At 37.3% G+C, this 71,476-nt stretch overlaps 5 protein-coding genes and 1 pseudogene across 9 annotated transcripts; 2 read left to right on the top strand and 4 right to left on the bottom strand.

Moving 5' to 3' along the window:
* LOC18780215 (vegetative cell wall protein gp1) lies at nt 5,675-6,394 on the top strand. The gene has a single exon (XM_007214324.2). The coding sequence runs from the start codon at nt 5,675-5,677 to the stop codon at nt 6,392-6,394; it is 720 nt and encodes a 239-aa protein (XP_007214386.1).
* Nucleotides 18,113-23,297, top strand: LOC18779817 (inactive beta-amylase 4, chloroplastic). 3 transcript variants are annotated; one of them, XM_020563079.1, is made up of 11 exons: nt 18,113-18,434; nt 18,812-18,940; nt 19,220-19,469; nt 19,777-19,997; nt 20,070-20,147; nt 20,229-20,388; nt 21,050-21,303; nt 21,440-21,509; nt 22,121-22,189; nt 22,504-22,554; nt 22,979-23,297. In XM_020563079.1, the coding sequence occupies exons 1-11, from the start codon at nt 18,247-18,249 to the stop codon at nt 23,198-23,200; spliced, it is 1,692 nt and encodes a 563-aa protein (XP_020418668.1). In that variant the 5' UTR covers nt 18,113-18,246; the 3' UTR covers nt 23,201-23,297. The 3 variants fall into 3 exon arrangements, with proteins under 3 accessions (XP_020418668.1, XP_020418669.1, XP_007211597.2); XM_020563080.1 differs by lacking the exon at nt 22,979-23,297 and adding an exon at nt 22,878-22,901 and having other exon boundaries at nt 18,115-18,434; XM_007211535.2 differs by lacking the exon at nt 22,979-23,297 and having other exon boundaries at nt 18,116-18,434; nt 22,504-22,796.
* Nucleotides 24,402-31,379, bottom strand: LOC18778394 (probable copper-transporting ATPase HMA5). 2 transcript variants are annotated; one of them, XM_020562003.1, is made up of 9 exons: nt 30,580-30,604; nt 29,882-30,144; nt 28,921-29,666; nt 28,340-28,811; nt 28,081-28,248; nt 27,240-27,494; nt 26,497-26,619; nt 25,779-26,261; nt 24,402-25,090 (listed from the first exon to the last, which is right to left on the bottom strand). In XM_020562003.1, exons 1-9 carry the CDS (start codon nt 30,593-30,595, stop codon nt 24,692-24,694), a joined length of 2,925 nt encoding a protein of 974 aa, XP_020417592.1. In that variant the 5' UTR covers nt 30,596-30,604; the 3' UTR covers nt 24,402-24,691. The 2 variants fall into 2 exon arrangements, with proteins under 2 accessions (XP_020417592.1, XP_007214551.1); XM_007214489.2 differs by lacking the exon at nt 30,580-30,604 and adding an exon at nt 30,695-31,379 and having other exon boundaries at nt 24,468-25,090.
* Nucleotides 36,538-40,031, bottom strand: LOC18781281 (nuclear transcription factor Y subunit B-9). Its single transcript, XM_007214660.2, has 2 exons — nt 39,941-40,031; nt 36,538-37,473 (listed from the first exon to the last, which is right to left on the bottom strand). The coding sequence occupies exons 1-2, from the start codon at nt 40,029-40,031 to the stop codon at nt 36,767-36,769; spliced, it is 798 nt and encodes a 265-aa protein (XP_007214722.2). The 3' UTR covers nt 36,538-36,766.
* Nucleotides 52,152-54,705, bottom strand: LOC18779802 (annotated as a pseudogene).
* On the bottom strand, nt 61,667-70,775 carry LOC18780136 (NAD-dependent protein deacetylase SRT1). 2 transcript variants are annotated; one of them, XM_007211340.2, is made up of 14 exons: nt 69,918-70,775; nt 68,914-68,943; nt 68,721-68,813; nt 67,906-68,025; nt 67,390-67,490; nt 67,127-67,235; nt 66,790-66,869; nt 66,242-66,320; nt 65,870-65,923; nt 65,474-65,570; nt 64,679-64,761; nt 63,788-63,855; nt 62,659-62,761; nt 61,667-62,378 (listed from the first exon to the last, which is right to left on the bottom strand). In XM_007211340.2, the coding sequence occupies exons 1-14, from the start codon at nt 70,014-70,016 to the stop codon at nt 62,079-62,081; spliced, it is 1,416 nt and encodes a 471-aa protein (XP_007211402.1). In that variant the 5' UTR covers nt 70,017-70,775; the 3' UTR covers nt 61,667-62,078. The 2 variants fall into 2 exon arrangements, with proteins under 2 accessions (XP_007211402.1, XP_020418614.1); XM_020563025.1 differs by lacking the exons at nt 68,914-68,943; nt 69,918-70,775 and having other exon boundaries at nt 67,906-68,030; nt 68,721-68,798.

Here is a 71,476-nt window from a genome sequence, read left to right on the forward strand (position 1 = left end):
AGACTTGGGCTTGGATTTTTAAAGCCCAGCCAAGCCCATAAGCCCAGCCAGTTTGAGCCCATAAAGGGCTTGCTCGGCCAAAAAAGCCTGGCTCGCAGGCCCACATATATGACTACTATTGCAAACTCGAGCCCAATACCTCTCTGTTTTTGTTTCATTGTTAGAGAGACAATACCTGCTGCAAACCACATCCTAACTCTTTGGTTTTTTTTTACCTTTCAAATCAATATAAAAGGGATTACAAGTTAGAATCTCGTTGGTTTAAACCTAGTTGCATTGCAAGTAGTTCGCTATCTTCCTTCCACATCAATCACTCTCTACAATAAGTCCACGCAGCCCTTCTAGGGCCTTTTCTTCTCATGCTTCCTTGATGAGAAGGGTAGGAAGAGACACAAGAGAAAGGTATGATAATGTTTTCGATGATTCGAAGTTTGCGATTGAAGCCTGGCCCACGAGCTCACATACATATAAATAAACTCTAAACCATAAAAGCCCGGCCCACGGGCTCACATGCATATAAATAAATAAATATATATATATATATATATATATAAACCCAAGTTAAATGAAAGATGGAGAAAAGCATTATCTATTATCATTGTAAGATCTACAAAAAAATGAAGTGTGGGATAAAATATGATTTTATTAATATGGCGATTGTATAACTATGCCTTCATATTTATGGAAAGAAAAATAAAAGAGAACTATGTAGGTATGAACAAAGAAAAAAATGGAGACATAAACATATACACAAATGTAAATAGAGAACTGTGAGAGAAAGGGAAACATAGAAACTTAGTAAAATATAGAAGAAAAAAAATAAAGAATTGACAAAAAATCCGTATTTAAAAAAAAGACAAAAATAAAGTAGACCTATTTCGGCCCAGGCTTTGGCTTTGAATTTTCTAAAAAAGCCCAACTTAGCCAGGTCCAAGCCTATCAAACTTGGACAGGGATAGCCCCGCCTGGCCCATTGACAAGGCCTACTTGGGAGATGGTCTCTTCCTTTTGTAGTGAAAGGTGAGGCAAGTTGCCTTGCCTTCATGCTAGGCACGGGGAACCATTTTGAAGAGGGAGCATGTGCAACTAGCTAGGAGAAGGCATGCACTTGTCCTCTTTATACTTGTGGCCTATGGGGGATCAACATGAGTGGTCCACTTGTTTGGGCATGTGAGGCCAGCTGGTGCTGACTAGTTATGGTATTAACATATGCTATTCAAATTTTCTGTACGATTAATAATCAACAAAGTTTTCTGTACACATGTCCCATAATCTCCTTAAGTTTATGCTTTCTCCATATATTATGTGTTGGGACGTTAAAAGTAGGGGTCATCATTAGGCCCGCAAGCCCATGGGCCGATGAGGGCCTGCTCAGCCCATTGAGAAAAAGCTCATTCCGGTCCGTAATGGGCCATAGGCCAAGCCAGCCCGGCCCGTTATTGAGTGAGCCGGGCTTGGACTTAAGTGTCTAAAGCTCGGCCAGGCTCGTTTGAGGCCAAGAAAGCCCGGCTCGGCCCGCCATAAAGCCCTGGTTCGCGGACTCACATACATATAAATAAATATATAAAAAACCTAGTTAAATGAAAGATAGAGAAAATCATTATCTATTATCATTGTAAGAACTAAAAAAAATGAAGTAGGAGATAAAATATGACTTTATTAATATGGCGATTATATAACTATATTTTCATATTTATGGAAAAAAAAAAGAACTATGAAGTTATGAACAAAGAAAAAAATGAAGACATAAACATATAGACAAATGTAATTATAGAACTATGAAAAAAAAGAGAAACATAGAAACATGGAAAAACATAGAAAAAAAAATAAAGAATTGACAAAAAAAAATCCATAATAAAAAAAGGGCCCATTTGGGCCCATCCCGTTGGGCTTAATCCAGCCAAGCTCAATAGGCTTTCTCAAGCCTAGCCCATGAGCCGGGCTTGAGCTTCGAATTTTTTAAAAAAGTCAGGCCCGATGCGGTCCCTTTTTTTTTTCTTTTCTCTTTAAAGCCCGGCTCGGCCGGCCCATTGATCAGGCCAAGTTAAAAGTATGCAAAATGTCATAGCGAAATGCTAGATATTAAACTCCCTACTTTTCTACGTTTTAATTAAAAATTAATTTCAGTATATATGCATTTAATTTGGATGAATTAAATTCTAATTTTTCTTCTTAACTGAAGCTCACACAAGTTGAAATGAGGAGGAGAAGGGCAGGAAACAATGAGGTAGAGATTACATAAAAACGACAAGGGCTTATAGGCTAAGATTTATGAGTCTAAATATCTTAAAGGGAAGTCTGTCTTAGATTCTTCTTTGATGATCAGACAAGATTGTTCTACCACTTGGAAGGGTGTTATGTATGGAGTGGAGTTGTTAAAGCAGGGAATGGATTGGAGGGTTGGTAAGGAGGATACGACTAAATTTTGGAAAGAGAATTGGCTTATTGATGAGCCTTTGTCGCAACATGATGGGGTCTTGCATATTGAGGATATAGATTGCTTTGTATCCAGTTTTTTTTTAAGATGAGTGGTGGGATCTGGATAAATTACGAAGAGCTTTAACTGAAGATCTTGTTCAACATATTGTTAAATATCCTGTGGGTTTAGATAGTAATCTGCAGGACTACCAGATTTGGAAAGGAACTGCCAACGGAGTTTATTCTGTAAAAATCGCTTACAATTTGTTCTTTAATGGTCCCTCGTGGCCTGATTATAGTTTCAGATAATTGTGGAAACTAAAGATACCTCCTAAATTGCAGCTTTTTGCTTGGCTTATTGCTCAAGGTAAAATTCTATCCAATAAGCAAAGAGTTAGAAGATAGTTGACATTTTATGCTTCTTGTGGTGTTTGTGAGTGGCCTATTGAAACTACATTACATATTCTTTGTGATTGCTATAAGGCTAGGGGTATATGGAATTCTATTTTAATGCCTAACCATCAGGGCCATTTGTTTCAAATGGAGTTTCTGCCATGGTTTCAGACTAATCTTCTCTCTCTGGTAGTTTGGTGTAGTAATATTCCTTGGAGTTTGGTGTTTATCTTTACTTGTTGGTGTTTGTGAAAATGGAGAAATCACCCATTTTTTCAAGGGGATGAAGATGTGCTTTTTGATCCTAAACAGCTTATTATTCATACTGTCCATGAGTGGTTTGAGGCTTCTCATATATTAAGAATAATCATAAAGTCCATGTTGATCTAAAGTGGGAACCTCCTATTTCTGATCAGTTTAAGTTAAATATTGATGGGTCAAGGAGGAGTGGCTATGGACATATTGGTGCTGAAGATGTTATTAGAAGTTCCTCTAGAGATTGGGTCAGTCGTTTTGCTGTGAACTTGGGGAATGGGCAAATTCTTGAGGCAGAAATTTGGGGATTATTTTTTGGGTTGAAGCTTGTTGTGGATAAAGAGATTAATAACCTTGTTGAAATGGATTCAACACTTGTTATCCTTTTGCAGGCTTAGTTTCTAGTTGCTAGGAGTTTATGCATAAGATTAACTGTTGCAGTGTTTATCATGTTTACAGAGAGGAAAACAATGTTGCTAATTGTTTGGCGAATTGGAGCTATAACTTAGATTTGGGTTTTTATATCTTTGTTGATACTCCAGCTTGGGTTCAGACTAGTTTGATTGATGATTTGCTAGGAGTTACTAGAACTCGTCTAGTTTCTACTGATATGTTGGTGTAGGCAATCTTCACGTCGTACATAATGGACCAGTCATCCAAAAACTGTGTAAAAGCTACCCTCCATCAAACAAAGAAGGTAACTGCTCTATATAGTAAGAGCCTTACTCTTATATTTGCATATTCTAAGTCTAACTTAGGTATTGGAGGCTATTTGGCTCACACCAACCCGGTGTGCACATAGACTCAATTATTATCATTATCTTCTTATTAGGTTTTATTTTTATTTTTTATCCAAAGATGTTAACCCTAACTTTTACGGCTCATTTTGGAAAGGGCTTATTCCAAAAGTGCTTTTTCTAGTAGCTTCTACAAAGAAGCAGTTTGATGTTTAGCTATCACACTTAAAAGTGCTTTTATACTACATAAAAATGATTTTGATATTTTGTAAAGTATTTGTTTGCCAAAGTAAAATCAATTTTGTTAATGAGATCCAAATTATCATAAGATATTATGAACTCAAAAAGCTCTTTCGAATGAAATTGTTTTCATCTTAGAATCTTTTATCATCTATATAATATAAATGGTTATAGTTCATATAATTTTTTTTGTTTACGTCTAATACCTAATTTAAACTAGCCTCTTCCCACTCGCTTCTGCACCTGCTAGAGACTTTTTTTTTAAATTTTTTTTTAAATTTATTTTTTTAAAAAAACCTCTCGCAAGCGCGGAAGCGCGTGCAGAGAGGCTAGTATATATAAAGCAAAAGGCAGAGAATGGTGAAACATTCAAAATACCAGAAAATGCCCTTGGTTAATGCAAACATTAAGAATTTAAATTATTAATTAAATGAGGATAATATGGTAAATTCAAAATTTTTTATATTTAAAAATTAAAATTAAAAGAAAATTCAAATAATAGATCCTATTTTTATAGAACACAACTATCCATTATCTTTTTTAATTCTAAAATAAATTTAAATTTTTTTAAAAAAAGCCTCTCGCAGGCGCAGAAGCGCGTGCAGAGAGGCTAGTATAGATTCTATAATAATAGAAAACATGGGAAATAAAATTTAAGATTTTAAAAATAAATAAGAAGATATGACTTAATGAAACTATAAGAAAAGAAAGAAAAAACTATGAGAAGTGAAAAATGAGAAATAAGGACTTCCCCAAATAAGATTGATGCTCATTTCTTGAATATAAAAAATGGAATTAACAAGACATAAGAAGATTTGTAAATGTTCGTCATCGATTTCTCGTCCATGATTTAAATTTTGTTCTTCAATTGTCTCTTTACCTCTAATCTCTTCCACCTCTATAGAGACAAATAACTCATCATCATCATAAAGTTGAAACTATTGATAAATTGTGGATACCCATTGAAGCAACAACAATTTATACTTGCTTTTCTTTATGAAAATTATGCTTTTGTTGTATCATTCTCCAACAATTTAAGCCATTTAAAAACAAATACAACACATCTATAAACATCAGCCAAAAATGAAAAAAAAATGAAAAAAAAAAATCTTAATATATATCAATGTATATTAAAATAACACTTTTAACAACATGACATCAAAAGCATGGCCTAATATTTATGTTCATAATTTTTTTTTTTCAGAGGAAGAAAATGAAAATCCTTTGAGTGCAAGAGTCCACACAAATAAAACAAGAAGCATCTAACCAATGAGACCAATTTTAACCGCGAATCTCAGTATCTTACAGTTATTCGACGACAAATTAACCGGACCGGCCAGTGATGCCGTGCCAAACAACAACGGCTACTTTACCCCATTATAGCCAGTAACAACGCGCCCTCCACCCCAACGGTCACATTTTCTCATTTGTCCTCTAACCAATCTCTAAAAACACTCCCTCGCTCACTCACAACGTTTTAATTTGTTTCGAAAAACCAAACAAACACCCTCCTCTCTCCCTTATAAATTCATCTCCTTCTTCCTCAATCTCTCAGAACCATAACACTTTCAACCCACAACAACAACTACAGTCTCAGATTTGTTGTTAGATTTTTTACAAGATTTCCCAAGATGCATAAACTTGTTCTACTCTCTCTTCTTCTCTTCTCTGTCTCACATTTCAATCTGATACAAGCAGACAATGCGCCTGCTCCTTCTCCCAAGCCCTCCACAACCACGCCAAAGCCGCCGTCACCACAGCCACAACAAACACCACCACCGCAACCCTCTAAGGCTTCTCCTCCTGCCACTACTCCCGCCACTTCTCCGTCAACTTCTCCGTCATCCCCTCCTAACCCTCCGACTCAGTCCCCGCCTTCGCCTGCCCCAAAAACCGCTCCGACAGTTTCTCCGCCAACCCAACAAACTCCTCCAGCGGCGACACCCGCCGTCTCTCCTGCAACTCCTCCGACACCGGTTTCTCCCGCGAAGAGCCCATCGAAAAGTGTGTCTCCCCCGGTTCAATCTCCGCCGACTCCTCCGCCCACCGTCGCCTCTCCGGCCAACGCTCCGGTGACTGCTCCGGCGAAAAGTCCGGTCGGGGTTTCGCCAGTTGCAGAGGCTCCGGAGATTGCCGCGACCCCCTCGGAACCAGCAGGTATTCCTTCGAGTTCTGCAACACCGGCAGGGTCGCCGGGAGTGTTCCCATCAAGCGGTAGCCCACCAATTCCCGCTCCGTCGAGCCTGTCGCCGGAGTCTGCGCAGGGTCCATCTAGTGATGATTCTTCGAGTTCGAGTTTGAAGTATGGGGTTTTGAGTGGGCTGTCCATTTGGGTTGCTTTGGCTCTCTAAATCATCTATACTTCTATTTTCTGTTCTTCCATATTATTTATATTTTATTTATTTATTAAGAATTTTTTTTTCTTTCTCTTCTGCCTCGACGGATTACTGGACTTTTGTATCATTTTCTGTTGTTGAATTATAAATATTCGTTTATTATCATATTTTATATTTTATTCTGTCCCTCGTAATAAGAAGTAACAAAGAAGGAAAAATAGAAATGCTGCTAGGAAGGTGTGGTGATTAAAATTCTGGGTGTGAATAGCAATTTGTGGATTATGGTTGGAATAAAACCAAGTATGAATTGAGGCCCCAGAAGTGAAAATGGTCCAAATTGATTATAATAATGTTTGTTTGATGGGCAATCTTTAATTCTATTAACTGGGTGAGAGAGATCTGATCTGACTGTGGTCTGTGGATGAAATTGGATTTTGTTCTTCAAAATATAAAATTGGTCAGGCAAATTCGGCTGAAATGATTTCAAAACTTGCAAAGCTTGGGTTGGAAGCTGGGGAGCTTCTATCCAATGTTGAGGGGTTACAATCCTTTTTTGTCCTTGTGCATTTCTCGGCTATGAGAAAAGTACAGGGAACAACCCTGCAGCCAATATCATTTGATGCACTCTTGTATGGATATCATTGGGATGGTATTGGCTAGGTGACTTTATTTTTACACCAGAAGGTGTGCTTTTGGTATAAGTGCTTAGTTGCAAGAACACATCTCAAAGGTTTTGAGGAGGAGCCAAATATCTCAAGTTCAGACTCTCATGGGCGGAAAAATACCTGCGAAATTAGGTTTACCTATGTCTTCGTCTCCGATGAGGGAGTGAGTTGTAGTGATTTTGTTGTTGTTACCAAGAAGTTGGGGGAGAAGAAAAGTGATATCAAATATCAAGTCTTACACTTTTCATAATCCTCTAAGAAACAAAGAAGTTGTCTTTAGCATCTCTGAAAGAAGGATATGCTTTTGCTATTATGTTTTCCTTCTTGCCTTCCGGAGATTGTTATCTTGATGTGGACAGGAAATAACGTCACGAGGTCATTTAGAGTAGCTGGAGCAGCTGCACTGGCACTCCTGATTGACAAAGGTTTAAAAAAGATCCAAAAATATTTCAACTCTTCCCAGTCTGGTCTATGCATTTGCGCTTGTGGTCTCTATAGTGGCTGTGCCATGTTTGACAGTTGTTGGCTTGCTTATCCTCTCTAGATGGGGAAAATGAACCTTTGCTTGGAGTGTTTCGTTCTGGTAATTTTTGGCCTCTTAGGTGTATGCTGTTTCAGACCACCCGTGGACATGCTAGCCACGGCTACCATCACCGGTTTGCTGGTCAACGGGATGTGGCTCCATACAACCTTCGAATGCATAAGAATGTGCATTCTTTTGTTTCAGATTAATAGGAATGAAATGAACTGATGGACGATACCAATTTGCAAAAGAATGTGCTTTCTTTTCTTCCAGCTTTATCTTCTAACTCGCTTGACATTCTATTTTTATCTTGAGACAATGCCTGGAAATTCACTGTAAATGCAATTGCAATGCCTACAAACTAAGATCTCCTAAGGAATTCCAATTCCATCTCTAACTGGAAGTTCCTTTCCCTCTCATTTTCCAACTCCCTCCTCTGCCTCTCAAACACCTTTCCCACTTTCCCCTTTCTGTTCATCATGCAAAAGTTTATCACTGCATTTAGTCCACCAAACTTCATAATAGCCTATTCAATTGAAATATTTCAGTCCACTTTCCTCTTATGAAAGAACAATAATTTTCAAGAGCAAATTATGAAAGAACAAAAAAAATCCCAGAATCATTCTCTTTTCCTCTTGATAAATGGATACACCATAAGGAAACCAGTGGTACACTGCCTGCAACAAGAAAATTGATGTGGTAAATTTAATGATAAATTGTATTTTTTGCTTAAAAAATAGGAAATACTTTCCTCCTTCCTATGTAAATATAAGTAGGAACTCTTATACTTTTGTCAATAACACTTTGATATGTATGTAGAAGTTTTTCTTTTAGTGTTTCTTATAAATTATTTTTATACATGTGTCAAATTATGATTTGCATCATTCGAGGAAATGAGGCAAGGAATATTCTAAAAAAATATTATTAATAGATGTGTAGTTTTGAGATGTGATGCCATGCCATGTACGTACCTTGTCATGCACTTCATTTCATCCATCCCATTCGCACAATCAGGTAGATGATTGATATATATATATATATATATACAGTCCCCTTCTATTGAAGGATTCTTCAAATAAAATTATTTGAGGGACGCCCTTTAGGGTATCCTACAATTTTTTTCCCAATGATCCAAACCATCTATTTTTTAGGTCTTCATTCATAGATCATCCTAACAAAAAATTAGACAAATCGGAAACCGTTTCGACATCCAATTGTGTCTTACAAAATCAATGAACACGGTACTTCAAGAAAATGCTAAAATTTCAATAACTTAATTGAATGGTCAAATGATATCGGATTCAAGTGATTTTTTGTAGGGATGATCTTTGAATGAGTATCTACAAAATAGACGGTTTGGATTAGTGAAATACAATCCGGAGTGGGGCCTACAAGGGGTGTCCCTCTTATTTGAGGGATCCCTCAATGGAAGCTCTCTGTATATATATATATATATATATATATTTGTCATTGAGTCCGTATATGATATCCATGCAAATCCAGTTGAAATTGCCAAACACTATTTCCCTCCTGGATTTCATTATATGCCCCAGAGTCCTTATAAGTCCCTCAAGTATTATAGAGATATACTGCTTGAGACACAATCAGTTGAAATTAAGCCGATAAAGGATCGGGATCATCCTGAAACCATTCTTTATCATTCTCTTTACATTCATCAAATTGTCAGTCAACAATCTTTCAGTAGCCATCCCTATGAATTGAAAATGCTTAAGTCAAAATTACAATATAATTATTCGGATTATATTGAAGCCTGGTACACTATCTTTCTTCACCAATCTGAAGATTTTAGTCATTCCTGGTTTATTAATTTTGATAATAAGTTTGAAAGCCCATTCCCCTACTGGTTTCTTCACTGGTGGGAAAAATACGGTCCAGTTGACGAAATTCTTCCAGTATCAGTTCTTGAGTTGATCCGCCATTATACAAAAAGAGCCAAGTTTTCCCTAGTTGATTTATTCTTTCCCAAACAGTTGCTGTTTATTGCCAGATACAAGGTACCTTGGATCCTTAAATGGTCCTATGCCATCACCAAGGACACCCGTGTATTTGCCCGCCAATTCTCAGTCAAATGGTGGGACAAGTTTGAAGTTGACAGAATTGCCAAGTACGTTTACAGTGACCTCCCCCGGGAGCCAGTTGCTCACCCTGTATCTCCTACAGGCTCAGTCAGATCATCCTTATCAATCGAAGGAAAGTCTAAAGCTGAGCTTCAGGAAATTGCACGCCAGCTGATCATCCAGGCTTCTCAGATGGATGATGATGAGGACAATGATTCTCCTCCATCGTCTAGTTGCCAGCCCATGCAGAGTCCTGCCAAGACAAAGTCATGGTTTGATGACAGCCAGGACCCCTACGATGCCTACGATATAGGGGAATCCTCTCCATAATTGCCTCAGTTGCCGACAAGCAAGCCTCGTCAAAAGAAGTTGCCAAAAGTAGTTGCCGACAGGTCACTCTGTCAAAAGAAGATGCCAAATCACGTGAAAGCAGCAGACAAAGCATCTCTGCTTTTACTTTAGTCAGATCACCGAAAAGCAGCAGACAAAGCACTGTTCGCTTTTTGACAATCCACCAAAAGTAGCCGAAAGCATCTGCAGGAGTCAAAGTTACCTCTACAGTTGCTAAAAGTTGAATCAGGTTGAACACCCGTGCCTCTACAGCTGTCCAACCATAGTTGCCTTTTGTAAACCATAGTTGAAAGTTGTCTTTAAATTCAGGCTTCGGCCTCAGTTGTAGATAGAACTGGTTGGGAACTAGTTTTACCAACTACAATTTATTTTTCAGTTTTAAAGATTCTCTCTGAAACACCTTTGGAGAAATCACGCTTGTACATAGTCTAAGTGTGTTGAAGTTTGCAGTTGCACCTTTGTGAGTATAATAAAAGTTGCTATTTTAAATTATTCTATTTTGACTAATTTCATATATGCATTATTTTCTGCATATGCATTAGTCTGAAAGTTGAGCTAAGTTGCTGCATTATCATATTCATCTTCTTTCTCACTATCTCTCTGTGTGTCCCCTTGTTTTGGTATCAGAGCCGTAAGAGTTACGGTCTTTGTCTAAGTCTGCTACTCATTCCCGCCCAAGTGGCTGGTTTAAGCATCTGAGTAGAAGGTTTTCATCTTCTTCCTTTCCTTCCTTTTTATTCTTTGAGTTGTCTGTTAATTTCACTCTAAGGTCTGACCCGTGAGTCCTTTTTGCTAGATCTGTAAGTCCCGAGGGTAGGGCGTTTGTGCTGGGCAGGAGACAGAAAATTGAGTGGAGTTAGTAGGTTTCTTAGAGTCTAAGGAGTGAGTCCGGGAAGTCCCTGTTTATCTTCTTCCTCAGTCCGTTTGAATCAAATACTTGAGTAGCCATGAGTCGTTTTCTTAGGTCGAGTTCCTGTAAGTCAAGCAGTTCTAAGACCAGTATAAGTCGACTCCCTGAGATAGTTAATGAAGAACAATTTGAATATGATTCTAGTTGCAAAGAACAATTAGATTTTAGAGATTGGAATATCCCTAAAGTCCCGAGTCAAAAAATTTATAAGAAACATTGGTTGCCTTCCAGTTTTAATAGCACCACACATGTCAAAACAGTTGAACAAGTTTACGCTCTTAGTAAAGAACACGAAACTTGCCAGTTGCTTAATCTTGAGTCAATCAAAAAGCACAAGACTGATGGAAACAATTTCCTGCATATTGGTCTTGTTCAAGTTGCCGTTAAGCCCCTAACCAGGTTAGGATTAAAAGCCTCCATACTGCTCTGTTTACGCGATGCCCGGTTCACCGCGTTCAGTGACAGTACCCTAGGAGTCATTGAGTCTAGTTTGTGTAACGGTCCAGTTCATTTTGATTGTTACCCAGACTTTACTGTAAGCCTTAGTGATCCTCATATATTGAGAACCTTAACCCTCAATATTAAGACTGAAGGTTATAATGTCCTCCCAGGAACCCAACCTTTAGCATTAGTTTACAGAATTTACTATAAGGTCACAGGAACCAATATAAACTTCCAGGCCTTAAACAAAAGCCCAAAGGATCAGACAGTCCTGATCCAGAGTCACACCTCAGACGCCCATATTCAAGTTCCCCAGACCATTAAATGGTCAGAAGTTGCCCTTCCAACAGATTGGACCTTAGTTACCGAGAGCCAACCAGCTCCGATTCAACGTAGTCTAAACAATTTAGACTACATCCAGCAGTACCTAGATGGCACGGTTAAGATTAGGTTCGATAGCCAGCCTCTACATAAGTCTAATGTCCAGTTACATCAGTTACCAACCCCAGGTCAGTCACAAAGGCATGCCCCAGCTAGGCACTCCTTTACTACCTCATCCTCAACTCTAGAACGAGACCTAGAGTTAGAAAAAACCATGATAGACTTGAAGCTTGAGTCCCTGAGAAGATCCTCTCAGGTAACCCAGCCCTGCTACGGCAAGGCTCCAGTTGATGAAAAGTCAGAATCCCCTGAGTCACCTACCCAGTCTGACTTTATAGTTGATAACTATGCCACAGTTGTTAACCAGTTGAGAACCCTTAATAGAAAATTCAGAATTGATTGGTCACGTCTAAACAGTCATCTCAAAGCCCCTGAGAACCAGTCTAGACGGGATAGTTACCACCAAGCCTATCCAGAAGCCCAACGCCGCCTAGAAATCTTTAGTGAATGGAAAGATTACATGCGGTCAGCCCAAGTTGAAATTTTCTACCTTGATTTTGTTGAAAGCCGCTATATGTCAAATGATGAGTTAAAAACTTTAACTCAGCAAAAATGGAAAATGGCAGATAAGTCTGTCGTTGAGTCTAGTCATCCTCCAATAGAAACCATAATTATTGAGCATAAAGATACTCTTATTCCTGCTACTCCTTTCAAAACATTTGAAAGTAGTGACAGTAATAGAAGAATTCTTGAGCAAAATAATTATACCAACCAGAGTTTAATCGTAATAGGAAAACAGCTGGATACAATAGAAACTAAAATTGATAAGTTAGGTTCTACAGACGTAGAGTCTAAAAAGAAAATTGAAAAACCAATTGTCCAGTTCCAGGATCTTAGGTCTAGCCCGACCCTTAAGATCACCCCAACAATGAAGAAAATAGAAGACATGTTAGCCCAGTTGACCCCTGCCAAATTTGAAAAAACTGAGAAATCTGGTCTCAAAACACTAGATGCCTTTGCAGTAGAAAACACCTCTGAGTCTGAGTCGTCAGAAGTAAGCAATATTTCTAAAATTGAAAAAGCCTTTCAAACTTTAGAAATCCAAGTTGAACCCAAAGTTAAGAAATTAGAAAAGTTTGTTAGTCCCAGTAGCCTGACCAAAAATTGGTATCCCAGGCCAACACCTCCTGACATTCAATTTGAAGAAAGAAACCTGCAGACCCAGTTCTCTGTTTCTTCCGACAAATTGTATGAATGGAACATTGATGGTCTCTCTGAGCAAGAGATCCTCAATAAGTTACAACATATGTCTATGGTTGCCAATAGTTATATCACCAATCACAGTTTCAGACAGTCTGAAATTGTCCCTCTGTTAGTCACTGGTTTCACTGGTACTCTCAGAAGTTGGTGGGATAAACACCTGAGTCCTGAGTCTAAAAGCCGAATAACCTTTGCTGTAAAACTTAATGATGATGGTCACCCTATCTTTGACGAACGAATAGGTCAAGGTATAGAAGACGGTGTCAACACCCTGTTTTACACCATAATCGATCACTTCATAGGAACCCCTAGTAATCAAACTGCTAGGATCCATGATCAGTTGAGTAATCTTAGATGCCCAAAGTTGTCCGATTTCAGATGGTATAAGGATGTTTTCATCTCTAGGGTAATGCTTAGAGACGATAGTAATCAGCCATTCTGGAAAGAGAAATTTGTCAATGGTTTGCCAAACCTGTTTGCCCATAAGATCAGAACTACCCTCAGTAATGAATTAGGACATATTGATTGGGATAGTTTAACTTATGGTAATATTATAAGTACAATTAATCAAGTCGGTATGAAAATGTGTGTTGATTACAAAATCGGAAAGCAAATACAGTCCGATAGGAAATCAGCCAAGTATGAGTTAGGAAACTTCTGTGAACAGTTTGGTCTCAGTAGTTTGCCGCCCTCTAGAAGAAACAAGTCTAAGCCAAGTCACCTTAGGAAACGCCGGTTTTCCTCCAAAAGAAAACATTTTGCAGTTAAAAGTGACAATGAGTTTTATAAGAAAAGAAAAAGTTTTAAAAGAAAAAATTGGTCTAAAGCCCCAAGAAAAGCCCAGAAGAGTCGACCCAAAACTGATAAGTCCAAAGTTAAATGTTTTAAATGTCAAAAATTTGGTCATTACGCCTCTGAGTGTAAAGTCAAAGATGCCATTAAGCAGTTGCAGATCTCAGAAGCTGAAAAAGAGAAGTTGATTCAAGTTTTAGAGTTGCGAGACTCTGAAACTAGTAGCCCTGAAACCTTAGTTGCCAGTTCTGGTTATGATTCTGAACAAGTTTCAGATTCCCAACCTAGTTCCCCTGATATTCAGTTTGGTTGCACAGATAAGTGTTGTAATAGAATCAAGTCTGTTTTTGTTCTTACTAAACAGGAAGAACAAGAAGAGTTGTTAATCGACTTAATAAGCCGAGTAGAAAACCCTGAGTTAAAATCCGATTATTTGAAAAAATTGCGAAAAGTCATCAGTCAAGAAAGCTCTAGTAGTCCTAAACCGCAGCCGGTCAGTTTAGCCACTACTATAGAAAAGTTCGCCCAGAAAAAGAAAGAAGTTACCTTACAAGACCTCCAGTTAGAAGTCAAAATAGTCAAACAAGAATTAGTCGAGTTAAGACAGATTAGTAACCAGTTGCAAGTTGAAAATAATACAATCAGGCAAGACTTAACAAGTCTTCAAAAAGGCAAAATGCCTTTAGAGCCCAGTAGCCAGTCAGACAGCCCTGCTGGTTCTGACGAAGAAACCCCAATTGTCAACCTAATCAAACAAGTCAATTTCCGAAAATGGTATTCGAAAGTTACAATAGTTGTCAAAGATTTTGAATTTACTACAGTTGCCTTATTTGATTCAGGAGCCGACCTTAACTGTATTCAGGAAGGTCTAATTCCTACTAAGTATTACCAGAAGTCTAGAGAAACCCTAAGCACTGCTTCAGGAAAATCTCTCCAGTTGAATTATGAGTTGCCTAAAGCCCATATTTGCCAAAACAAAGTTTGTTTTAAAACTTCGTTTGTCTTAATTAGAAATATTACTGATGAGGTTATCTTAGGATTACCTTTCATAAGCCTACTTTATCCCTTCCAGGTAGAATACGATGGTGTTATCTCTACCCAGTTAGGCGAGAAAGTTAAGTTTAGTTTTCTTTCTAAACCAGAGTTGCATAATCTGAAAGCCTTACAGAAACGGTCTGTCTCTAGGTCCCTTCAGGTTGTCCAGAAAACTAACCAGTTGAAATTTCTTAAAGAAGAAATTAAGTTCAAAAGAGTTGAACAACAGCTTGCCAGTCAGTCCTTACAGTTGCAAATTCAAAAATTTGAACAAAGATTAAAAGAAGAAATTTGTTCTGAGTTGCCCACAGCCTTTTGGTATAGGAAACAGCATGTTGTCCGTCTTCCTTACATCAAAACCTTTAGTGAGAAAAATATCCCCACTAAAGCCAGGCCAATACAAATGAGTCAAGAAATGATGGAGTTCTGTAAAAAAGAAATTGAGGAGTTACTCCAAAAGAAAATAATTCGTAAGAGTAAGTCCCCCTGGTCGTGTCCCGCTTTTTATGTCCAGAAAAATGCTGAACTAGAAAGAGGAGTTCCCAGATTAGTCATCAATTATAAGCCCCTTAATGCGGTCCTAGAATGGATTAGGTATCCTATACCTAATAAAAGAGATCTCATTAATCGATTAGAAAAAGCAGTTGTCTATTCTAAGTTTGATATGAAAAGTGGTTTCTGGCAAATCCAAATAGATGAGTCAGATAGATATAAGACTGCATTCGTCACTCCCTTTGGTCATTACGAATGGAATGTAATGCCCTTTGGATTGAAAAATGCTCCTAGTGAATTCCAGAATATCATGAATGATATATTCAATCCTTACAGTCAGTTTTCGATTGTTTATATTGATGATGTTCTGATCTTTTCTGAGTCAATAGAACAACATTGGAAACATTTGAATAAGTTCCTTCAAGTTGTCAAACAAAATGGTTTAGTTGTTTCTGCCAAAAAGATCAAGTTGTTTCAAACCAATATTCGTTTTCTTGGTTTCAATATTTGTCAGTCGCAAATCTCCCCAATTGATCGAGTCATCCAGTTTGCTGATAAGTTCCCTGATCAAATTCTTGATAAGAGTCAACTTCAGAGGTTTTTAGGATCCCTAAATTATATCTCTGACTTCTATCAGAATCTGAGAAAACAGTGTAAGCCCCTATTTGATAGGTTGCAGAGTAATCCTCCTCCTTGGTCGTCTACTCATACTGAAGTTGTTAAACAGATTAAGTCCCATGTCAAGACACTTCCCTGTCTTGGTATTCCTTCAGTTGATTCATTCAAAATAGTTGAAACTGATGCCTCTGACATAGGTTATGGTGGCATTCTTAAGCAAAAAGTCAGTCCTAGTTCTCCAGAACAAATTGTTCGATTCCATTCTGGAACCTGGACTCAGTCGCAGCATAATTACAGTACTATTAAAAAAGAAATATTAGCTATTGTATTATGCATTAGTAAATTTCAAGATGATTTGCTTAATCAAAAGTTTTTAATCCGAGTTGATTGTAAGTCTGCAAAACATGTTTTAGAAAAAGATGTTCAAAACATTGCATCTAAACAGATTTTTGCACGATGGCAAAGTATTTTAAGTATATTTGATTTTGAAATTGAATATTTGAAAGGCAGTGAGAATTCTGTTCCTGATTTTCTCACTCGAGAATTCTTGCAGGATGCACAATGGCTCCCAAGAAAGACAAACAAAAAGCAGTAGCCAGTCAACCCAAGTTGCCCAAGTCACCCAAGTCAACCCAGTCATCCCAGTCGTTCAGAGTCCTTCCTTCCTCCATGAGTCAACCTAAGCCAGAGTCGCCCAAGCAAATAGTTCCTTATCCGGGTCACCCCCCATTATCAGTTGCCACTCCAATCTCAGTTGCAAATAGATTTTCCTCTTTAGGATCAACAGTTGGCCAAATTCGCCCCAGTTATCAATCCACCTTAATTTCCAGTTATGACCCCTTTGCAGTTGAGATCCCTGCAGGGCCATCAGTTGTCCACAAAAAATTGTCCCCTTGTTTTGGTATATATATATATATATATATATATAAGACCAAGAGAAGTAAAACAGAATTGGAATAAGTCAAAATAGAATTTAACTAGAGCATAAATACATAAAATTCTTATCTCACAAATTGCATGAATGAAAATGTAATTAATTATTTAAAATAATGTTTAGGAACGAAAATAGGATCATAAAATTAACTTCATAATTTTATTGACTTAATAAAACTTTGAAAACATGAAGATAAAACTTACATAAAGCAATGCCACGTAGGACACTCATACTTCTACTGATCATTCGCACTCTTGCTTAAGAACTTTGATAACTGAAGAAAATTACAAAGAAAAAGCCTATGAGGAAAAGTCTGAGGATTACAAATGACTTGGGGCTTCTATTTAAAGACATGGCATCAGGAAGAAGACAAAATAACTTTTGAAATTAACTTGTGCTTTAACTCTGGGCATCTTTGCCTTAACTCTGTGCATTTGCTTTAACTCTGGGCATGTGCTTTAACTCTAAGCATCTTTGCTTTAACTCTGGGCAACTGCTTTAACTCTGGGCAACTGCTTTAACTTTGAGTAACTTTGCTTTATCTCTGGACATCTGCTTTAACTCTGATTATACATATATATATAGACCTTTTCTATTGAGTGAAGCGATAATACACTAAACTAAAACCCACACACAATATGAATGCTAGGACTTGAACCCAAAACCTTACCTGAGAGCATGGAAGGACCCATGATTTTAAAATGGGGTGGGCTAGATTTTAAGTTCGGCTAAACTTTATAGGGAGACTTATGAAATTAATCATAATATTATATAAATTTAATTTAAGGACATATCATTTTTATTTTATTTATTTAAAGAGTCCGACTTTACACCAACAATGTCATCAACAATTGATTATATATGCTTAAAATTAACATTAGTTGACAACTAACAACTCATATTGCAACTTATTTAGTATATGTGTTTTATACTAACAATAACAAAAGAAAAACACAGCCTAGTTTGTACACACTGCAGGTCCATCCCTGCTTAAGAGAGCAATTATTCCAAATTACTAGACTAGTGAGTCCTGCAGATAGGTGATTTCTTCATTGACGTGTATTCTATGAAAAAAAAAAAGAAAATCTAAACAATATTAGCATTAAAAAAAATTGTAAAAATAGTTTTTCTTAAATTTTGACCACCCAGTCTCAACTCAATGCTCATCGCAGCTGAAAAGGGAAAAGATAAATGAAAAATCTAACAAAGTCTATTAAATTTGGGGCCATAAAAGGGGGCCAGAAGGACCCACAAAGACCACTTCCGATCAAAATACCAGAAAAAATAAACAGAGAAAAATTTGATTAAAATTTTCAGTTGCAAATTATTTGGAAGAACAGAATTGTTCAGTCTCAGTCTCAGCACTCTCAGTCAGTCTCTGTGATCGATGGCAATGGCGGACAATGGGCGAGTTGTATGCAAATGCACAGCGAGGAGGAGCTTCTGCTTCAGAGAACTGACTTTCGACGAGAAGCCCAATCTCCGAAACCATCTACGAAACGTTTCGACAGTTCCTCTCTTTAGAAACGGCCTCATTACTCGGTGCCCATCTGTCGCCGGAAATAGCATTCTCAGGTTTGCTCACACAATTATAGTTTATTTTTTTGTTGAATTTATTGATTCGTCAGTGGCATGGTTTGTTTGGTTCACGGGAAAACTCGGGAAAAGAAGGAAGAAAAAAAAGAGAAATTTTTTAGACTTGCGTGGTAAACTGAATACTTGGCTAGGCTCAGTTTGGTTGCTGATTAAATTTAAAATGAAGTAATGTAAAAGGGAAAACTTATATAATTGGTTTCGACAAGAAATTTCTGAGCTGAGCTTGTTTCTTGCTTTTGAAAGTTGAAATTGGATTGATAGAGAATCTAGAGATGTATGTATGTGTATGTACATACCTATGCGTATGTGATATTACAATTGTGCATTAATTAGAGAATCTATGTATTGTATTGTAGCATGGATGCACGAGAGAATTCGAGGTCCACCATATTGCCATCATCAAGACATCAGAGAGTTCCCATATATGTGATGATGCCTGTTGATGCATTCTGCATTGATGGTTCGGGGCGTCCGAAGATTAGGAAGTAAGTTTTATTACTTTCCTTGTAGCTGAATACACTGTCAATACTCAATACGAAAGTTTATGAGAGGAATTGATGAGGGTATGATGCATATACACACTGGAATATATTGTTCTACTCTTTTTAAACAGCTTGCAGCTAACTATTCAAGCTAACTATTTTAGGCTTAAATGTGCCTTTGAAAACATTTTGAAGTTTATTTATTTACTGTTTTTTTCCCTTTCAAGTTTTACCGGTGACACAGAAACGCTTTATATGTCCATCGATTCACTGTTGTTTCAGAATCAAGGCCTTAACTGTAGCTCTAAGAGCACTCAAGTTGGCTGGTGTCCATGGAATTGCAGTTGAAGTTTGGTGGGGAATCGTGGAGCGTTCCTCTCCTCTTGCATATGATTGGTCTCTATATGAAGAGCTTTTCAAACTGGTTTCTAAGTCAGAGTTGAAGTTGCATGTTGCCTTGTCTTTTCACTCAAACATGAACTCTTCTTCTAGCAAAAAAGGTGGTGTAAGTCTTCCGCTTTGGATCATAGAGGTTTGTTTTCTTTGCTATTCGCAAATCCCATTTGACTGTTGGACCTTGGAGTTTTCGTTAAATTGTTGAAGTTATTAGACTGGTAGAATCCACATGTTCCCCTGTATCAGTACCCTTACAAGCATAAGAAACATAACCCATATGGATGGCTATGCATGATATTGACTTTTCTTCAGGATCCTTGCTAATATGCTATGGTCTGTGTTCCCCATTGGCATACATGATTTCAGCTTTGATGTATGCAGTAAGCAAGCAGGTTGGATCCTGAATTTAGATAGAGAAGCTGATGCTCTTTTTTTCCTCCCAGATTGGCGATCACAATAAGCACATATATTATCATGACCAAAATGGATTGTCCAATGATGATTATCTTACACTAGGGGTTGACCACGTGCCTCTGTTCTGCGGCCGGACTGCCGTCCAATGTTATGAAGATTTCATGTTGAGTTTTGTTAAGAAATTTGAATCATTTATTGGAGGTGTGATAGAAGAAATTAGTGTTGGTCTTGGTCCTTCTGGTGAACTTCGGTATGTTACAGTCACACTAGAACCACAAGTATGAATCCAGTGCAATAGTTTCTTATACAACCTTGCTCACAGGTATCCTGCACATCCTTTTGGCGATGGTAGATGGAACTTTCCTGGAATTGGTGAATTCCAGTGCTATGACAAGTACATGTAGGTTAAGACTCTTTCATCTTGTGATGGAAATTTGGTTGATGTTGAATTTTCCCTATTTTCAAACTTGCTTCCTTTTAGGATGGACGACCTAAAGATGGCTGCATGCAAGGAAGGAAAGCCTCAGTGGGGAGATAGGGGACCACAGAATGCTGGCGGTTACAACAGTCTCCCATCTGGAGTTCCTTTCTTTGAAGAGGGAGAGGAAAGCTTTCTTTCTGATTATGGGTGTTTTTTCCTTGTATGAAACTGATGGAAGTTGCCTGCTTTATTATTTTGAAAGCAAATTTATGCATAATCATAGCCTAGTATACATTGCATGACAGAAATGTTAATTTATTTTGGCTGTTCATGCACATTTCATTCCAGAACTTCCGCATGGAATAAAATGCACACATTTCAATGAAAGGAGATATTGGGCTAGTGTTATTTTTAGTAATGCAAGACTTTTTGTAGGTGCATGCAAACACCTTGGGTCTGCAATTTACAGTATCAATCTTTTGTGTAACTTTTTTGTAATCCATTTGTTTCTGGGGGCTATTCTTGTGGACTTTTTGAAACTCAAGTGTTACATTACTCTATTGCAACATAATTTTGGAAGTAGCTAAGTTTTGAAGGATTCAGTATGAATCTTATGACAAGGGAATGAGGTTTTCTCTGAAAAATGCAGTAAATTATGTGCAATTTGATTAAAAATGAAAAAAAAGCATTGATGCTTGTCTTCCAGAAAACGAAAATCATCATAGGATTGTATTGGTAAGTAAATCAAGAACAATTCTAGATGTATAAATGGGAAAGTGTATTATGGTTACTTATCATGTTATACTTGGCATAACATGATTAAACTGATTGAAATATAATGTGGAGCTTAAGAGATCTGACAGTGGCTTAACTCGTTGTAGGAATGGTATAGTGGTAGGCTGCTTCATCATGCAGATGATATTCTTGCAAAGGCAGCTAAAATTCTGAGGAAATATCAAGAAAACAAGAAAACTTCTATTCTATTGGTGGCTAAAATTGGTGGTATATTTTGGTGGTATCAGACAGCAGCACACCCTGCTGAACTTACAGCTGGATACTACAACACTGCTCTTAGGGATGGTTATGAACCTGTTGCTTCAATTTTGTCTCGTCATGGAGCTGCTTTGCATTTTTCGTAAGATTCTAAATTTTAAGGTTCTTACTAGAATTTTGTTCATAGTACCAACGTGATGACTAAAGGGTTTCCTTAGACATGATCTTTTCCAATGTATCTATTCTAGCATGCTCACATACTAAATATCTTATTGCAGCTGCTTAGAAATGATGGACACTGATAACCCAGCATCCTATCTTTGCAGCCCAGAAGGATTACGCCAACAGGTATTTGGCCTGTTGATTAATAATGCATTGCTTCTATGCTTGTTGCCTTATTGGGAATTAGTTTGAAGTCCTTGTTTCAGTTTTGACATTTTCGTTTGTATTTCTCAAGTTTTCAATTTAGCTAGGCCATGCAGCTTTTCTTGGCACGGCAAGTAATGCCAGGTCTAAGCCCAACATGAGCTTGGCATGCGCCCTTGCGATTTTTTTAGTATTAGGGATATTGGGTATTGGTGATTTTTGTAGTTTTCTTTTAGCATAATCTATTATAAGGTAAATCTTAGTATTAATTGGGTTGATTTCTCTGGCGAAATGAAGAATAAAGAAAAAACGTATAACAATTTATCAACGAATAATTATTTTCTGTACTATTGAAATTTGGAATACAATTTACTACAAAATAAGGTTGGAACTGCATCAATACCGTTTTAGCATCACTATAGTTTATGTATATCTTACTTTATGTTGGCATGGCCTGGTCCATTTTACTCCAGTAGGTGGTGGTAGTGGTGGTTTGCTGCCGTCTAGATCATTCAATTGGTTTCTTATATAAAATGTTTACTGGATTTTTATCCAATTCAACTTTGCTCTAACATGATTCTATTTGACCCCAGATATGGACTGCTTCAAAGAAAAGGATAATACATTTGATCGGGAGAAATACCAATGAACGATTTGACAGGGTAGATTCATCCTTTGCTTAAGAGAAAAAAGCAAATTTCAGCTACCTTATATTTCTATTTGACCATCTATTGCACACAGATATGGATTGAACATTATATATTTAATATTGCAATTGGGTTTGCTCTTGTAAGAGAACGAGTATTTGATTGAAAGGAGATGAAATGTCTGACAATCCTAGAATAGCAACAAATAACTAGTAAGAATGACTTCTGATATCATTTAAGTTGGCTAGCTTAAAATGAATTTAGGGTTTATCTCCTTCTTTGGTTGCCCATTTTGCCCCCATATTCACCCATTGGCTTTTCTCTTGCAGGTTGGGTTATGGCAAATACATGCTAACTGTCACCATTCACAGGCCGAAGCTGTAAGATCATTTACTTACTTCAGAATGAATGATAAGATTTTTAGGGCTGAAAACTGGAATAATTTTGTTCCTTTTGTTAGAAAGATGAGCACAAATTGGTGAAGTCCCTCAACCCAATATAACCATTAAATTTCACTGAACAATGAAGAGCAACAGTCTCACTGCCCTATAATATTTTTTGTTCAAGGGCAGATGTAGAAGTTCAGTAACTTCTTGATTAATGAAATAACTTTGTGTTTCTATCCTGTGTGCGCTTTGGCTTTTATACAAATAGAAAAGTAAACATCTAACTGTTCTGTTGGCCTGGGGTTTGACATTGTTAGCATATTTGACAATCAAGACATCCAACAGATAGAGGGCTGCTAGTCAGTTGTGTGAAGATGGTCCTTTGTGCCACGCTTGATGTTTATAGGTTGGCTTGCAGGATTCTCTTGTCAATAAGATGTATGGGAAACACCATGAACATGGGGTGTTCAAAAATTCAATCCGCTCAAACAAACCGATCGAATCCAATTCAGTTTTTATTGGTTTTGATGACTTTAGCAGATTGAATTGGATCTCTAAATTCAAAAACCGACATACGGATTTTGTTGTAAGAAGAATCCAATCCAATATGTTGATTTCATGTTATTATTTTCTTTTATAGCAATTTAAAATTAATAAAGCTTCAGTAATTTAAGCCATTTGAGAGAATTATGTTGAACACATTTCATCAACGTTTAATGTTTGGGAGACTTACTTTGCATTGTATTTTAATGATTCGAATGCGAAACCATTTAACCATTCAATTAAATGGTTATTATATTAGTATTTTTTAAAATTCTATTTCAATAACTCGAATGCGAAATTATTTAACTATTTAATTAAATGATTATTATATTAGTATTTTTTTTAAAAATACCATGTTCGTTGTTTGGATTGTTCAAGTAAAAGTCGTAGTGGCCTCACAATATGTCCTCCAAATAAGGTTAATTGAGGGGTGCGTTCCGCATTCTATATCAATGGCGCACCGTATGGCCAAGTATGAAGCTGTCTACAGCATCTACTTTGAAGATTGGTGGGCCTTGAGTCTTTGATGGTGTGTATGGCCAAGTGACAGCAGCAGCTTGGGAAAGCACAAACATCTGCCCAAACTATAATTTGGGCCTGAACGGAATAAAAACTAGAGTAAGTTATGGATTTTTAATTTCACAGTACGGGATAACGCTAAGTACACCAAATTTGTGCACTAAAATTGAGTCTTCCCACATCATCAATTTCATTTAACAAATTTCCAGCATGTATTCATTAAATAAAATCATTAACTTTAAAAATAATTGAATTAAGAATGAAACCGAAAAGTCAACTAATGAAAAAACCAATTCAAGAGCCCTCTCTTCCATCCTCTACTCTGATTCCTTCTACCCCGGATGAATTTCAAGTACTGGCGAGCACATGTGACACTTTAATTTTCAGTTTGAATGAAAGAAGCTTGTGTTTTTAATTCACCTTCAATTACAAAACAAACTAATATTAGAGTGGAGGGAGGGAGAAAGAAACAATCATGGTTTAGCTTTGATTGTCTTGTACAAGACTGTTCATCGCCATCATCATGGTGAGCAGCCTGTATCTTCAATATTTTTTCTTTAATTTCTTCAATTTATTTCGAACCCTAAAATGGGATTGTTTGTAAGATCTTAATGATGGCGGTGAGACAGATGGTGGTACCATGGTGCAGGAAGAAGGTCTAGGTAGATTGATTGTGTGATTAGGGTTTCTTGTTTTCTTTTTGCTGCAAGGGGTTATTTTTATTAGGGTTAATTAACTCTACTTTTTAAAATAGTCTTTTACCCAAGCAAAATTAACGATTCATAAAAAAAAAATATATAAAATTGATGATGTGGAGTATGCCACATCATTTGGGACTCAATTTTAGTGCACAATTTTGGTGTCCGTAGCATTATTTTTACAGAGAAATAGTTTTCCAGAGCACCAAGAGTCATAAATGATATGCAAAATCTTGGTCGAAGAAACAGGGCTTCTAAAATATTATTCAATCACGATTGCACGTAAACTATTTCCATGTACATATTCGTTGCTGCAATAATGAAGAAGGGACGCAACAACCAGAGGTTGAAATCTAGTCAAATGTCGATTGTCATGCAGACTTGGCGGAGATATGCAAAGGCTTCTTATAAGACTGCAACAGGAGAGAAGAACATACCACACTTAGAGATGAAGCAGCCATACAGGCACCTGCAAGCCATGGTGGTAATCGAATTCCAGTAAAAGGGAACAAGACTCCAGCAGCAATTGGCATGCCAAGGATATTGTAGCCCAAGGCCCAGACATAATTCAAACGAATACGAGACATGGTCTTTCTAGAGAGATGTATGGCTGTAACTACATCTTCCAAATTGCTCTTCATCAGAACTATATCTGCTGCTTCGATAGCTACGTCGGTACCAGCACCAATTGCCATCCCAACATCTGCTGCAACCAAAGCTGGAGAGTCATTGATTCCATCTCCCACCATTGCCACTGTCAGTCCTTTCAACTGCATCCAATTTTCATTTGACAAGTCAGAAAAGGCTATACTTGCTCAGATTGTACTCACATATTAGGTAGGGGAAAAAACGTAATAAAGATTAAAAATTAAAATGTTCCTTAAAGAAATTGGTTTACTCTCGACATATCACTGATAAATTATTTGAAACCAGAATAAAATTGCTTGTGTAGCTGGGTTATAGTAATCCAAGACACAGTGTCTCATTAAAAGGCAAATAAATCCAAGACTCATCAAACCTTTATAAGAAATTCAACTAGTGACTCAAAGCTCTCTGATGTTTCGAAATAAGTCAACTAATGATCAAACCGTGCTCAATGGTTTTGTTCTCAACCATTTTTACAACTCAACTGGATCAAAAAGCCTTCTGTAATTTTCAGCTGGAAAATGAGTTGGAAAAATTGACAGAGGTAGAGGCTGGAGAAGATGGAAAAAGCACACACTGGACAGAATTTGAGGCTTGCTTGCCTCACAAAATGTCACCACCATCCTCCAGATAAAATGTATAGTAAATTCCATATTCTAGAAGCGGAACTAGGATGAACATCTGTAAATGTATCACTCACTCATGCAAAATCTTGTTCTAGTCTAGTATAGTTGCCTACATGTCAGGGAGTAAAAGCGTATTAACAAGGCTTCATACAACTACATATATTTAAACTTCTTGAAATAAGCTTACCTGTAATTCTTTGATTCTATCAGCTTTTCCCAGTGGATCTGTCTCAGCAAACACCTTGTCAATGCCAACCTCCTTTGCAATAGCTGCTGCTGTAGCCCAGTTATCACCAGTAACCATGATGCTTGAAATGCTCATTGAGTGAAGATAAGAGATGACTCGCACAGCCTCTGGCTTCACTGGATCAGTTACAGCAAAAGATCCAGCAACCTTTCCATCAATGGCAACCAGCACACAAGTTCGAGCCAGTTTTTCATTTTCCGAAACATATTCCTCAACCTCGGGACGAACCTGGACATTACAATCCCGCATGAGCCTCTTGTTCCCAACCAAAACCATTTTGTCACCAACTCTTCCACGAACCCCAGCTCCTGTGTGTACCTCAAAGTCCTTAGCCTCCATCACATGCTCAGTTGATCCAAACTTCATGAGCAGCCTCTTAGCATGCTCCACAATGGATTTTGCTATTGGGTGTTCACTATTTGCCTAAATATTTGTCAAAAAGAGGTGTGTTAGCATAATTGTCAAAATAAATTAAGATAGGACAATAATTGCAATGTTTTTCATCATTCATAAATTAAAATGGTGGTAAACAAACAAACCTATCAGCGGTTATTAGGGATTATGTCATGCGTAGCTTAACTCATAAAGCACTCAAAAGTTTCAAATTAAAGTAAAGATAGTAAATTTTCATGTAAAATTTTGAAATATAAGCACCAACCTCTGCAGCAGTCGCCACAGCACAGAACTCCTCCATTGAGTAATTGGAAAAGAGCACAGCACTGACTACTTCTGGTTTCCCAACTGTCAGTGTCCCAGTTTTATCAAAAACAACTGTTTTCACCTGTAGGATCACACACATATGTATTTTTAGAAAAAGAAAAAAGAAAACAAAAAGAGCGCCCAGTTAATTGTCTACCTAAAATGTGTCAAATGATATGAAATCTATGGATGTGCATGACTTAGGTTCTGTTTGCATCCCTCCATACCCAATGACATAAATTGTAATTTTTTTTTTTGGGTTCAGAGCCTACAAGTTCACAAAAGGGAGGCAGAGAATCTTACTGTTCTTAAGTACAAAAGTTGTCATAATTGCAATTTGCAAACATCAACATAAGCTATGTTGGTAAAATATGTGATAATATGAACTTCATGAGACCTGATGACCAATAAAAGGAAAACAACCTCATAAAGGAGGAAACAAGAAAATAACTACACTGGCAACCTCAAGACATATAGTTTGTGATCAGCAATTCACCTTATTGTGAGATAATGTCACAATACTGCAATTTTTCAAGTAAAAATTGTCACACTTGCATTTCCTAATACCAAAACAAGCAGGTTTCCATTCTCCTTTTATTTCTAAATGAAGTAACTAAAGACACTAGCAAAAATAGCATGCAAATTGCACCCAGATTCTAAATAGACAGCTGAAAGTTGTTTCCTAGGCAAAGGTGGCCTTACCTTATGAGCCTTTTCAAGTGAATTTCCACCCTTGATGAGAACACCTTGTGAAGCACCCTTCCCTGTTGCAACCATTACTGCAGTCGGGGTTGCTAATCCCAAAGCACAAGGGCAAGCAACCACTAGCACCGAGATACCAAACTGTAATGCCAGCTCAAATTTATCCATGCCTTTTGGTATCCAATGTTTTGGGTAAAGACCAAATTCTCCAAGGATGAACCATCCCAGCCATGTTAAAAATGCGGCAATGACTACCTGATATAGGAAAGGGCAAAAGAATTAATTCGGAAATCGAAAAATTGTCAGAACACGTGGAGTTATTTGCCTCTGGCTACCATTAGCTAGGTTGTCAAGCAAGAAACTCAACTTTAAACAAAATGTTCCAAAAAGAAAAAAGAACTCAGACGTTATTGGGAGCACAAAAAATAAAAACTGGCCCACAGAAAGCCAAGAAAGCAAAAGACAGATAAGGGAAATAAAAATGAAGAAAGACCTTAAAATAACCAATAGAAAGAAAAAACAAAAGCATTGCCTAAATACATGCTCCTGATATTTTAAATCAAGGACAAGTCTTCATTTTAGAGAGAAGCGTCTCCTGCTAACAATCAGATGCAGCTAAGTGCCTTGAATACTTCAATATCCAATTTCCAGTTTTAATTATTATTATTATTATTATTATTATTATTATTTTGGTAAAAGTATGATAGGAAAAATGCACATAAAACTTCAACTATTGGAATTAAAAATCTTAGAAGCAGGTTAATCTAGCTAAAAAAAGTACTAAGCAGAATTTATTACTAACATTACATGGTAAGTTAGAGGAATACAAAAATCAACTTACTGTTGGAACAAAAAACTTCGAAATCTGGTCAGCTAGTTTCTGAACAGGTGCTCTGGCAAGCTGCGCTGCTTCAACGAGTTGAACTATCTGGGACAGTGCAGTCTCTGCACCAACGTGAGTTGCCTTCACCTGTAAGCATCCATTCTCATTGATGGTGCCACCAATAACCTATTCAAGAAAATGGAAAATTTTGGAATTTAGCATTTTTTTTTTTTAAAATGCTGCAGAAAAAAAGAAGTAAGAAATAAATGTTTACTACCTTGTCACCGAGTCTTTTAGCAATAGGCCGTGCCTCTCCTGTAATCATACTCTCATTCACATAGCTTTGACCACTAACTACAATCCCATCAGCAGGAACTTTTGCCCCTGGAACAATCTTGAGTATATCATTTCTTTGAATAAGTTGAGTGCTAATTTCCATCTCGGAGATAACATTTCCATCATCATCCAATGACAACAGATAAGCTGTATCAGGAGCAAGGTCAGTCAGCTTCGCTAAAGCATCGGATGTCTTCCCTTTAGCTATAACTTCTAAGAACTTCCCCAGGAGTATAAAGGATATCAACATAGAACTAGTTTCAAAGAAATCTTGCCCTTCAAATTTATCCAAAGCCAATGCTTTCATTGCTATATAGACAGAGTAAAAATAAGCAACATTGGTTCCCAGTGCAACAAGAACATCCATATTAGCTGATCTACGTCTTAATGCATGATACGATCCCACATAAAACCTGACAAGGAAATCCAAAATCAATATTTATTCCTCAAAAGCCTGGATGTACAAGTTTTTGCTACACAACTCATCTCAAGAACAAGAATAGAAATACAGTAATTAAATACCTCCGGCCGACAATGAACTGCACTGGTGTGCAAAGAATCCATCTTAAAAGCATCCCTACAGTAAGCGTGTTGTGAACCTTGTATTCTAACCAGTTACCATATGGAGGAAGCATAGGAAGAACCATTGAGAAAAAGAATATAGGAACTGAAAATAGGCAGCTCAGGAAAAACTGGTTCCTGTACATCTGAATCTCATGTTTCTGCTCAGCTTCTCTTCGTCTTGGAGGGACATACAAGCTTGCCTGGTACAATTTGAGGTCACGGCCGGCTTTTTCGACACAGTGTATAAGAGATCTTGGACCTGTGAGGTTTGAATCGTAGGCAATAGTCACCTTTTTTTCTGCGAAATCCACTTCAACATTATTTACACCTTCAACTGATTCAAGGGAGGATTGGACAATACTCATATCCTCCGGAGAATTAACTCCTTCAAGTTTTAGATGAACTTTGTTTACATCATTCCCAGAACTAATGAGATCAGCCCCAAAGCCAGCATCTTCAATTGCTTGAATAATGCAACTGGTGTCAGTGAGGCTTGGATCAAAGTGAACCTTTGCTTCTTCAAGGGCTAGACCAACAACTGCATTTTTCACTCCAGCAATCATTCGAAGGGCAGATTCAACAGACTCCGAGCAGCTGGTGCATGCCATTCCTTTTATCCTAAGCTGGGTGACTGCTACATCTTGTTCTGGAAACTCATCAACTGGGAAACCTGCATCTTCTATGGCTTCCTTAATTTTTTTTGCCTAACACAGAATACATCACATGTTATCCTTTATCATATAAATGTCCATAAAACATACTAATGAAGTAGTTAAAAAAATTTAATGTAGAAACATTTTTGTCAGGATCTCGTGTCTAACAAGTGGATTTGAATTTAAAAAAGAGAAAAAAAAGAAGATAATATTTTGAAGACAGATACAAAAATAATATCTTAGAGAAATCCTTAAACTTCACTCACAGTAATGAGCTCTGGTATATAATTGACTGCAGCTTGGCCTTGAATGGGCGACACTGTTGCATTCTTGACCCCGTCAAGCTTTCCGAGCACAGATTCAATGGTAGTTGCACAAGATGCACACTCGATATCCCCTATTTTGAACTTAACTGTTCTAATCCTTTTATCTTTGTTATTAATATCCAAAGGCTTCAACAGAGGCTCCTTCAGATCATCCATCCCTTTAGCATCCACTCCACCATCCAAATTGTTCGAGTCCATCAAACCTAAATTACAAATGACATTTAGTACTAAATACGTAAATAATTGGGGCCAATTATTCTAGACTTTCCAAAATAACATCGAATTTTTTTGAACTATATTTAAAGACAACAGTAATATATATACATGTTTCTCCACGCATGTATCCATAATGGAAAAAAGATTAAGTCCGCAAAAAAAAAAATGTAAGAAAGATTAAAGATGGCTAAAACAGAAGGAAAAAAAGTCAAAATTTATACATCATATGCACGTGATCAATCAATCAAACACCAAAAAAAATTAATATACAACAAATAAATAAACTGCGTGTAATTGTTAAATTATTACAATTTATCCAATCAACATCAGCAGAAAAATTAAAGAAATTGATACATAAAAAGATTGAAATTAATCAATTAACAAAGAAATTCAAAGCTCCAAGTGATCAAAGTACAATTAACCTAAAAAAAATTTCATCTCTGGCAATCATCAAGAACAATACAAAATTTAAAAGCTCATATCTATATCTATGTGTGTATATATACGCATGAGCGTGCGTGAGTGCGCATAAGGTACCTTTAATTGACGAAGAAGACGACGCGAGTCAGTGAGTGGAGGAAAAAAGGTAAAAGCTGAAAAGGAGGAAAGAGGCGAGAAAGCTGAGAAGAAACTTAGGGTTTTGCAGAGACGAAGGGAGGCGGGGATTGTGAGGTCGGCGAAACCGCAGAGAGTTTGTGCGCCAGAATTTTCTTCTGTGCGTATGGGTGGGGCTTGTCGTTTATAAAGTCACCTGACTTTTTAAAATTTTGAAATTGTAACGTCTTATATATGTTTGATTTGCCACCCTCATATGCATAGGTTTGAACGGTTTTATTTAACTCATACTCTTTGATTAGGCCTAATTACACACCGACCCCCCAAATAAGGCTTAATTATACTAGAAGTATCATGCAGTGTGGAATATTATGAAGGTTTGGACAAAAAGGGAACAAGGTGGGGGGTGAGAAATTTGGTTTTGTTTAATTTTTTTTGTAACTTTTTATTTTTATTGTTGTATATCGATCCTGCCTGTTTGATGTAAACATCATGTTGTCACAATTTGCATTCTTCAATGTAGGTACTTTTCGAACTCCAAATATTCCATTTCACCAATCCCAACGGTTTGAGCCCTATATATAATTTGATTTTTCTAGGAATGAATACCTTAGATTTCTCATAGAGTGTACTTAGATTTAGTGTGGAGATATGAAGTTTGTAAATGATTACTTGTTGAGTTTCCGATTCATGACTTCCTTCATATTTTTAGTAAGTAAACATGAGTAAGAGGAAATTAATGAAGAAGTTGATCCCCCTTATTGTTAGCAGTTTTGACTTTGAATTCCTTCTCCTAATCTAAATAGATTTGGCACGAAGTAAGTAACTCCTAGAATATGCGAATTAGAGTTCTTCCTCTTTTTCCGTGTAGGTCACTCATGCTTAATAGGTCTCACTCCCATATTCTAGATTCATGACATATCATATTTCTAATTAATTAACTTTTTTTCTCTCTAATGTAGGGGTTTTTTTGTTTTTTGTTTTTTATTTTTAAATTAAAGTTTGAATATAATTAGGCCAAATTTTTGGGGTGTCAAACATTCATCATTTATAAAATGCTATGAGCCTATGATATTGAGATGCCATAAGATTAAGTATTCAGATGATGGACTTGCATGAGTTAATATCCAATCCAAGTGTACGCAGCAGAGGACTGGTGCCAATGCCGGTAGTAATGCTAGGGAGAGAGACGTGTAACAACAACCCGTTCCAGAAAGAGACGTGTAACAGTCATCAGATTATGGAAAGAGGCAGATTAGGCCAAGGTATAAGGCAAAATCGAAATAGCGAAATTCTCAATGGGTTCAGAAACCATATACTATCTAATTCATTTATGCACCAGCTTTTGTTCACATCTAATTATATATCAGCAGAGATTTGAATTTGAAACAAATTTCAATCATGATTTTTTATTTATTTAATATAAACAATATTAGTGAAGGGAAAATCGAATACATGATCTCATATATATATATATATATATATATTGGTAAATACAAGGGCGGATTTATGCCTAGGCTGGAGCCCAGCCTAGGGAAAGATTTCTAAATATTAAATATGATTTAAATTTTGTAAGTTTATTCATACTTCAATAAATATTAGCCTACTGCACCAAATAAATATAATAAACTAATAATAGTCCAATCTAAATAAAGTAAATAGTAGCTCAGTTCTCTATTTAAAATAAGTCAAACTCCTGAAGTATATAGGAAATAATAAACATCAATCCAAACCTATATAAATTTGATTAGAAGCAGAACTCAAGCTTAGGCTCTATCAACTTGAGCTATTCTAATGGTATTGATATTGGGCTACACCCATAGAGAGAAAACATCAAAAGATTTCTTCTAGCCACCCAAAACGCCATATTTGAATCTTGAGAACTTAAAGGAAATAGCTCTCCTCCTCCAAAAAATTGCATTAATCTATCTTCAGTGGGTTCTTCAATCTTGGTAAGGTTCCTTTTTTTTTTTTAATTAATTTTTTTAATTTTTTTAAATTTATATATATTCAATTTCCATTTTTAATTTTTGTTGTTAAGTTTTTATGATTTAGGGTTTGGGTGAAATTTTTTGGAGATTATTGATATATGTTTTATTTTTGTAACTTGAATTATTAATTAGCATATACGATTTTTGGTGTCTAGTATTTCTTGTTAGGATATCATGTCACATGATGATAATAGACTGGCAAAAGAGAGGAAAAACTATTTATTCATTCTTCCAAAAAAGTGGTAATGATAACAAGGATATACATTCTGCATATAATGTTGATACTTCAATTCATGAGGAACTTTTTGAACTCGGATCTCAAGTAGTTGAACCTAAAGAGTTTGATATTGCTTCTTTAGAACAGGATCCTGGGAAATGCATTCCAATTTCTGAACACCAATCAATCAACGTGATGAGATTCGAAAGGCAAGCTCTTTAAATTTTTTTGCAATCGAACATATTTTTTTGAAGTTGGACAATGTGTTTGATTTGATATTTATTTATATTTTGTACTTCTTTGTGTTATATTTGCTTATAATGTGGCTTTGTTTGATTTATAAAAATTTATTTACATTTTTGTTTCAAGAGAAAAAAAGGCTTATAATATATCTCCTCTAAAAAAAAAATTTATTTAGCCTACCCCTATAAAAATTCCTAGATCCGCCATTGAGTAAATATTCTTAATCATTTGAACTACAAATGTCATGAATTTCAATCATGATTTTAGGTATACATATATGTGCATTTTTTAATGGTATCCGCATTGTAGTTTTAGTGAAGATTACAAGCATCTTAAAGAAGGATTCTATTTTGCCGCGTTTGTGTTTGAATCATGATTTTAGCTATATCTATATATATAAAGCAAAATGCAGAGAATGGTGGAACATTCAAACATTAAGAATTGAAATTATTAATTAAATGAGGATAAATGGTAAATTCACATTTTTCATATTAAAAAAAATTAAAATGAAAAAAAAATCAGATAATAGATCATATTTTTATGGAACACAATTACCCATTATTTTTTTAATTTTTAAAAAAATGCCTATCGCAGACGCGAAAGCGCATACGAAGAGACTAATATATATATATATATATATATATAATATGTCCATGTTTTTTTTTTTTCCATCACCAATTAGTATGTGCATGCTCTTTTAAATACAGATTTGAAAGCAAAACGTACGCGGTCCATATTGTTTACCCTAAAATTAAAAGGAAAAGAAAAAATGAAGGAAAGAACATGTGGTGCATGGTCCAGGACTTTGTCCTTGGGGGCATGCGTGTACTGTGCAATGAAGTGCAGCAACACTTTTGAGCGCACCATCGGTCGTGGCAGTATAGAAATGTTCGGCCTTAACACTCTTATCTCATCATCTCATGCTCAATAAGATCATCATTCTCTCTTTATTAGTGGATATCCAATCGTTTTGCTGATCATGATGTGCCTGGAATTTGTCAATCTTGGGTAGATTCTGGATTTGTCTGCAGAGAATAATAGGACTTTTTGGAAGAGGACGGGATGGGCATGATAATATTCCCGTAGAGCGATAGATCAGCATCAAAATGAGCCATGCCATGTTTTTTGGAAGAGGAGGACCAAACATATATGCTTTTTACACACTTTCTTGTTATTAGAGCGCCCATCTTCCTGGCCTCGTCCTGTTACTGTACTTCACTTCGGGTCCAAGGTGGGCATGTTGAGAAGGTTGAGAATTGTTTAATTTGTCACCTAGTTTTAATCTACACTTTCGTTCTTACAAACATGGAGCTTTTAATTTGAGGCAGCATAGATGATATAAAACGGTCCTACGGATTTTTGTATTGTGTTTATTGATGAAATTACTTATCACCTCTCTAATATAGACAGGACCTATTAATGTACGTAAGATTCACCAGTATTAGAGATGTGGTCAACAATATGATCAAAAAAATATAGTACAAATAGCAACACTCATAGTGGCAAGGCGACACGGCCTTATTTTAATAATTAATTGTACTTGTTAGATGAATATTGAAATGATTATTGTTTTGTCATATAATAGTTTTGGGTGGGCATATCCCCATCACAGAGCATTCATGTTGGTGTTTTTTTGTGGGCACATAGACTGTGTGTTTCATATGGCAGAACTTATAAGGTTATGTTGACATGTATAAGTCGTACACATGGATGACTCTTAATCGCCCGCAGTACCAATCAACAATGTTAGCTGCATATGTTCAAATTGGCAGTTGGGATCAGCCAGAGACCCGTTCTGGTTGCAAAGTAAGCTTTTGGGATATAAAAAAGAGCCTATTGCTTGGTATAAAAGGCCTCAAACAAGCTTGGGGTTGAGGTTGGTTCTGCATTGTTGACGGATTCATGAATTTTTTAGGGAATGGGCAATTTTAAAAGACGAAAAGCTCAACAACAAAAAAATTTAGAGAACTAAATATCCTTAAAATTTAAACAATACTAACGTCAAGCAAAATGCATATTACTTCATCAATTAAACAATCAAATTATAATTGATCATACCTCGAGTTGTGCACTGCACAACCTCTTCTTCCCTCTCGTGTTTGCTAATGATTATGCAAATACAGAGAAAGCCAAATCAGGAAGAAAAAAATATATGAAAAAAAACATATTATAATAAATAAAAAAAAGAGAAAAAAAAAACAGAAGAAAGAAAAACTAGAAGAGAACAACAAAATAAGCAAAAAAATCCCAAACCTTGCAAAAGGATTGGGTCTGAATCTGATTGCCGCAAAAGAAACTTCAACAAATGGAGCTTATTGTTGTAAATATTATGTAGTGGAGCCCACAACCCACCTCTATTTTCCTATAAATTAGCCCCCTCCCCTACCTGTAAAACACACAGATGAACAATGGGAATATACAGACCTATTCAGTTTCTATTCAATTCTCTCTCAATTTCCTCTCCAATTTCTTCCAGATTTATAACTAGATTTATAACACGTTATCAGCACGAATTCGCTTTAACAATACCAGCTGAATTCTCTGATGAAACCCTGAAATCTGATAGAAATGGATGAGATCAGATTTCCATTCTTGATCTCTCTCAATTCCCTCTCTAAATTCCTCTTGATTTATAACACTTATAGTTTTGAATTGCTCCTCTCCGTTCTTTATTAATAGGGTTTATATATAATATGCTACACTGATTTTGTATTGCGTAAGGCCTTGTGCACATTTCTTTTTTTTCTTTTTTCTTTTGCCTGGTCCAAAACGACGTCGTTTTGGGCCAGGACTTTATAAAAAAAATAAAAAATAAAAAGTGCACGCATTGTGTGCGCAACACAGCAGCGCAAGAAAAACAAACGCACAGTAGCTCATCAATTAGAAAGGAGTTTCACTCAGGCAAAAACACAAAACAGTTGGTGGGCAAACCAAAGGGGCAAAGTGTGCAACCTCCACAGTGTCTTTTGGTGAGGGGAGGTGTAGTTGCGCCTCTTTATGTCTCTGTAGGTCCGCCGTTGGTTAAGGTATTTTGTTTGGAGGAATCGTTTTATGGTAAAGATGTAATATATGGGCAATAGATGTGGACCTTTATATTAGCCACATGATTCATCTGAATAGTAACTTTATTTAAGTTTAATAAAATGATTGTGACTAATATGAAGGTCCATATGAGAAGTTCATATATGGCTGGCACACTCACTATAGAATTTCACTTGTTTGGAGATAGAAATAAGAAATAATATCGTCTCTGCAAATGGGCTTGATGCCTATGGATTGGGCTTGGAATTGGATTAGAGCTATGATACATTTGGACTGCATTGGAATTTTGGTTTAGGTTTACGGCCGGCCTGCCTTTTGTCCCTTAAAGCACATACCAAATAAAAGAGTTTCATTAATCAAAGATTACATCACAACTACTCAAGCTGTCTTGAAACACTCAAATGAAACAACCCAGCTATTCTGAAACCATGATAAAACATAAAAGTACACCACACTGGTCTACAACAGCAACAACCAGCGAGTACTTTATTATTCCCAAAGACTTTAATTACTGCTTATTCATTGTTTTCTGGTAAGCAGAGACCCTGCTTTAAATTGTGCTCACTTGAACTGAGCAAACGGATCAAACCCCTCCAAGGAATTCTGGCCCTGATCCCCTGAAGCCGAAGAAGACCCAGCTCCTCCGCCCGAGCCAGATGACGACCCATCCCTAAACATCCCAAGCATGGATGGGTCGAACATCCCAGGACCATGCTGGGGCCCAAAAGGATAGCCCGGCCCATAAGGCGGTGGAGGAGGAGGCATTAGAGCAATCGGGGGCCCAGCAGGTCCAAAATCCACTGCACGATCCCTCTTCATAAACTCAGCTCTCAGAGTGGACCTGTCGCTGTTCTCCGACTCCCGGTGCTTCTGGAGGAAAAGAGTGAGGGGCTCGACGTAGTTGTCGAAGCCAAGCTTCCCCATCGCCCAGAGGATGTCCTCGGCAGTGACGGTCTTGCGCTGCTCTCGCCGGCAGCGCTCGTTGGCCTCCCCAGTGATGAAGGCAATGTACTCGGACACACACTCCTGGATGGTCTCCTTGGCGTCGTCAGATATTTTTGCATGGGGTGGCAAAATACGACGCATTATGCGGATCACGTTCGCGATAGGCATGTATTGGTCCTGCTCGCGAACAACAGATTGTTGTGGGGCCAGCTGTGCAGGATCACCGGCGTTGGCTGCGGCAGCAGCGGCGTTGCTGTTGGTTGCTGCTGGGGTGGCGTTGATTGGGACTTTGGAGTTGCTCCTCTCGGAGTTGTTGACTTGTGCTGCGTTCAAGGTTGAAAAAAACAGTTCATGTAAGTCGAGCAATATTAATCACTGTACAGATACGTTCATAAATGAGAGACCAATTAACAAGCTTTTATTTATATATATATTATTTGAAAGTAACAATATTGGTCAGTTTATTAATGGGTGAGGAAGATATGGTTATGGTAATCAGGGTGTACATTTATGGGTGTGAATAATTTATTAATTGTCTCTGTGTGTGTGTGCAGTGCAGAAATGGAAGATGGTTTAGCCAACCATGTTCGACCAAAGAAAAAAATGGTTTTGCCACTTTCTACGATATAAAAGCTCCATATGGAAGATCATTAACCAAGATGCATGCAATTACAAGTCATTATATCCAGCCTATGCTAATACTAAATACAATGTATGTCAAAAATATCAAAGATTTTGAATCTGACGTAAAATTCATTGTAAGACTCATATCAATTAATAATAGTTAATTATTCACACGCAAGTAAAGACAATTAGTCACTGACCACACATAAACAATTGACCATCTAAATAATAAGCATAGTTATTGACCAAACCCTCATGTATAACGCTAATCTAATCTACTAACAAGAGAGAAGAAATTGAGAAACAAAATAGGGTTTGGTGTTCAGGAGGTGATGACGTCAAATGTGACCCCACGCATGGACGCGCGCGTCGACATGTCATCAGACTCCCTTTTACTCTAGTCAAGACAAAAGAAGAAAAAGGTCCAAGTCTTTTCTCAATGCTCACGCTGTTTTGTTTGTCTGTTAGTGCTCCAGCTAAGCTCAAAAGAGAAGAATAAACTGACACCTCACGCGCTTGCATGTCCACGTGGCACCGTGTATGTGAAAACGGTTCATTTTAAAGAAACAGAAGGTGGGCCCTACCTAACCTACTCCCATTGTTCAAAACTCGTTTCTTCTTCTTCTTCCTTTTCGCCAAACACCAAAAGACCTTGTCAGCTCCTCAAAGGTTTTTCATGTGCTCTGCTATTTTTTAGCTGGTCTACTTGGGATTTAATCATACTATTTCAAATTTTCAATCCGAATATATATTATTATATACAGGACATAAATCTTTCTGACATTTGTAAAATTTTCGAGAAAGAAAAATGGACGTAACTGAAGCCTCTTTGATTTGGCTTTTCTTCACCAAAAAACTATATATATATATATATGTATATTTTTTTGGACAAAAAGATACAGATGTTTTTAGTGAAAGCAAACCAAGTTAGTGGTGTTTGCGACAATGAAAATAAAAGGCATCTCATGAAATATATATATATATATAAAATGTGCGAACATACAGACGAGAGAATAACTATATATATTTTTTTACATTAGAAACAAAAATAAGACAATAATAAGCCAGTAGAGATATATGAGTTAGAAATAACAGATCATATCTGATTCATAGATGATATATAAAGCAGGTGCAAGCCTAGGTCTTGATGAGACTCTACAGTGCTGCTGCATGAATGCCACATCAGTAAAAAACAACAAATACATAAATAAATAAATAAAAAGGGCGCGGAAGGGAAACGTTCATTTGAGATATGCGAAAATGAAGCCATATAGAATAGAAGCAGATATTCCTGAGACGGCCTATACAGAAAACAACCAATATTTGAGCAAGCGTTACAGTGATTGAAGCACTGAAACCAGCTATACAGCAAGATAAGGTAAAAAAAGATAACATCCCTTCAGAAATTCCAAAACACAAACAAAAACACACTCTTTCAAGCCCCAAAAATCAGCTACAACAAGTTTCGTGTCAAAATCTTGACACAACAATGAAAACCCTAATGAGATCAGACAGATATACATGTGATATCGAGAGGAGCTGAGACAAAACATAGATTTACATGCAAAAACATCAACAAACGCAGGATCGAAAGCAGAAACCTTGAGATCGGGCTTGGAACTCTCTGGAAAAAAAAGGGAGTGAGGAAGAAAATTTTGTGCTCAGAATTTTGAGGAGAAAAAGACATGCATGCAATAAAAATCCATAAACAAATAAGAAAACCAAAAAGAAAAATCTGAAATCTCGCAACCATTATTTTTTTATGCATACATATGTACCATCATCAAGAAAAAACATATAAAAAAACAGAAAAGAAAAGAAGATATATATATAAATTAATAAAAGAGAAAAAAGCCCTATGGCATTTGCTATCAGAGAGATTTTACCAGAGCTCGATTTTGCATGCCTGCTGCTAGGAGGCCCTCTCATACGTTCCATACTGTCACCTGCTTGCTCTCTCTTTCTCTCTCTCGCTCTCTCTGTCTCTCTCTGTGTTTTTTTATTTTTTTAATTGGCTCTGTTGAAAGAGCAGTGGGTCTAGTCAAGTGAATTTATAGCTACAGCAGCACGGGTAAAGTCCAAGTGGCGAACCGGCGTGGCAAACGAGAAGGACCCAGAATTGCCGGTCATAAGAGGGTGCGTGATTGGATAAGGGGATGTTTTTACCGGGAGTAACAGGTCGGTGGGTCAATTTCCCTGAATTGCCCTTCTCAAGGTCTTGGTTTTGATTACTAGGGGGCCTAAAAAGCAAACCCATTCAGCATTAGCCATCAAGGCACTCATGCTCCTTGTTTAATGACACCTGAAAATTTTGGGTAAAAAGAGTTGGTTTTTCGTGGAGTCAAATTACCATTATATCCCCGTTTATTTAACTAAGTGTTTTTTCCTTTTTTTTTCGTTTGTTTGTTTCTTTCAATTTTAGCTTGTGAAAGGGTTTTGCAAATTGTATTGTGTATATATATTTTTTATTGTTAGGCAATAATCCTTTAATTTGATGCTCATTTACCTCACACTCTTCTATTTCTTTTCATTGTTTCTCACATAATAGATAAATTTTATTTATTTATTTTGAATTTCACTAAATTCATTTGTTAGCGTATAATTTTATGTATAATCATCACATTGGGTAAACCATTTACATATTTTCTGAATTCGGAAGATTCCATATTTGTCATTTTCGGTTACGGAAGGTGCCAAACAATTTCTTTTTGTTTACCAAGGTTCCATATTTACGAATACGACAGGGCGACTTCTTGTTGTCTTAAGAAAACGGTTTGTATTTTCTACATTTGGATAAACGCACCATAAATTATTCCAGAAAGTTAGCAGTTATTGATAACTTATCACTTTTTAGTCTGCTGACGCAATTCACACATACTTTTAGAATTTACGATAAATAGTTGTAAGAGTGTGTCAAGCACAAGACACGAAGACTTTTAATGTACTACATTTTCCATCATCATTCTCTTCTTCGGCCCTTGGTGCCCAAACTCATGCAGAGGCTCACATAAATTGATTGGCAAAGGAGAGGATGTGCCTAAGACTGCTTTTCGGACAAGATATGGTCATTATGAATTCTTGGTGATGCCATTTGGGCTGACTAATGCGCCAGCTGCGTTTATGGATCTCATGAACAGAGTGTTTCGATGTTACTTGGATCGCTTTGTAATTGTGTTCATATACGACATTCTGGTGTATTCTAAAAGTCAAAGGGCGCATATGAAGCACTTGAAAATTGTACTGAAGACTCTAAGGAGGAGGCAGTTGTATGCCAAGTTAAGCAAGTGTCAATTCTGGTTGGACAGGGTGAGTTTCTTGGGGCCCGTGATTTCTGCAGAAGGTATTTATGTGGATCCTCAGAAAGTGGAGGCAGTAGTGAATTGGACCAACTAATGTCACTGAGGTATGGAGTTTCCTTGGGTTAGCCAGGTATTATCATCGCTTCGTGGAGGGTTTCTTTACCATAGCGACACCTCTCACTCGTTTGACAAGAAATGGAGTTAAGTTTGAATGGCTAGATGAATGTGAGGAGAGCTTCAATGAGCTTAAAACCAGATTGACCACCACTTCGATATTGACACTTTCGGATGATAATGGGAACTTTGTTATCTACAGTGATGCATCTCGACAAGGATTAGGTTGTGTGCTGAAGCAACGTGGTAAGGTAATCGCTTATGCTTCTAGGCAACTCAAGAAGCATGAGTTGAATTATCCTACTTATGATTTGGAACTTGCTGCTGTGGTGCTCACTTTAAGGATTTGGCGACACTATCTTTATGGAAAAACGTGCCAGATTTTCACGGATTATAAAAGTTTGAAGTATCTGTTCATCGAGAAGGAACTGAATTTGAGGCAAAGGAGGTGGTTAGAGTTGATTAAGGATTATGTCTGCACTATTGAGCATCATCCTAGGAGAGCTAATGTGGTAGCAGATGCTCGCAGCAGGAAGTCATCTGGATCTGTAGCTCATCTCCAAGGGAGATATCTTCCACTGTTGATTGAATTGAGGAAACTAAGAGTGGGGCTAGGTATGGATGATCAAGGAGCCTTGTTGGCTACTCTCTATGTAAGACCAGTGTTAGTGGAACGAATAATTAAAGCCCAATCGCGGGATCCATTAATTTGTACTTTGAGATTGGAGGTCGAGAATGGTACCATAACAGATTATTCATTGAGGAATGATGGAGCATTAATGGTGGGCATGAGACTGTATGTTCCTGGGGATGAAACACTGAAGAGAGAAATTCTTATGGAAGCCTATTGCTCGGCCTTCGCCGTGCATCTTGGTAGCACGAAAATGTACCATACCTTGAGAGAACATTACTGATGGCCTTTTATGAAGAAAGAAATAGCTGAATATGTCAGTAAGTGCTTAATCTGTCAGCAAGTCAAGGCAGAGAGGTAGAAACCATTGGGGTTGCTGCAACCACTTCCAATTCCTGAGTGGAAGTGGGAGCACATCACTATGGACTTCGTGTTCAAACTCCTTCGGACACAGAGCAAGCATGATGGAGTGTGGGTAATAGTGGATTGACTCACCAAGTCTGCTCATTTTCTGCCAGTGAAAGCAACCTATACTTTGAATAAACTGGCTAAGATTTTCATAGATGAAATTGTGAGATTGCATAGGGTGCCAGTGTCTATTGTCTCAGACAGAGATCCTTGATTTACATCTCGTTTTTGGACGAAGTTACATGAAGCCTTTGGAACACAATTTCGGTTTAGTACTGCATTCTATCCTCAGATTGATGGTCAGTCAGAAAGAACGATTCAAACCTTGGAAGATATGTTAAGAGCTTGTGCACTACAATTTCGGGGTGATTGGGATGATAAGTTACCACTCATGGAGTTTGCGTATAATAATAGTTACCAAGCAAGTATTGAGATGTCACTATTTGATACCTTGTATGGGAGACAGTGTAGGACTCCATTGTATTGGGATGAAGTGGGTGAGCACAGATTGGAAGTACTTGAAGATGTTGAATGGACAAAGAAGCAGGTTGAGCTAATTAGAGAAAGGCTTAAGGCGGCCCAGGATCGACAAAAGAGTTATGCCGATAATAGACGGAAGGATCTTCAGTTTGAAGTTGGTGACTGGGTATTCTTAAAGTTGTCTCCTTGGAAAGGTGTGGTGAGATTTGGAAAAATGGGAAAGTTAAGTCCTCGTTACATTGGCCCTATGAGATTTTAGAGCATGTGGGCCCAGTAGCCTACAGGCTTGCCTTGCCTTCATACCTTTCCCAATTACATGATGTATTTCACTTCTCCATGCTCTGGAAGTATATTTCAGATCCTTCCCATCTTCTGGAGGAACAACCAATAGAATTGGAGGATGATTTGAGTTATGTGGAGCAACCGGTTCAGATTTTAGATTGAAAGGCGCAAGTGTTGCATTCTAGGGAGATCCCACTTGTGAAAGTCTTGTGGAGGAGTCATACTGTGGAAGAAGCTACTTGGGAACCCGAGGACCAAATGCGGGATCAGTACCCTTATCTCTTCGAGTAACAGGTATGGAAATTTTGAGGACAAATTTTTTATAAGGGGGTAGATTGTAATAACCCAAACCTAAATTAATTTTTAATTATTAATTTATTTCGGGAAAATAACATTTTTGACGCAGCACAAGCAAATAGATTTTCAAGCGAAAATCCTAAAGAACAATAATCTGGAATCCACCAGAAAATTAGAGAGAAAATTCTCTTTGAATTATTTGATAAAAGTTGAGATGATTTCAACCAAGCATGACAGCAGATTAAATGCAACGTTCTCACCAATTGGACTGCCCTGGGGAGTTATTGAAAGCGTAACAAACAAGAAACGAAAAGTTTGTAAATTGAATACTACGTTCTCACCCATTGGATTGCCCTGGGGAGTTATTGAAAACGTAATAGAAAAGAAACGAAAAGTCTGTAAATTGAATACTATTTTCAAATGCACTTTTGGAAAGCCAAAAGACTTCAGAAGTCCAAAATCCACCATATGTCACAGCATAGCAGTGTGTTGGACTCATGGCGTCGTTCCCTTTTCAAGAATGTATTATACAACCTAATCGGAGCTCGAATGCCAAATTTACAAATTCCTGCTACGTCCTTTTTCACTTCTTCGCTCCAGTTCTTCTTCAATCTATTCAGCCATTTGTTCTACATCAGTCCCCTCCACTTGCGAAGAACTCGACCCCAAGTTATGTTCAGGATAAAGGGTTTCATCTTCACGAAAGTCGTAGAAATTAGCAACATTAAAAGTATTGGAAATTCTCATAGAATCTGGTAATTCAATAACATATGCATTGTCATTGATTTTTTTTCAGCACCTTGTAAGGACCATATTTTTTAGGCTTCAGCTTGCTATATGTACCAACAGGGAACCTCTCCTCCCTCAGAAACACCATCACATAATCGCCTTCTTGAAACACCTTAACTCGCCTATGCTTGTTGCAGCGGCTTTGTACTTAGCATTAGCTTGTTCAAGTTTTTGCTTCACTTCATCATGAATAGCCACCACTTCTTTAGCCAATTTTCCTACTGCAATACTAGTTTCTGGCCTTTAGGCAACTTCCCCAAATCTACAACATGATTAGGCATAGCAGTACAAACAATGGAAAATGGTGACTTCCTGTTGCACTATGAACTGCACTGTTATATGCAAACTCCACCTGTGGCAGTGCATAATCCCATTGCTTCGGCTTCTCTCCGCAAATGCTTCGGACCATATTTCCCAATGTTCGATTGGTAACCTCAGTCTGGCCGTCAGTTTGAGGATGGGCAGTGCTACTACGGTTCAAAGTAGTTCCAAACATTCTCCACAAAGTGATCCAAAAATGGCTCAAAAATTTTGTATCACGGTCAGAAGTTATAGATGTAGGTACTCCATGCAAGCGAACAACCTCCCTAAAAAACAGCTTGGCTATATTGGATATATCAGCAGTCTTCTTGCAGGCTATGAAATGTGCCATTTTTGAGAACCGATCAACCACCACAAAATTGAATCCACACCTCTCTGAGTTCGAGGCAAACCAAGGGCAAAATCCATAGCAAGATCCTGCCAGATATCATTAGGAAATGGTAAAGGCATGTATAATCCAGTGTTTTGTACCTGTCCCTTTGAAACCTGACAAATATAACATTTGCACACAATTGTTCCAACATCACACTTTAATTGTTGCCAATAAAATCTTTTTTCCAATCCTGCTATTGTTTTATCGTGGCCTAAATGGCCACTCAGCCCTCTTCCGTGCAAATCCAGAATGAGCTTCTCCCTTAAGGAGGAAATAGGAATGCATAACTAATTGCCCTTGAACAAATACCCTTCATTAAGAAAGAAATTTGCCATTGGTTCATGATTAGCACATTTAGCCCATATTTCCTTGAAATCATCATCATCTTCATATAAATCCCTTAAACACTCGAACCCCACAATTTCTTGAGTAAGAGTAACTAACAAAGAAGCCCTTTTGCTCAGCGCGTCAGCCACATGATTTGAGGTACCAGAAGTATGCTTGATAACGAATGAGAATTTCTGCAAAAAAGTCACCCATCTGGCATGCATTTTATCAATATGTTTCTGGCTGATAATATACTTCAAAGCTTGATGATTCGTAAACAAAATAAATTCCTTATGAATAAGATAATGCTTCCATTGTTTCAAAGCACGAACAACTGCATAAAATTATTGGTCATAAGTACTCCACTTTTGACGAGCGTCACTCAAGTTTTCAAAAAAGAAAGCAATTGGTCTCTTGTCTTGAGAAAGCACAGCTCCCACTCCTACGCCACTGGCATCACATTCAACTTCGAACACCTTCTCAAAATTTGGAAGAGCTAGAACTGGAGCAGTACAAAGTTTTTCTTTCACAAGAGCAAAACTTTTTTCTTGCTCTTCTCCCCAATTGAACCTGCCCTTCTTCAAACATTCAGTAATAGGTGCGATAATGGACTGAAATGCCTCACAAACCTCCTGTAAAAAGTGGCCAAACAATGGAAGCTTTGAACTTCAGAGACTGTTTTTGGAGTTGGCCAATCAAGAATTGCTTTGATGTTCTCGTCATCCACCTGGATACCATTCTCACCAACCACAAAACCCAAAAACAGTAGCTTATTTGTGTAAAAAGTACATTTTTTCAGATTCACATATAACTTATTTTCTTTCAAAACTCCTAAGACTTGTCTCAAATGCACGAGATGCTCTTCTTTTGAGGTGCTATAAATTAAAATATCATCAAAATAAACCACGACAAAAGAACCAATAAATGGTCGAAGAACCTAATTCATAAGTCTCATGAAGGTGCTAGGTGCATTTGACAATCCGAATGGCATCACCAGCCGTTTGTATAACCCTTCCTTGGTCTTAAATGATGTTTTTCACTCGTCGCCTGGCCTGATGCGAATTTGGTGGTATACGCTGCGCAAATCTATTTTGGAAAACACCTTTGAGCCTTCGTGCACATCCAACATATCTTCCAAACTCGGGATGAAAAATCTGTATTTTATTGTAATCTTGTTGATTGCTCGACTATCAACACACATACGCCATGACTGATCTTTCTTTGGAACAAGAAGGACTGGAACCGCACAAGGACTCAAGCTCTCCCTGATAAAACCCTTTTGTAACAACTCTTCAATATGCTCTCTTAGGATGTCGTTCTCCTTAGGGCTCATGCGATAATGTGGCAGATTTGGTAGACTAGCCCCAGGTACCAAATCAGTGTGGTGTTATATATCTCTCAACGGCGGCAACTTGTTTGGCAGCTTGTTAGAAAATAGTTCTTGAAATTTTGACAAAATCTATTGCACTTCAGGAGGAATTACATTTTCTTCTTTGCTGGCCTTTAACAACCCCTTCAACCCCATGGGACAAAAATAATCTACTTCTTTTATTGCCTCATTTAACTCTTGCTCGCTGTTGATTAGAGTTAGAAAACTAGAACTTTTAGTTTTGGGCTTGACTGATTTTTTTGAGGGCACTGTAGTAGCCATCACAATGTTGTGGTTGTTCCAGGAAAACAAGATCACATTATCTCGACCCTTAAAGATTGCATCCACATCAATTTACCAAGGTCGCCCCAAAAAGAATGACATGCATCCATATCAATAACATCACATACGACATCATCTCTGTAATGCTTACCAATGGAGAGTGGCACATGACAAGTCTCAACAACACGAACTGAAGGTCCTTTATTAACCCAACCCAGTGAATAAGGGCTGATATGTGGCTCTGTTGGTAGCTGCAAACGCTCCACCAATTTTTTTGACACAAAATTCTCGCAACTCCCATTGTCTACGATCACATCACATATTTTATTTTTGATTGAACAAAGAGAACGGAAAATGCTATTTCGCTGCCCTTCCTCTTTTGGTGCCAAAAGAACACGCTGTAAAACCAAAGTAAGCCTTTCCATTCCCTCCTCAATTGCAAACTCAGCCCCTGCATAATCATCGTCTACAACTTCGTCATTTTCTTCGTCATCACCGACACCAATTTTTCTTGAATGGAAATTTTCAGGCCATTAATATACCCTGCAACCTTTTGGTTTTCAGTCTCGGTCAAATGATTACGCTTCGGTAGACGCATAAACTCTTCAGTATATTCAGAAACCGAACGATTGCCTTGTGCACAGCCGATGTACATGCGGTACAGAATTTGTTCATAATCAGTAGGTAGGAACCGATCCATCATAAGTTGCTTCATCTTTCGCCATGTATGAACTAGTTGCTTTCCTTGCCTCTGTCGTGAATTCTGCAACTGATCCCACCACACAGCTGCTGTAACTTTCAGACGGAAAGCGACCATCTTCACCATTTTATTCTCTGGAACCTCCATAATTTCAAAGAACCTCTCTACTTCTACCAACCAATCCAAGAAATCTTCAATTTTCAGGTTTCCCCAAAAATTAGGGATTTCGTCTTTAATTCGATAATCACCAAAATTGTTGTGATTACGATGACGTGGATTGTTAACCGGTGGTGGTTCCTCAAGTTCCGCTTCAGACTTCGACTCGCTCTCTGGAACACGTTGTCTCATATTATTTCTTCCAGCATTGCCTCCTTGGTTGTTGTCTCTGTCTTCTCCTCTATTGTTATCTCTGTCTTTTCTTCTATTGTTATTTCTGTCTTCTCTTCCATTGTTGTCACCAATAGCTTGTAATAACAACTCACGCATCTCCCCAAGTTGATTGGCTAAATTGTCGATTTGTACGTTTGGAGTGTCCAAATCTGCTTGAGTAATTGGGACATCAGTTTCACGATCACCCATGATAAGCCAATGATACCGAGACAGGAGAGACCTGTTCTGATACCACTTGACGTAGCACAAGCAAATAGATTTTCAAGCAAAAATCCTAAAGAACAATAATCTAGAATCCACCAGGAAATTAGAGAGAAAATTCTCTTTGAATTATTTTATAAAAGTCGAGATGATTTCAACCAAGCATGACAGTTGATTAAATACAACGTTCTCACCCATTGGACTGCCCTGGGGAGTTATTGAAAACGTAACAGACAAGAAATGAAAAATCTGTAAATTGAATACTACGTTCTCACCCATTGGATTGCCCTGGGGAGTTATTGAAAACGTAACAGAAAAGAAATGAAAAGTATGTAAATTGAATACTATTTTTAAATGCACTTTTGGAAGGCCAAATGACTTCAGAAGTCCAAAATCCACCATATGTCACAGCATAGTAGTCAGTTGGACTCATGGCGTCGTTCCCTTTTCGAGAATGTATTATGCGACCCAATCGGAGCTCGAACGCCAAATTTAAAAATTTCTACTACGTCCATTTTCACTAATTCGCTCTAGTTCTTCTTCAATCCATCCAGCCATTTGTTCTACATCAATTTTTCCCTTATAATAATTTATTAGGTTTAAAAGTTAACTTTTTTATCAGGAAGGAATTTGAAAATTTCGATTGTATCGTTGTGTAGATCACGTCGAGGTGGGTCCGTAGACACGTAGTATGCTCAAATTCGAGTTGTATCGAGAAAGATACGATCAAAATACATATGGGGGCAAAACTGTAATTTTCTAGAAATGGGATATTTTAAAATTGAAACCTCTCTCTCTCCTCCATGAGTCTTTTCTCTCTCTCTCTCTCTCTCTCTCTCTCTCTCTCTCTCTTTCTCTCTCTCTCTCTCTCTCTCTCTCTCTATATTTGAATCTCCGTCCACCGCCTACTGTCGGCCAAGGGACCGGTGCCAAAAGGACTGGCTCAGCTCTGCCGTCACACCCCAGCCTCCTTCGGCTGCTAGCCACCATCTCAGCCACTGGAAAACCACAAAACTCGACCGATTTTAGTTTGAAACTTTGACGGCTTCGTTCTCCTTCCTCCGGCCACCAATCTCAACGTGTGAGGTATGGCTTCTCACCTATTTTTCGTACACTAGCTGATGTTTGGGTAGGATTGGATTGATTTCTAGCTTAGGTAACTCAATTTTCAACCCAAAGTATGGCCAGAATTTCAAGCCGAATTTCGGGTTGAAATTTTGGCCATTTCCGGTTATTTTTCGGGGTAGGTCCAAGAACAAAAGTGGCTCCAATCGATGTCCTGAACTTGTGGTAGGAATCTTGGCCCTCGATTTTGAAGTTTTCCTGCCGCCAGAAATTGATCAAGCCACCCACGCGCTGTAGGCGTGTGGGCAATGTTGTGGGGCCACATTTTGTCCTAAAATGATCCTTAGGTTGTCACGAGCACGTAGGTGTGCTCGGATTTCAAGTTGGATATCGTTTGAGCCTTGAACGAATTTCGCCTATTGTGCAATTTCCGAGTTCGATATGTTCAGACCGTTGGATTGAACTCAAATTCACGTCTGTTGTACCTTGTATTTCTAGGATCGTATAGGATTCGATGGATCGTGAATCGGAGTCCCGAATACTCCGAAATCGCGAACCTTAGGGCTAGGTAAACTGTACCGTCCGATCATGCGATCGTAATCAATCCGACTGTCTGATTATGACTAAACTTGCAAGATGTGATTATTAAAATGTGCAGAACCTATAGGAACTCTTAGATTGATAATTGGAGGTTGCGGATCCCACGGGGTCCCGAGTTGACCAATATGGAAATTTATCACTTATCGAGTCTCGGGTCTTTTCAGACCGTTCTAACTGTCTAAAATGTTTAAGTGGGCATAGGAATGGTTCTAAAATAAGTGCATGCACTTTTAGAAGCTGGGGATCAGGGTTTAGGATTTAATATTTATGTTGAGAAAATTTATTAATTAAATATTCTTAATGGTTTAAATAGGAACTTGGGCTCCTTCGGACCCGCAGGACGGACCCTCAAAGGGTCAAGCTAGCTCGGTCGCTCAGTGAGTGGACTTTTGTTTTATAAATGATTTTATGCAATTAAGTTTCATTATTTGATCTTGAATAAGTATTATTGACTATGACTTTCCAAGCATGATTGGTTGGATTTAAATACTTTTATTTATATACTACCATGTTTGAACTGCAAAGGGCTTGGAAAGTAGGTATTGAGGTGATTGCTGGATCAAATGGTTTGATGAGAAGTAAAATTATAGTTTTCATGAATGGCAGCAGGATTTAAAGATAATTGAGAAATAGTTTTGTAATCTTTAATCTTTTTCAAAAATATATTTGTTTTAAACCACCATAGGTACCCAATTGCTGCCTTCAGATAAATTGGTTGTCTTCGGATTATAGTTGCCTTTGGATATGTCAACACGCTTGACATTTGCCCCACGAGTCCTAAGGGTACCCTGACCGTGCGGAATGAGGAATGCGGATCAGGTTGACTAAATGTCCCCTGAATCCTGCGAAGATTATGGCTCGGGTCGATTTTGTGTTACCGAGATCTGAGAGGACGTGTCACATTTGTGGGAATTGACGGTTTAATGTGGGAATTGACAGAAAAGTAAGGAATTGATGGATATATAATGGGTACACCTAGGTGGAAGAGAAACCTTTATTTTCGATATTTAAACTGGTTTGATGTTTCTTGTAAGTGTGTGAATTACTATATAAATGTAAATATGCATGTTTGATTTCTGTACGAATATAGTATGCAATTTGATTAAGTTTTTCTAAATGTTTTTACAGTGGGGTTAGTATGTTCCTATTCTATTTTCTAAAACTTTATTTTTGGTCCACTCACATTTTTAAATGTTTTGTGCCCCCAGACAATAGTCGTGTACCAGGGCGTCACCACAGGGCTATCACTACTCTCCACTCATCCTCTCCACTACATAGGATTTCCTTTGTAATCATACTATTTCTTTGTAAACTTTGAATTAGTATTGCTCTAATGAATTGCTCTAGGATTATTGTATGGCATGAGGCCATTTCGTTTTGATGTTGAGTTGCTAGAATATTATATTGACGCATGTTGATAGTTGGGAAATTTATATATGTATATTACCTTTTTGTACAGGTGGAAATTTTGGGGAATGATCAAATTACAAGGGAGACTCTGCCGAATTTTCGGCAGAAGTCAAACTTGTAATAAATTTGGATTTTAGTTAGATGGGCAATTCTTCAGGTGCCGGACATGCACATGGTTCGGCTCGAATTCCAAAGTAGAATTTGGGTCGGGTCCTGTCAATAAATATATGTATTTGATTTTCTAATTGATTCAACTAGGTTAATTGATTTATACTATAATAAATGGGCCTTTATTGAGTTCCATGTTTTAAATTTTGAATTGAGTAATTGGTAAATTTAAATTTTTTATATTCTAATGTGAGAGCCTTTATTAAGTTTTCTCTTTTTAAATAATATAATTTTTTTAAATGTATATATATAGGGGTTTATACAAATTGGGGGCCCTGCCTGGCCTGCTTGTGCCCAGGGCCTCTCGTGAATAGCCTCTTTATGGTGGGTTGGATCAATCACCTATATGGCATCGAATCAAGTCACATAAAGAACTTCATTGTTTCAGCCAAGTTTTATGCAAACATCATATTTAGAAGAGGAAAAACGCTTTTTCTTACCACACTGCTCTCGAAATTAAAGACTGCAGGGGTTACTGCTATAGGTAGATGATATGTGATTAGATGAACTGGCTCCCTCTCATGTCAAATGGCTATAATAAAAGCAATGACTATATTTGAAAATTTTAAGGTCAATTTGTTTGGAAAAAAGAAAATTAACCTAACAAAAGACACAAAAATAAATTAATATATAAAAATCTAAATTTACTTCTCCCCTATTATAGCAAAAACTACATTTACATCCCGAAGATGCAAATGACATGTAATTGTGGCTTTACATCTTCAATTTGCATGTTTAACATTGGAGATGCCTTTAGGACACTTATTGCACAATTATTTCTTCACGACTCACAACATCATCTATACTTAATTTACAATAACTAAAACTTTATTTTTATTGATACATTTTATCCATAAGCATTGTTGGGTTATCATTGTCTTTTATGCAGCCTCACAACCAATCTACCCTTCATCTTAAGCACAAGTGATAAGATGTAAGGAGGGTTCATCATCTTCTCCACAGTGGCACCACTATTAACAACCATAACCTCAAACTCATACATCACAGCTGCTACAACTAACTTCATCTGCACATAAGCCATCTCATTCCCCAAACACATACTAGGCCCATAATGGAACACTGGGAACCGAAATTGATATGATGGCTGAAACACCCCATCACCATCCAGCCACCTCTCAGGTTTAAACTCCATTGCATAGGCAAAGTAATTAGCAAACCACCCTTTCCTCACGTGGCATCCATCTAGCAAAACTTCATCATCCACTATTAATCTTGAATTGATAGGCACAGGTGGAAACAACCGCATGGACTCTGATAAATCTGCATGCATGTAATGAAGCTTCTTCAGCTCATCATAGCTCAAAGTTCACCTAGGCAATTCGTCGAGTATCTTGTAGGCACATCGAAGATGGCCAGAAAACAAAAGAACCAGGTTAAAGCTATGGTGTGCTGTCTCTACCAGCAAGAATGAAGCTGATCACTATGTCTCTCAGAAACTTCTGCTTGTGCTCGACATCATGGAACTCCATGTTTGCACTTGAAGACATGAACCTGGAAAGCAAGTCTCCATCTTTGACCACATCTGATTTGGCTTTTTTCAACTATATGATTTCTTCTGTTGCTTGTTTGAATTGCTTTTCAGAACCAATGTTGAAGAACCTCTTCATCTTCCACACAAGGCTCAGAGGTGACATAAATCTAGATGAACAAATATCAACTGTGTCATCAAAAGATTTGGCAAAGCTCAATCCTGACATGCTTTGAGTATGGTGCATGTTTTCTAAATCCAAGCAAGCAGGGTCTGTGCCAAATGCTACGTTGCATATGTTATCAAATCCGAATTTTCGCAATACATTTTGAAGATTGATCACTCTGTTTTTATCATAGATTTTGGAGAGGTATGGAATGAGGTGGTTCGAGATCTCGGAGTTGACGGTGTTTGAGATGAAGTGTTTGAGCGATTTGGTGTTGAATTCATGGCTAGCAATCTTGCATTGGATGGTCCAGAGGTTCCCATCAACGTTGAAGACGCCATGGATGAGGAGGTCATGAAGAACATCATAGAAGCGAGAGCCTTTCATGTAGTTTGGGAAATTGGATATAAGGAGGTGCTCGACCTTTGAATGACTGGCAATGCAGATGTCATGGGAGAGATTGAGCAAGGTTTTGACTTGAAGAGTTGAAGATGAGGTTTGGGAGAGCATATCAGCAACCCAGTCATGGAATCGGTGGTAGTTGATACGGAAGCCAGGTAGGTTTCCGATTATGGGGTATGACTATGGACATGGTATTTTTTGGTGTGTGTAAGAGACAGAGGAGAAGAAAAAGATGAAGACTGAGATGGAAAAGAGTAAGGTGACCAAGATAAGAGAGATGGTATTAAGGTCCAGCATTTAGCTTGTGATAATTTGAGGGTATAATAGTAAGAGATAGGGAGAAAAGCTTATATAGTAGTCCAGACCATTCCTGTACTAGCTAGTTTTCTACTTGAAACTGCCCTGATTTATTGGTTCTAATTCAATCTCATAGGTAGAAAATTCAAGAGAAAATTACATGAAAAAGTGATTCATTGCAAGGCTACAACTATAATAAGGGCTCAAAAGTCATTCTAGATATGCCAATAATAACTTCTATGAAGAATCATCATTCTAGATAGGCCAATAATAACTTCTATGGAGAATCACTCTCAACTAATAACCAAAGATACGTATACAAACCACTCATCAAGATCATCGATTCCACTTCTAAAAGACAATCCCATTTAGTCAAAAATATGTTTACCATCTCAAAACATAGCCACATATTCCCATCACTAAAATCCCCACTAACAATTTGCCTTAACAAACAAACAAACAAACTTATCCTCAACACTGACTGCTAGAACATGGATCAACTCCTTAGTAACCCAAATCAGTTGGCACTTCACTGGTTCAAGAAGTTTCACATACAATTCATTCACAACCTTGATGAGCAAACTAACAAACAAGCCATGCCCATTAGGAACAATGGCATGTAAGTGCTTAATATGTGTTTTGCCAACATGACTTTCACATAAAACCCCATAAAGTATCGCTTTGTTGAGTAGCAAATATTCTTTTGGCTTTGGAATTGTTAATGCAAATGAGGGTCTTAGTTTTGGTTCAAAAAGCTCATAGGCTTGTCTTAGAGAGGGCTATGTTGGGTTTTCTGCTTCACGGGAAACAATTTGAATTAATTTCAAAGCCATGTATTGTTCATAGGGTACAACTAGAATGAATTTGAGTGAGTGAATGTATGCATAAATGGTAGAAGAATTGAGTTGAGAAAATCAGAGGGTATTCAAATTTTCATTAGGAAATCAAATTCCAACTACAACTTACAAACAACTTGGAGAAGCCTTTCTGCATATTTTCAAGAACCACAATGTGGGCATTGGCTAGTGGTCTCTTAGGTGGCCCCGTTGCTCTTAATAGCTTAGTACCCATTTGCACCAGTAGAAAGTTCACATAAGAGTTATCCCATGAACTCCAACGAACTCCAATTAGTCAGGTAATAAACCAAGGTGCCATATCCAGTGTAGATACTAAGAGTTAAATTAAATTTGTATTGCTATTTGTATCATCTTTTATCTTTTTGACAAAACGAAAAAAAAAAAAGCAACAGAAAGCAGACTACCACAAGAATACTCTACGACACTACAGAATTTCAATGTGACAGTATACAAAAAAATAAAAAGATCCACAAAATCTAGAGATACTGAAGCCCATAAAATAGCCCAAGATTGGACTCTCTCCCACAAATTATCCACCTACTCCTGTCTAACATCGTTAAACATCCTTCTATTTCTTTCCTATCTAAACTGAACATCTTCTTTGTCCGATTTAGACTTTGCCCCTCTGTTTGTTAGGGTCAATGTTTCTCTAAAAACTCATTGTTGTCCGATGAACTTTGGGCTTTGCACATTCAATTTTATTACGACTTGTGCATTTGATGTTTGGCCTTTAATAGTTGGGCTTTAATTTAACTAACCATGAAACTGGCCCATTTGATTGAGGAAATTAGGTTGTGTTAATTTTGGTCCAAACAATTTCCTATTAATGTCATATTTTCTTTCGATGGCATTAATGTGACTTGCATGTTCAATTTCATATTTACTTTTGTTTTCATCAATAATTGTTCAAACTTAAAGCTACTAAATTAATTGAATATGAATCATCTTAGCTCCTAAAATTCATTAGACTAAACCATAAAGTAGTCCAAGATTGGACTCTCTCCCACAAATTATCCACCTACTCTTCTCTAACATCGTTAAAGACTATCTAAACTGAGCATCTTATTTGCCATCCTCTTTAATACTGTTTGGGCCCAAATTCGGCACGCCCAAGTCCAAAAGACAGGCCCATGATAAAATTGCATGCCCAGCCCAAAGACTTGAGAAAAACAAAAATAGGATCCAAAACAGATTGGGCTTCACACCAAAAATGTTGAAAACAAAGCCCCAGCCCAAAGAAAGCCCAAATGTAGAAACTTTCGAAATGGGCTTCAAAGGATCAGCCCGTAATTTTTGTTAGGTTCAAACCCAAGGGATCAAAGACACACCCACGTGATTGCCTCAACTTTGAAAAAGTCAGCAATTCCAACTAAAGTTTAAAATGTGAGAGGGACGTCTCTGAAACACTGCCAATTGAAAATCAAAAACCCATATGTGTTCGATATTTTGCTCCAAATCAATACACCATCGCCCAAGGAATTCACGGATCACGCTTTCTAAATTAGAACGGGAAACAGGGAACCATTCAGAAAATACAGAAGAAAAAGAGCCAAACCGCCATAAAAAGCCCACACAGACGGTGGCGTTGGTTGAATTAGAAAGCTGCCACCCAGGAAACCAGGGAAGGGACTGCTTTAGGAGGTGACTGCTCAGAACATATCTGCCTTGATTGATAGGAAACCCTTCTTACTTTACATTATAAGAGATCTTTTTGCCGCCCATTATTTAGGATTAAAAATTACCTCCTTAGGAGGGTCTCTTATAAAAAACGAAGGCAGGCAAGAAACAGAGGACACTCAATTCATCAGCCAAAACACAAAAAAACAAGAAAACAACCAAAAGCTCACTTGGATCCCAAGAGAAAAACAGCTTTAGATCAGAATTCCAAAGTTCAGACTTAGAAAATAAGTCTTCTGAAAACGAGATCCCTCTCGTTACAAATTTGGTTCAGCAAAAGCCAAGACAAACATAGTTCGAGTTTTCACAAATATGAAAACCTCAACAAATTTTGCAGTACAGTTCTAGCTTGCTAAATTCTCGAGAACAGCCACTTCTGTCCCTTCGAACTGAAGAAGCTGCAGCTCTGCCCGCTCAAAAGCCTCCCAAGGCTTGAAGTAGATTAAAGCTCTGCCAAAATTGAACTTTGGTATCGATTTACAGCTGAAGCCAAGCAGCTAAAGTTGTTGACAGCACAGTTCAGCACAGACATACCCAGTCCAGCCCGGATCAGAAGTTTCTACCCAGGCAGAACTGGGATTCCAGCCATCTTTTTGACTTTCTAGAGTTGATTTCTCCCTTCTTAATTTTGTAAAAGGCAGTTCTGCCTGAAACAGTCTACTTTATTATTATCTATTCTGGCCAGAACGACCATTTGATACTGAGATAAATTATGAAAGTCCTCACCAGTCTGAGGTAAGAAAAGAACTTACTTGGGAGATATTCCTCACCCAAATTCACAATCATTTGTTTTAGAAGTCAGTAACTTGAGGCGCAAGTTATCCACTCTAAAAATAAGTCTGCTAGAATTTACATTGCTAGCAGTGGCACGCTCACACACCAAAGAAAGCTGACTTGTCGACCAACCAGTGGCCTCCAAGCCAGTGGGGAACTTCGCCCTTCCACCTCAGGAGTAAACACGAAAACGGGTGAACAAATACATGTGCACAACATGATCAGTTGAGATGGTACAATTAATTTTTTTTTTTCAAATTAAATCATGTGATTATAGATGCAATTTCTGATTAAGAAAAAGAGAGGCACTTGACAAATATAGGTAAATTGTAGTCTTTAAGATTTAATCAATTCTAAATTTACAATAACCCTATAACAGTCTAGTGCCCTTGTACAGCCTCATTAATGTTTTTCGTTATCAAATATTCAAAATCCTATATTAATAAAAGCAAAATGAAAATATACGATATAGGGGAAAAGGTTTCCCTAACATTTAGTATGAACGGCATAAACATGAGTAAATAATTATATTTGTTTTCAGAAGGTCATATAATAGGCACCACCACAATACCACTAGGTACTAGCTAAGCTGTAACTCACAAACCTAGCCTCTCAAATACTTGAATTGTAGTACTGTCTTGAGGTCAAGCTAGGATCAACATGCTATTTCCTTTAAAATCAATGCATATTGCTATTTCTCTATAATCTAAAATAACAATTCATAACTACTCAACTTTAAAATCCACACAAATAAAAATTTGACATATAATCCAACAAATACTTAATGTAAACAATATATCTGTTGAATTAACGTTGTGCACCAACCCAATTTATAAGTTAGGTTCCAGTTGACTCAGGCTTGATTAACTCATTTTGTAAGACAATCATCTGACTTATCAAACACAAAGTATGCAATAGAACAATCATATATGAGTATTGACATGACCCAAGACCGTACAATGCAAGATTTATGTGTTGACATGTTCCTAGCCCAAAACCATGTTATGTAATCTTTAGGATAGGTTGAGTAAGGTTCAAGTGATAAAGATTTGATTGGAAGTGATAAAGAGGAACAAAGGTTTTGAAGCTATAAAGCATAAGGTTGTCTTAACTCATGATTAGGAAAGGTAACTTTGACTAGAGACCATGCACGCATTCATAGGTGGTTAAACATTTTATTTCCGCATCAGTCAGCTTGACGTGATGAGCAAAGTTCCTTCAAGTGCTTAGAATTGCATGAAATTTTAGTAGCATGTTCGTCAAGATATTAGGTTTCTTGAATAAAAGTTTCAAGGTAAAATTCGTATTTTTGAAAAAGTCGAGCTCAAGCGGTAGACGCATAATTTCAATTTCCTTTTTCTGTTTTGGAGAGTTTTAAATTGTTTTTTCTTCCTAATCCTATGGTTGGTATGAGTTTCTTAAAAGCTCTACACATGTTTTTATTTATTTATAGGAATTTTGTTCCTAATCCTATTGGGTCTTTTTACATCTTCCTAGTTTGATTTTAAAACAAGTTTTGTGTCTATAAATACTTAGTTTTTGTAGAAGTAAAAAGATACAACTCAGTTTTTGCAGAAGTAAAAAGATACAACTCACATACAAATATTTTTGTGCTTCAAACATCGTTTCTTGAGAGAGTTGATTTTCTATATATGAACTCCTAGGGTTTAAATCTTTTTCTTAAGTGAGTTCATCACGCATACATGTATAGTTCAAGTAGATTGTTCCTTGTTGAATCTACTTGAATTAGAATCTTCATTTCAGACATACATCTTTGAGTTGGTGACTTGTGCCTTGCGTGTTGTGTCAAGAAGATAAGTCTTGGTGGGTTCTTGCCTCTAGGTGATTGACAAACGAGGGGAGTTTGTACCACGCTTGAGAAGACGAATGGGAATCAATTCACGAGATTAGAGAAGTAGCAAGAGGCGTGCGGTTCGACTGCCTTATAGAAGAGTCAAGTAAGTTGTGTTGAGTTGAGTCTTTTATGTACTTCTTGTTAATCTTAGTGGATTACTTTCTGTCTGGAAAAGTTCCCCTGGTTTTTTTAATCCCGTCTTGTGGGGTTTTTTCACGTTAAAATTTGCTTCATACAATGAATAGGAAGAGTATGTATGGACATTTGACAATATGGATTAGATACATACTTGGTTGTTTAAAACGTTCTCCTATGCTTAATGGATTTCTAATGCTTAATTTAGGTTCGACAACAAGGATCTAATTAGGGAATTAGGAATATAAAGTTTAGACCAGACACAATGGCTAAATTATACATTAGAGAGAATCGATCTTTTTACTTGAATTGAACTTGTTAACTTGATTGCTTGAGACTTAGAATTGGAGTGTTCCCTAGTGTACTCTTCGCAATCTTTAAACTTTGTTTCCATTTTTGTTTTGTGTAGGGAATCAAATTGAATCAATCTATCATCAATCCTCGTGGGATCTACCTCACACTTACACATGCTATACTACCCAACGGCTCGTGCACTTGTGAGTATCACAAGTTGAGGATGCAGTTGAATCAATTTTGGCGCAGTTGAATTCGACACAATACTCTTTTGTCTATTTACACTCCTTTTTATGTTATAGTAAAAAGTATTAAAAAATAAAAATGAGTGTAAGTGGACAAAAGAGAAGTGAGAAAATCAACACCCATAATAAATGGTACAACAAGAAGACTTAGCAGTATAACAAACATTCCACAAAAAACCCTAAACATGGTCCTCTTTCTTCTTCCCAACAACCAACCCTTCTTAAACATGGCCCCTCCTCTCCTTCACCCTTCGTCTTCTTTCATATCCTCCTCTCCCCCTTCTTCTTCTCCCATCTTTTTCCCTCCCTTTATTTCCACTTTCCTGGGGGCTCTTGCTGGCCCCTCTCTCCCTTTCCTGTTCTCCTCCCTTCCCCATCCTAAATCTACTAGCTCCTGGGTTTTTAGCCTAAATCTATTTGGATCTAGGTCTGTTTGTGTGTTTGTTTTGTTTGGTTGTTTTTGCAGTGTTCTATGTGGCTGATGTTGTCTTGGTCTTAGCGGTGGCGACAATACTAACGCTAGATTGGGAGATTGGGTCTCTCTTCGAAAGAGTTGTAATACTTGGTGGCTGATGTTTTGTCTCCGTTTCAATGACAGCTGTATCAGCGACGATGGTGGTAGTTGTTGGGATGTAGTGGTGCGCCCTCTTAAGGGTTCCATCGTTCGGTCTCCTATTTTGTTTGTCATTTTGTTTCTTTGTTGTGTTGACCCTTTGCAAATTTTTCCATCTCTACGTTGTCAGAAGAACTATGTTTGGCCATAGGAGATTTTCTTTGTCACGCTCTAAGTTAAGTTGGTGTGCTTCTCTGGGATTCCTCTTTCCTATTGTCTCAGTGTTCTTCCTTCGTGTGCTCTCATGTTTCTCTGACCCTTGATGTGCTATGCTCAAAGGACTATATGTTCTCATAGAAGGCTTATTTTGACAATTGGGATGCATTATGGTTCTCTCATATGGATCTACTCAGTGTTGGTGTTTTAGTAGGTGTTTTACTTTTTCTGGTTTTTGTAGCGGTTTACATTGGCCTAGGTCGGACTCTCATGTTTGTCCCACATGATTTCTTAGGAAGGTTTTAAAGTGGCCACGGTTATCGTGCCAATCTTTGTATGCCTTTTAGGGTTTATGAATGAAATCTTCTTCTGAAAAAACAAGACTTAGTAATGGACTAAAATCTGGAGAATAACACAAATATGCTTTGAGCAGCACTTGGGTCTGTTTGATAATTTGTGTCTGTCTCACATTTCGAGCATAAGCAGTTATAGAGCTTGTTATCCATCTTGCACTAGCAATCATCAATTTCATTCCCAATTGGACTTGATCTCCACATTGCATAAGATTCATCTAAAATCCAAGTTACCAAATTACGTTTGGACTTAAATTTCCTGATTCATTTATGATACTGACTTCATCCTTAAGTTAGCTTAATTACCAAGAATCCAGTCAAATGGGCCCTTTTTACATTATTTACCTATCGACAAAGCCCAATTTGAAATTTTTTTTACTTAAGAAATATTGGCCCATAAAATAGCAGAACAGTTATAGCCCAAACAATGTCGGAGCTGAACCCATCAAACAAAAGAAAACACAAATTTCACAAATTGTCTTGCTCAATTTTTTTTCCCAAGGGTCAAATCTTCCCCCAGGATTTAAGCACGTCCCTTAAGTGCAACTTCCAATCTAGCCCCCAGTCATAGAGTTTCCATATGCTAGGCTTTAATTTGATAAGGTAGAAGATGCCCACCCCAAATCCAAATCATTATATTGTAATTGGTTCAGAGCAATTTTGAAGTGAAACCAATTCCATCCGGACCATGTCCACCCTTACTGCCATAGCCCCACATTTCTTCTCAGTGCACCTCATCTTTCTCCTCCTCCAAAGCACCGTACCCAAAGCAGTGTCCCGCCATCCATGGAACGTTGACATTTTTTTCTTAGTTCTTAAATTTTTGTGAGGTGAAATTGCTGATGCATCCTTAAAATTTATGAATTAAAAGTGCTGACGAATCAAAATGAAACCCGGGTACTACAATTAAGACTCTTTCTAATTCAGTCAAGTAAAAGATGTCCGAAAGCAGTTTCTGAAATTTCGAAGTATATTTATATCAAAGACCTCGGGCTTCATTTCAGACACCATGGTTTATTAGTTGCGCCTTCCTATTATGTATGTCAATTCCTGCATGCTCCTACTGATGCATATTTTTCAGCAACAAAACAAAACGAATCTCGAGATATTGAGAAGTTTACAAAAAAAGTATATAGAAGCAGCAATAACGGCTTCATAATAAAGTACCTGAAACTCCCACTGAGAAACAAGATTATGAAAACTAAATTACCAAGTTATGCCAACCCCTATTCAGCCGGGAGACCGAGTGTAGCTTCTAACAAAATTCACCCAGTCCCTACTAATCATACTTTCTGGAGTTCTTTTCTAGGCCAGCAATCATACTGTTTGGTCAGTCCTAATGTACAGTAACATATTTACAAAAAACCAAACAGAACCATTCAGTTTTAAACCCTAGATTTTCGCCTGTGACCGTTTGATCGCTTCCTAGATGAGTCAGTACCATGTACACTTTCTTTTCGCCTTTTAACACAAACCATTCGGTTTCTAAAACCTAGGTTTGCGCCTGTGCACTTTTGATCGCTTCCTAGATGTTTCAGTACCATTTGCACTTTCCCTTCGCCTTTTAACACCATTACCTAAAGAATCAGCTTCCAAGGCTTCAGTGGTCTTCTTATACCGGATAACATTGGTTACAATGGCATATACAATGACCTCAGTTTTTGGGGTCAACATGGCATTTCTCTCAACAACTGCATTCTGCCCACAGCATGATTCTTGAATTGCTGTGTGTCTGAGCTTTTGCAATATGGCATCCTTATCAAGCTCGAAGCAGTCTCTTGAAACCTGGAAAATAATAAGTTACAATTATGCCAGGCTTCCCTCAGAACATAGAAGGGGCAATATCCTAGATTTTTCAAGTTCTTGTCAGAGATAATTAATTTTCTTTAATTATCTTCTTTTCATGAGAATCGTGGCATGGGTATCAGTATTGCAGTTATCAGCTGAAACCAAATAAGCACCCTGCAAACCAGCAACCATAATTCTATGCCATTTACCTAACTATGCAAAGTGAAACAGCATGTAAGAGACAAGGAGATGATTCTTCTAACTTCTAACCACTCACCTTAAAATTAAGAGGGACAATAATTTCTGTGGATGGACAACCACAACTATCTATGAAGTTGAATTTCATAACCATTTCAAATGACTTTGCTTGTAATGTTCTCCTGATACATATTGAACCAAAAAAAAGTGAGAAGATGCCAATGTTAGATGACACGTCCACTAGTAGATCATGCACAGACATGACAATGGAGTATTCTTGCTGAGGGCCCAGTTGGTTACATTTTAGTTTTTAGTTTTTGTCTTTTGGTTTTAATTAAAGATAGAGAAGGAAAACCAATAAAATGTGACGGAAAGATGAGACAATATATGTACAACAGTTTTAATTAAAGATAGAGAAGGAAAAACGATAAAATGTGACGGAAAGATGAGACAATATATGTACAACAGTTCACAATTTTTTTTCAAAGAAAAAAAAGGGCCTGTTCGTTAACCTCTCTGTTTTTGGTCTTTACTTTTATTTTTTTCTATTTATTTACTAGAGATAGAGAGGAAATACATGGAGGAGAAGATAGAAGAATGGAGGGAGGGTGGTGGGAGGGATGAGGGAGAAATGAAGGAGAATGAATGAAACAAAGCCTTGAAAACAAAAACAACTTAAAATTGTTTTTAGTTTTAATTTTATGTAGCGTTCCATGCACATTAGTTCTCCGTTCGTCCCATTACCCTTCCTCTACTCTTCTGCATCCCTCCCTTTCTTCCATATATTTCCTTTCTATCTCTAACCAAAAAACAAAAAAAAAAATGGAAACTAAGAACCAAAAACAAAAAGGTTACCAAATGGGCCCCAAGCAAATATACAAAGTTTAGTTTTAATCTTTGGTTGTATGTTTCCCTCATTTTTTTCATCACCTCTCCTTTCTTGAATCAGTTTCTCTAATAAATAAAAAACCAAAATGTTACCAAACAGGTTCAAAACTATTAGATTCTCCAGGTCAGGTTACATCATTGAGAGTTACAAATCAACCTATATTTTTCATACAAAACAAAGCAAATTTCAGGAGGCAAACAAAATTTTATTGAGCATACTGTTTTCTAGTTTTGAATCAAATCTGTATTTGACATAGTCTACAACAGCTTCAAGTATTTCTGAACCTATCTTTTTTGGGAATTCAAAATTGTATAGTTACCTTTTCAGTTGAAATGGTTCCTTCTGTAAAATAGCTGACTTATACCCTTGATTTTCTAAAAAGGATATCTGGCATGCAAACATAATAGGAGTGTTAGCACCAAATCGGAGAGAACGATATATAACAACAATATAATTCTGTAGGTGATGTCTTGTGAAAGTATAGCGAGTGCATCAATCTCGTGGTAACACAATGGTCAAGTTCCTATATTCAATGCTAAAATAAGAGGATAGGAATTGTTATTAGAGGTTTATTTGGTGCAAAGGTCAACTGCTTAGTCTACTTGGTTTGTGTGTTGGAACGCAGTGGAAATTATCACTAAGAAAAAAAACACAAACCACCTAAAGATCTGGCCAGCCAGTAAATGACAAGAATGCAACCATGCATCTAGGAATTTGAATGAGTGAAAAAAAATGTATAACAGCAATTAATGAATAAGTGGATCATTTCTGAGGTAAAGTAGTCAACAAGTTACTTTCTTAGTGCCAGATAAAAGTTAAGATATATCTACTACCAAGATGTACAGTTGTCTTGCTTATAACGGGGTTTCAAAACTTCCATATGTTCGCTAAGTGGATCATATACGGAATAAAAGAGAGTCAGGGGTTCATCTTTAATAGACAAAAGAGATTTCTTTGGTGCAATGGTCAGCCGTTTCAATATTTAGTTATTTGGTTCCAACAGAGGGACCTGTAAAATACCCCCCAAAAAAATCTTAAGATGTGGTCTGTCAGTAAAATGATAAGAATGCAGTCCTGCATCTAGCAATTTGAATGCGCTATAAGAAAAAATAAAAAAATAAAAGAAAAAAAGAATAGCAGGAGGCCATTTCAGCCTCATATACCCGGAAGCAGAAAGATCAACAGAATAAGGCTCTTAAACGAATTTCACCTCAATAGATTTAATGAATGGCAATGGAGCTTTCTGTCCATGTACACTTGCTACCCGGAGGTTCCAGTTCACATTTTTTTTATCTGCAATGCAAGTGAATGGGCAATGTGAGAAAGCTGAATGAAAAAGTGTTTACTAATTAGTGGGAAATTCAGTGAACGGTGGGAACCAAAACAAGGAGTCGTAAGATAGAGTAATTAATTCATTAGATCTATAGAACCATTTAACTCATATTAGTTTGTATTACATATGTATGTGAATATATTTATCAGTGTTATGACTTATGACAATGTTGCCAAGCGAGCCGCATGATAGGTTCCAGGTCATTGTCTTCAGATGAAGTATGTCTACACGAGCAAAGAGAATAATAGGAAAAACAGGCATTTTTTATTGTTAAACAAATTCAAACGAAGGCTCTGATACCTTGTTAGACAACCACAAGACACCAAAGCTTAAGTTGTGAGGAACAGACCAACAATGTATATAAAGTTAACACTCAAGTATGTTCTGCAGAAGAACAGTAACAAAGAACATCAAAGCTGGAAGAATGGATGAGCTTCATTTCCATATCTAATAGCAAACCAGCAAACCAGAGGACATATTTTTCACCCACCATCCAGGAAGAAGCAAAAAAGAAAAAGAAAAACTTAAATTTTTGCATAAATGCCATTTACAAGTCATACAAGTTGTAATTTTCATGATAAAAGCATCTCCGTCACATGTAAAACAAGCACACATGTCTAACTCTGCACCTTGTACAAAATATTTAACACAGTAAGCATGAATCTAGGTTACCTGAACTCAAGGCTTGAGTTAGAATGATCTGAAAAAAATCTATCCGGACAAATGGAGGAATCTGAAGATTTAGGAAGTCCATGACACCTGAAATAACCTGTTGTCCGAATGAATCGGTAAGCTATATGTAGGAGACCGAATCAGAATGTTCAAAGAAAATACACAAATTCAATCTCAGCATTCTGCTTCACACATCTATTGACAAAGCCCAGATAAGACCCGAGGAGACGTGCACATGTGTGATATACAAAATGGGTAATACACGACTTCATCAGCAGAGGTGACTAAAGCTTGTCCAACATAAACTGCACTGGTGCTATTTTCGTCAGCAGTGAAAATATATATATATATATATATATATATAATCTCTGCATATTATGGTATAAATTACAATACCTTATCTACAAGCCCATGGATCAATAAATTTGCTTTCTTGTCCTTCGGAGTTTTCTGTGAAGTTGGAACAAAGTACATAATAAATAACTGAAGATCAATGATGAGAATAACGTAAAACATGGGCCTTACACATATGGAAGCAGCATTTAAGGGAAAGATTGAGTGGCCACAGTTCTCAATATCAATTTCTACGTGAAATGAGATTTAACCTTGTGCTTTTCAACTGTTGAAATTTTTTTAACTGACATCTCCAATATCTTACAGCCCATAAACAACAGCCATGAACTTGCACAGAAATGCATCTGCTAGTGCATGCCTTTTCTATTCTTTCCAGACCCACTTAAATTTACTTCAAGCGAAAGAGGAAATCACCTGAAGGTTGACAATTACAATCTTCCCCCCACCACGGAGAGATTTTAGAGGAAGGTTGCATGCAGGAGTGATCTGCAAACTGCAACAATAACACCAATCAGAGAGAACTTATGCTCTAAAACATTCAGTCTGACTTATCCCTTTCTAGCCCTAGTTGTTTTATTAACATGGAGATGTATAATCCATTCCCGATTTTCAACGAGGCTCCCTAGACATTACCACTATTTAAAATATAAAGTCTATCAACCGTAAAATAATAGTATTTCACATATTTCATAATAATATAAAAAATACTTCCAAAAAAAATAAAGAATTGGGATGTCAAATGCAAATATTAAAATTGCAAGAAGATGAGCCAAAATAAAATCTATAAAAATCACGATGTTCAAACCGTGAGAGTAGGCCCACTTAATTTGCATCCCTGGTAAGGTATGAAAGACCCCATAAGGGGATAACTTTGAGGAAAGAAAACACAATTTGTTCATATCATACCAAGAAAAGGGCCGCTTACAAAAAGTTAAGCTAAAGTTAGGTAACTCTGTCGTTACCTTGTCCCCAAACATAAAACAACGTCAGCTATCCTGCAGTGCTTCTCAGCCAGATTCATCTCCTTTGAGGGCAATGCATCCTGCACGCAAAGTGAAAGAAAGTGAGGCTTTCCAACCAACAACAATTTTCATAAGATGCATGAACCAGCCACAATCCGTGGAACTTCTCCCTATTTCTCAGCCCAAAAAAGGGAAAGGAATCCATTTCTGAAACCAAACCCTTATTTTAACGTGATTAATCCAAACACTTAGTGTAACCTCTTTTATTGTTGAAACAAAGAATTTATTTCATCCCCATGGACACCCAACCAGCAACCAAATTATCAGTAAGCAATACCTCCCAGTCAAGAACTGTATCCTTAAGCCGTGCTCCACATTTTTTATCTGAGCACCGTCTTGAAGTCTCCTTCAATCCAATAGTCTCCACCTCAAAATCCCTCAAATACCTTTACAAGTTTAAATCATGAAATTAAATTTTCATTTACTACAAAAGCAGCCAAACTGTAAATGAGACAAAATATTAACTTCACTACATCAACTGTCCCCCACCCTAATTCCAAAGAAAAAGAAAAATGACGAGGAAAGGCAACAATCCCTTACTCAACTCCACAAGAAGGGCAGGTTTCCAAAAAGGAGTTCCCATGTAACTCGGCAAGTTTCTCCCTCGGTATTCCAGATCGAAGATGAAGGCCATCAACATTCTAGCATTCAGTAAGTAACAGGTAATAAGAATGTAGAGAGATAATTACCCATTTAAGGGAGTGCAAGAATGAAATACGAAATAGTGTGTAAAAAAAAACCCTAATTGGAATTCTTTTGGAAGTAACATGGTTAGACAAGAAAAAAAAAGAAACAAAAACAAAGGAATTGCTAACGTCGCCCAAATTAGTAAAAATCCAGAGTACTGACATACTAGTCAGCAGTAAAAACTATATGTTCTTGATGACTCCTTTCCCCAGTCCCAATATAGGAATAAGAAAAACGGGAAATGTAAGGTCAAAGACTCAAACATGCTAGCATCAAAAGCATGAAACAGGTCTTAAGCCACGTGAATAGGTAATTTGAAGCAATTATCAATAATCTTCAACATAAAGAAATTTTCAGTAGTACGCGTACCTGGCTAATAACAAACTTCAAAATTCCAGCCCTCTCCAATTCAACCAAAGCCATATGAGTCATACTTGGCATTGCACGATGAAAGGGCAATGATGCTTCAGGCAATGCTTTGCCTTCACGCTGCACTAGTAAATAGAAATCAGAACCATCCATAGTACTCCACAGGGGCATGAATGTTTCTTTCCCTTTGTCATTATAATTCTGGTACAAGTATGATCACATATCTTACAGCTAGGACAAGCCAAAAACATGAAAGAATGAGGACTCCTTTTTACTAAGTTTCTCATACATTCACTATATGTATGAGAGAGAGAGAGAGAGAGAGAGAGAGAGAGAGAGAGTTACAAAGGAACGACACGACTTCTTTCCAAAATCAAGTTCTAATAGAAAAAGCTAGAAGCCTAGAAGAAATTAAAGACAGCAAAAAAGATTTAAGTGGCACAATTACCGTTTTTCACTGACTCCATGACTCCATCGTAAGTTTGATAGAAGTAGTTAGTATAGGGGAGAAGCATCAATCGATATAGATGTGCTTATTTAAAACGGACTGGAGGTTTATAATTTTGCAGAGACGAAAAAGTTGCTAGGATTCTTTTATTTCTTATTTGAAACAATCTTATTTATGAAAAAGATGCATCTGGGATGGACAAGAAGCCATCATATCTAACATACAACCTTCAAAACTCAAACCCAAATTACATTCCCCCACCAAGAATAATCACACCAAAAAGGGGTACTTCAATTTTATTTTATTTTTTTAACAAAGAAGCCCAAAGAGAAGCTAAAAATTTAGCCTCAGGTTTAAGGATTCTCACCTGCAGAGTCCAAATTCCCTTTGGACCTCGAAAATCAGGTATACCACAAGAAGTCGAAATTCCTGCACCTGTAAACACCACTAGATGCTTGCTCTACAAAGTGCAAAGGAACCTCTTAGAGACCTTAATTAAATAAAATCAAATATGAAGTACGCATATAGCGCCATGATAAATGGGAAGTGTAGGCTCAAACCTTTTGTACCAACATGGCGAGCCGTTCAATCTGCCAAAAAAATACACACCCACAATGTCAGCAAATGAGGATACATACACAAAATCTTTTGCATAAGTTAGAGGCACACAAATGAAAGATCTTGATGATATGCAAGCACAAAAAGTGAACAAACATGCAAAGGAACTTGCAGTTAGTAAGATATCCCAATACTTTTCAAAATGTTTGAAGTAAACCTTCATAAATTGAAAAAATATCAGCAAAGTTGAATTATTGACAATAAAATTCAGGGAACTAAAAGATAATCCACGACTCCTAAATTTTAAAAAGGTATCTGAGTCCTGAATACCAACAAGACAACAATGCAACTATAGGAAAAAGACAGATTCAAGCAAACCAAACATATATTTGGGTTAAAATATTAATAGTACAATCATGGTTCGGGTTCACTCCATCAGCACACTTCATTTGTTGGATAAATAAGATTTGTACTGGAAAGCACCACAATGGCATTACCCATGTGCACAAACCATAACACAGAAAAACTACAATGCAAGATAAGCAAATTAAATTAATCACACAGGAGAAAGAAAAGACTCTGGCTTTGTCCACTCCATTAGTATACTTCAGCTACATTCCATTCCAACATGTTAAAATGATAATCTGTACCTCTTTAAGACTATAGACATAGATGAGATAACGAAAAGCACAGGTATGTAAGTAATGCCACAACCCAAAAATGAGTTAACAAAGCTCAACTGATAGATTTACAAAGCAAGTAAAATCCAATCAAATTGCAAATGAATGCCTAAACCCAGATATCAGATCTTAATAAGCATGTAAGTAGAACGAAAACATCTACATCCCGCAGCAAACTAATGCCATAATTGCGCCAAATGTATGCATAAAACCTAAGTAACATTCATGGAGATCACAATTCTAGAAGATCAATAAAGACACTAACTTTAAGAACAAGTATACAGAACTCAAAAGAGAACAGAAGAGAATGAGAAAAAGTTTCTCACTTTTTCTTGCAAAACGGGAGGTGGGTCGAAATGTTCAGTCATTCCGACTTGGCCCACATCTTCTATGTAGGAAAGCTTCTCTGCATAACCCAAGGACATGGTCACTCTGATGTTTCGTATACCACTTTCGCTATTTAGAAATTTGTTTTTGGTCTGAAATCTCTCGAGAAAGTTTGATCGAAAGGAACGAAGGTGGAGAGTGAGAGACCCTCTTGTTTTATTTCTTTCTTCCCTCTCTATTTTAAGGAGACCCAAAGGCCAGGATGAGGTACTGATTTGATTTGCCTAGAAGGAAATATTTTGTCACAAGAATCTCGATGGTTAGGACTTTTAATTAGGAGCTAAAGCTTTTTCTCTATCAGACCCAAAAAAAAAAAAAAGAAGCTTTTTCTCTATAAATATGGATTCAATTTCAACCGTTCAAGCCAAGGTGCCTGTATGTATTCTACTAAAAAATAAAGGCTTAGTTTCTCAATTTTAATAATTAAGTATCACATTCTTTCCAATTTTTTCCAATGCGGTTTCGTCGTTAGAGTTTCCGTCAAATCTTCTATTAGTTGCCTACGTTGTATTTATGAGTCCCACAATTTTGTTTTTATTTTTTTTATGTGTAATAAAATAATCATAGAATTTTTAAAAATCAATAAAAAATAAAAAAATTTCTCTTTCTCCTTCCTCTATCTCTCTGTTTCTACCCCTTCGCTTAAGCACTAGCATCCCCTTCAGTCCCATCCCATACTAAACCATCATCCTTGACTAAAGCCCATTTATGTCTCCATCTCTCTGTCTCTCTTTCTCTCACACCTTAATCACTATCTCCTCTCCAATGCACCCTCAGATCTACCCCTACTCCTCCCAGATCCCGCATTGCCCCACCAGCCCAAATCTGGTGAGATTTTTTGGTACACTCAGATAAGAAGGTGAGGCAAAGCCCTGCAAATGCTGGAGTGGAAGATGGCAGTGGAAACCAAACCAATCTTTTGATTTGGGAATTCACGCTCGCACGAGTCATGATCCACGTGCCATGTCAAATAAATAATGCAATCTGTCATGCTAAGAGTTGAAATAAGCATTGGCTTTACTAGCCCAAGCTAATTATCCCGTCAAGCGTCATATCCCTCTTCAAAGCGACAAAATTCAAGCACGCCAAGCGACATGCAATGCCAAGCGAAAAATCATTATTATTACACCTAGCCACGCTGCAAGCTTAAGTGGGTCCAAGCCACGCAAATGCCCAGGGCTTGTTGAGTGGGTTATGGTATGGATGGTAACGAGTTTTCATGAAGCCCATTGATGAGCCGAGAAATGGAAGTTTTAGGCTGCTTGGGAGCCCCAAAACTCAAGCCCATTTCTTGAGCCCAAATATGTGGGTAAGCATAAAAGAGAGAAGAATTAGCCCATAACTTTAGGAAATTAGCCCATTCTCTTAATGGACCACCCATCACCTTAGGAAGGCCCAAATAGTCCAAGTGGCTTAAAAAATATCCAAAAAATCTCCAGCACATGGTTTGAAATGAAACCACGATAGAAAACCAGGAGATGTTTATACGCTCAGGCCG

This window comes from Prunus persica, chromosome G4 (assembly GCF_000346465.2).
Source record: "Prunus persica cultivar Lovell chromosome G4, Prunus_persica_NCBIv2, whole genome shotgun sequence".
Classification (NCBI taxonomy): Eukaryota; Viridiplantae; Streptophyta; class Magnoliopsida; order Rosales; family Rosaceae; genus Prunus; species Prunus persica.

Bases quoted from the DNA above. Each gene is read 5' to 3' on its own strand.
- LOC18780215 (XM_007214324.2), top strand. From the start codon at position 5,675: ATGCATAAACTTGTTCTACTCTCTCTTCTTCTCTTCTCTGTCTCACAT.
- LOC18779817 (XM_020563079.1), top strand. From the start codon at position 18,247: ATGGCAATGGCGGACAATGGGCGAGTTGTATGCAAATGCACAGCGAGG. The intron at 18,941-19,219 runs GTAAGTTTTATT...CTGTTGTTTCAG, and splicing joins GGGCGTCCGAAGATTAGGAA to AATCAAGGCCTTAACTGTAG. The intron at 20,389-21,049 runs GTATGAAACTGA...AACTCGTTGTAG, and splicing joins ATTATGGGTGTTTTTTCCTT to GAATGGTATAGTGGTAGGCT.
- LOC18778394 (XM_020562003.1), bottom strand. The intron at 29,667-29,881 runs GTGAGTGAAGTT...ATTCTGTGTTAG, and splicing joins ATATACCAGAGCTCATTACT to GCAAAAAAAATTAAGGAAGC. The intron at 28,249-28,339 runs GTAGTAAACATT...TTTCTTGAATAG, and splicing joins CTAAAAGACTCGGTGACAAG to GTTATTGGTGGCACCATCAA.
- LOC18781281 (XM_007214660.2), bottom strand. From the start codon at position 40,031: ATGGGTTTGCTTTTTAGGCCCCCTAGTAATCAAAACCAAGACCTTGAG. The intron at 37,474-39,940 runs GTAAAAACATCC...CCTTGAACGCAG, and splicing joins CCACCGACCTGTTACTCCCG to CACAAGTCAACAACTCCGAG.
- LOC18780136 (XM_007211340.2), bottom strand. From the start codon at position 70,016: ATGTCCTTGGGTTATGCAGAGAAGCTTTCCTACATAGAAGATGTGGGC. The intron at 67,236-67,389 runs GTAAGGGATTGT...AAACTTGTAAAG, and splicing joins TGCCCTTCTTGTGGAGTTGA to GTATTTGAGGGATTTTGAGG. The intron at 62,379-62,658 runs GTGAGTGGTTAG...ATTATTTTCCAG, and splicing joins TTGTCCCTCTTAATTTTAAG to GTTTCAAGAGACTGCTTCGA.